Below are 60,948 nucleotides of genomic sequence, written 5' to 3'. Positions count from 1 at the left end.
CATACAGTTCACCAAAACTAATTCAGAGGTCACTAAAGATCATGACATAAAAACCTGAGTGACAAGATTTAGGAGGAGATACAAACACCTCCAGAACATAAAATAAGCCAGTTAGGCTATCCCATCCAAGTAGATTTTGCCAGAAACTCATAATCTTAGCAGCTGATACCTGCATATGTATCCTTAAATTAGGAATCGTTAGTTTTTCCTCCTTTTGAAAATTATTACTGCACTAACAGATAAGAGCTTCCAGCTCTGCATCCCTTATGTATTAATAAGGGAAATATTAATCACTGGGATTTGTTATATATAAATAAATAAATAAATAACGTTCATCTGAAAAAAACATAGAAGAACAAGTTGCTCCACAAACAGCAAAATTACTGATGTCTAGTTTCATATGGATCTGGGTCACGTCCCTACACCCCTCTTCAGGCCACAGTAATCCCAGGTATCCATCCTTCCATGGTTTTCCTTTCTCTTCCCTCCCAGCAAATGCTGCAGCTTGGAATGCACCACTCAACCCCACAAGCCTCACAGAAAATACCAAGCTTACTTACCCCGAAACTTCTTCCTCAAAGGATGCCTTGCTCTGAGTTTTGTCACTCAAGAACGGCCAATTTTCATGAACTTAAATTGTCTTTGAGCTTTCTACCTCCCATCCAATTTTTCTGAAACCGAACAGTGGCCTCGAAGTGGATCTGATGGATAGATGGACAGAGTACACAAATGTTTAAATCTTGTTTCCTTAGAAAAGCAGGCTTGAAATTCTGCAGCATGGAAGGAACTGTCTGTAGGAAGCTCAAACTGGGACACAAAATAAGGGAACTTGTTAGACGGAAATTAAAGCTGTAAGAAAAGTGTTTATTGTTCAGGCATAAAAATTGTTGCTCCGGCTGTCATAAAATGACAAACTTTACATTTTTAAAACCAAGTTAATATATTATGTATTAGCATATCTTCAGTCTCGTGAAACAATGAGTTTTAGTGCAGTGAGACTAAATAGAATAAATAAAGTATTACGAGTAATACTCTCAAGAGTAAAAATTCATACCATAAATATGTCTGCACATACATGTATTTATATGTCCTCTATTACCACAGTATCCAAACTCTTCAAAATAGTTAAACATCTCTTTTCCTCCTCAGCTTTTAGGAGACTTTGCTTCATGTTTAAGAGTGTGTGCGTGTGAGCATGTGAGTATGTGTGTTTATGTGTATACTTGTGTATATATGTAACGACCTTGGGAAGAGGCTGATCAACAGAGAGTATTTGTGAATGATCATAAGCCGTGTTCCTTCTGCTGTGGGAGCAAATGACAAACCAAGTCCTGTGTCTGCAAAAGTTCTGTTGTGCCTGCTGTGGAGCGCTCCTTCATTTGCCAAGCATTTTACAGCTGTAGTAGAATTTAGAGGGATATCATGACACTCAGGTGCTTAAATCCTATTTCATGGAAGGCTTTGATTATCAGGACAGACTTTGAAATCAAACTCTGCATTCAGTGCATAGCCAGCTGAACTCCAGGGCAAAGTTATCACCATGACCTGTTGCTAAATACATAGAGCTGCTGTGTTTTACAACTGCTGAAGTTTTTATAACATGGAGCTTTTTTCCTGAGTGTGAGTTCCAGCAATGAAATATGAAGGTCAGTGATGCAGATATTGCTGTGGTCAGGAGTGAGGCTGATAGAAAAGGACACAATGTACAGCTAGTTATGGTGAGCACATTTCTGTTACTGGCAGACTGAAGAGTTAGAGAATCCCCGTGCTTCACTATTTGACAGAGGTGCTCTGTTGTGAAGCACTCCCCTTTTCCTGAAGGCAAAAATCCAGTCCCCCTTAAGCTTACTGTCATCCAGATGCTAAATCAATATCAGACAAGTGCTAATTTTGGCAGGCTATTTAGGACTTAGCGTAATCCAGATGCTAGTTCAGCTTCATCTGGATGCTAATCTTGACAGGGCACTGAGAATTCAGGAAGAAGCTGCTATTCCTCCAACTTTATATATACGTTCAGACAGGAAAACTAAGTTGTAGTTTGACTCTTCAGGTATGATGCAGCTTTTAAGACTGAGAATTCCGTACAACTACCTTAATTAAAAGGACTTCAGATATTTCAGAGCATTGCTTCATTTCTGAGGATGACAAAGAAATAATATTTGGTAACCAACAATATACAAGGCAGCAGAGGGTTGCAGCAGAATGATTACAGACATATTTTCTTTATCTTTTGACAGAATGAATAGAAAACACAGAGCATAAATGGTGTTTGTACTGTGCACGGGCTTATGACTGATCTGGTAAGTCTTCGTTCACAGGTGACATTAGAGAGAATTGATTTTTCTCATTCCTCATGAGAATTGTTAGGTAGAAGGCAGTAGTTTGTGGAGTCACTTTTACAGAGTGACTGGGTCTTTGGCACTGCTGTGATTATTGCACACATCAGGATGTGTAACATTCATCTATTTCAAGCAATGATGCTGTTTATGGATAGCTACAGCTAAGGCAGAAGTAATCTCAGATAATCTCACACATTTAAGAGAAATTTTTATGCAGATATCCAGTTATACTGTGCATGCATTTATTTGCGTATATCAAATGGACAATTAACAGTGCAAGTGCTTGTTTTGTGCAACTGAAAAGGTGTTCATGAGTGCAAGCAGATACGCTTTTAGATCTTAAAGCTCATATGCCCCCTAGAACTGGCTTGCAGTTCTTCATGGTAAATTCTTCTGGTGCTTACGGCTGTAAAGGCAGATCATGGTTCTTTGCCCTTTAACAAAATTCTACAACGAGTATACAACTCCAGATATTTTCAAAACAAACAAAAAGCCACCTTGTTATGAAGGCTGGTTTCTATAGGCCTTCGTCATGCTAAACTGCCACTCCCAATTCTGTTTGTATGTACTTACCAACAGGATGCTGAATGTTACCACGCAATTTTAAATAAATGTTTTCAGTGAAGCCCAATTTAAATCTTTCCAAATGTATCTTTTAAATAACAGATGACAAGTAATACATGTATTATTAGCTCATGGTTATGTGGTTTTATCCATCAATATGATGAATAAACATTTATTCCCTATAAAATTCCTTACTTTAATAATGCATCTAAATATATTTAATTCTAAAATCTGAAGCCTTTGTAACACTTCTTGGATATTGGAAGTCATTGTGTCATTCCCATCTCAGTGCAAAGCAGGCTGACTGGAATCCTCAAAAGTGCATCTTAGGTTCTTTCTCAATGTGTTAAACTTAAGTTGTCCCTAAAATTAATCTTTGCTTAAAAGGCATAAAGCAAGATGCATCTGATTTCCTCCTTCCAGGGACCGATGAGTCGGCTTAGACCTTTTGGGAAGATGAGTTCCCAGCCGTGCTGTTGTAACCTCTGGTAGGTGTCATGAGCAGACTACAGACTGCCTGCGGTTCCATCTGGAATGATCTGAAAAAGAATTTAAAAAAATCTTGCTTATTTGAGTGTATTCATGTTTTGAAACAACCCGGCATTTCGTAATACCAAAGCAGTAGGTTAAAGTTTGGATATGATCAGTTCCTGGTTTAAGTAAATATCTAACTAGATAACACAGGATTATTCACAAATATTTGAGCATGTGAATAGTGAATGAAGCTTGTGACCCCCCATGTCAATAAAGGCAAGCACAAAAGCACTAAGAATTCAGATGTCTAGATAGGAGAATGTATCTGGGATGCAAATCACCTTGCTCTAGACGGGGAATAGTGTCTTAACACTTCATAATAGATGCTCAGTAAACTGTGAGAAATCCAACATATCTTCAAATAACTCATTGGTCATGATAAAGTACACAGGGGTGTTTTTGGTGCATAATCTCTATGACTTTGACTCATCTGCAGAAAGTAGATATAGCTGACTAAAGTCAGACACATTAATATCACTATCTCACTGTCTGCTTAAAAATTGCTGCTGCCATCTGGCCACTGCTAAATACTTACTAAAAGTTTTAAACCTCTTACAGGTGAAAGGAAAGGCCTTGCTTTTGTCACAATATTAAATCTGATTTTCTCCCACTCCCTTTCCTGATATGTTAGCATTTAAAGCCAATCAGAGAGCTGTCTTCTCTTCTTTAGATGTTACTGATACCTGCTGGAAAGAATACAGAAACTTGGACTCCAACAAAGATGTTAATTCTTAACTTTTCCTCAGTTTTAATCACTATCTCATATGTGTGTATGTGTGTTAGATTTATGACTTGGAATCCTTAACAATTGGTAAGAATTTAAATTAAATTGACAAGAAATGTCAAAGAAAGATAGCAGTTTTTCAGGAGTTCCTATGGTGTTGCTGAACAGTAGTTCCTTTAAGAACTTTAAAAGTATTTTACTTAAAAATAAAAAAAGCTCTCGTAACATTTTAAATCTTGCTAAATACCAGCAGATGATAGAGTCCTAATGAGGCCAACATGGGAGGTATGTGTATAGTGGACTAGAAAACGTCTCTAAAATAAAACAAAGGTTGCACTTCCGTGATATGATACTGCGTGGCTCTCAACACCAGTAGTCTCCAAAATCCATGCAATTCTTGGTGGACCTATATGGGACACACTATGTTTTTGCACACTATGGTTTTCTCTTAAGGTCTATGGCTACATATGGAGAGACTTCGTGGGACTTACCTAGCCCTAGACTCCAGAATCTTTGAATTCACCCTAATAGCTTCTAAAAGAAAATTCCACGCCAGGAAAGAGAGGACACCTCAATCAAAAAAGAGGATCCCTCAATCAGGGTGAAGTTAGGGGAAGATTTAACAGAGCTATTGGTGAGGTGCAGTATAAGAAATAATGCATAAAACATTTCTTTGCCTAGTGACACTGTCATCTTTGTCCCTCACATGTACTTTTCCAGCTTCTCTGTTCCCCCCCCAGGGTTAAAAATAAACAAATTCCTGCAAAATCAGAGAAGGGAAAAGGATGGAAATCACAGGAACCATCCTACCTATAGCCTCATGCTATTCTACTACTATGACTGACATTCATACTCCCCTGTGAAAAGAATTGCTGTATGCCTCTAAGGAATAACAGTTCTTTCTAAATACTAATGGGATTACAATACTTTAAGGACCTTTTCCTATTTCTGATGACCATGATGGAAACAGCACCTGTTTCTAAATGTAAACAAAATGCATTCTTTTGGAGCAAGGACATAATCTCCTTATGGCTATGAAGAAAACATGGAAAAATCTCTTAGAAGTGTCAGAAGCAAGAAGTAACATTTTCGGAGACATAGTCACTTATGGGTCTAAGTAGTGACTGCTACCACTGACAAGCTTAGGTGTTGGGGCGCTAACAGATCCATGTTCTGGCAGGATGACTTTTTGAGCCTGACATAGGTACCTTGTTTGTTTGTGCTGCCAGTGGAAAGAGGTGGGCAACCCTGCAAGAGTTGCACAGTCCCTACATGAGAGAACGGTCTATCCAATAACTACATATGGAATTTATGCATATTATGCATATTAGCAGTGCAACTCAGTACTCCCACGTGATGAATTTGTAACTGTAGTCAACGTGCTTAAAAGACAGGAGTCAGAAGACTGTATCTGCACAGATACCTGACACTGGTCAGCCAACATACAGGAAAGCCCCAAATCGATGGTTGAGATCTATTAGCAAAACAGGAGGAGGTAGTGGCAATAGTTTGGCATTTATGTTACTCATGGCAGAACATGCCCGGGACACAGACCTAACAGGGTGCTAGGTTCTCTGTATCCACAGGGGTCAGGTACAACTCATTGCCTACCAGGAGATGACATTCTCTTAGTAGCCTATTCTATGTGCCTGGCTAAGGGGAATTCTCCGTTCTGTTTGTTGAAGTGGATCTACCACACAGCAAAGAATGCAAGATTTACAAGTCCAAGGAGAGGAAAAACGAAAGGGGAGAGTCATGCAACTGCCTGAGGCTAGTGGCATTTCCCTCTGAAGGGAGCACTCTTGGTCTAATCATTCACACTTTGCCATATCAGCATTTTTCATTGTTTTATTTGTTAAACTACTTAGTGAGAAAATTTTTCATATGCATAATAAAGAATTCTGCTGATCTTTCCTCAGCTAGATATTACAAAGACAACTGGAGGCAAACATAGCTACAATACGTAGCTATGAGAATGAACGTAGCAGAGAAATGAATTAGCAATGCAAGAAATGGAAGAAGAGATTTGCTTGACTTCGGTCAGCCTAGAAGTTTGCTGCCTAGTCTAAATTCATCTCCTCAGTTCACTTTGTAGTCAGTGGGAAAAGATAAATACTTCCCAGAGAGTTATTGATCCCATCCACTCTCAAAATCTGTTTAAAGATGAATTGTTCTGTTTCTCTCCACTTAGATTTACAGAACAATTTGTTGGTAAAAATATCCAAGCTGTAACGGGTGAAATATGATCTGATAAAAATATCAGGTACAGCAACTTATTCCTTATGGACTTTATGAAATTAGTATCTCTACTTGAAAGTAAAGCAATTCAATTAAAAATTTTAAAAATATTGGAGTAAATGTCTATACTGAATTTGTAAAATGGTAGAAATATCTCTACTACCTTATACACTGTCCTTATACAGCATTAACATCCTGTGGATGTTATAGTGAAGAACTCTGTGTAAAAAATTCTTATAAAAGTCTTGCAAACATATAGAATCACTTTAATGTTCATAACGCTTCACTTATTCCATATATCATATTTGCTTTCTTCTTCAGTGTCTAGAACTAAAGATAATTCTCATCTATTTTTCCATGTCTTTTACAGTTTCATGAAATATAAAGCATAATCTAGGGAATTGTATTAGTTCAGTTTAACAAGAAGGAGAAAAGAAAGAACTACCGGGTTTCTTGAGACAAAACAGGTAGCATGAAATGAAATAAAATGCAGGCATACTTTCTAACTGTATTTCTTGTAATGAAACAGTCACTGAGAACTTAGGCTTCTTAACGTTTACAGTAGTCTTAAGGAGAGGTAATCTCTGAAACTGAGTTATATCAGTAAAAATAAGACGACTTATTCACGCACACCCTTCAATGAAAATGAAAGCATTAAAATGAAAGCTTTCAACAAATGCTCCTAAATATGCAGGATCTGATCTCTTGCATCCAAATGGAAGTTTCTATGCTGATATTTAAAACTGACCTCACTCCATTCAAAACCCAGGAGGTATATTTTTCTTCCTGTTTTGGAAATGGGAGTTCCAGGGACAGGTATGTGTAAGATGTGAATGTCTGCATGTAAAGTGGGACTTGGATACCAGTAACTTAAATCTATGCAAAATTAAAACCTCATGCTCTGAGAATAACAGAAGAGATTAAAATAAGCAGGCAATGCTCAAAGTCATCGAAAAAGCTCTTGAAAGGCATTGTTAGAACTGCTGTCAGTAGCTGGACATAAATGAAAGACAGATGCTTAATCTAAAAGGTCAAGAAAAAACAGCACCTGACACTCTCATCTCAGAATCTGTTTCCTGGCTGCCATCTGAATATTTGTATCAGAAGTCTCTGCAAATCAAAATAAATATTTACCTTGTAAATCTCTGCTCCTATACCGCTTTGACATTCCCTTTCCCCTCTTTTTTTTTTTTCCCTAAAAGAACAACGAGTTCTTATCATCAATAAAGGAATCAAGCTCCACCCAGAGTTTTCAAGTTACCAGAAACTCTTTGTAAAGTCAATAGAGACTACTTAGTAATTACAGAGGGAATGTTTGATTATCAGGGAGCAACCTAGGAAGTTCTCAGAGCTAACAATTTTCCCATTTCCTGAACAGAAAAAAGGTATTTGTGAGAAAACTTTATATAAGAGCATCATGCTTTGTTTCGAGCACTGAATGCTACTGAACTGTAGTTAAACAACAATTAATAATGGGAACAAGCACTGTAAACTGCAACCTATTTGCCTAAAGGGGAAAAAAAGACTTGTTTCCTTACGCAGTCAATCATAGCTGTTATTCGTACATGACTTGATTCTTGTTGAATAGTTGTTAAAATGAAGAGTTTATAATATAAGAACAGTATATTACTCAGTTGAAGAGGGAAACTAATGCCATGAGCAACAACTCAAACATGTCTGCTGTGGTCCTTCTATTAGAAAATCAAACCTAATTGGCAGCTCCTGTATCCACTGTAGCCGTTTGGCACAAAGAAGTGAATTTGCCCCAGAAATGTGACTTGTCTTTTGCTAAGATAGAAGAGCTTTTTAGTCTGACAGCTGTTTCTGCCTTGCTTTCTGCAAATGTGAACCCAGCCTTGTTGTGAGCTGTATTAACAGCTTCTAGAGTAGAATTAAGTCAGCAGCTTGCCCTTTATATCTTGTTTTAGTTGCATGCTTCACTTTGAGGAGCCTACATTTTTGTTATATTGAAGAAAACTGGCAAAACTGGTGTGTAAATCTTGACCTGCAAATTTCCTAGTGAGGTAGAAGTTAACTGCTGCATAATAGATATCTTAGAAAACACATTATGCTTGAAGCCATTAGTAACTACCCACTGATGTGAATGGACTCAACTTTCACTTACTTAAGTTAACAACTAGTATCTCAATATCTCTACTCATTTCTACTTAAATATACTGGAGAAACCTTTAGGTAAAGCTTCACAATATTAAAATTTCTTAACCCTCAGCCTTTTGTCAAAAGAGTATTCACTGTTAAAAGATGTACAGATACTTCATCTGGCAAAACCTTGCATTTTAACTGTACTAAGTCAAAATACTGAAAGGAATTACCCTCTTCTACCTGAAAAGCGGTATCTGTAACAGATGAAAGTTATAGTCAGCATGAAAAAAAAAGAAGTACAATATCCGTTGCTTACAAGAAAATACCCTGAAAGGATTACAGCATTCCCAGGAAAATTTCTGCTTACCAGATCCACTGCTGCTCACTTGGGTTATTTTTTCATCATCTTCATCATCGCTATCACAGTTTAATGGCTGAAAAGCTATTTCTGACTCTGTGTCTACTTGATTAGCATCTGGCTCTTGCTCAGCAAAGCTTCGTAATGCCACAAGGCGGTGATGTATTGCTGCATACAGGTATCCAGTGTCCTTTGAGCTTGCCTGTAGAACATAAAATGCATACAGTCCAAACTAACCAAGAAAAATCTCTATTTTTCACAGAGAAGCTGACTGAGAAATTTTCAAAAGTAATGAAAGAGCTGTATTTTGTCCTTTTTAATCAAAACAATCCATTTAAGATTTACACTTAATTAATTTCAGAAAATAAATTTAAATACAAATAATGTCAAGTTTCTTTAAGTGGTCGGAGTTTTGATTATTTTCTCTATAGTTACAAGAAACATAAGCTTAAAAATTATTTCCCCTGAAGAATGGCTCAGTTTGTACTGAGTACTTGATATTCCAGACAATTCCTGAATATGATTCTAGAAGCAATAAAGCACCAAAATGTTAATATATGTATTGCGTTTTGGTTTACAGAATAAATGAGAATTTTAAAACTACAAAAAATTATTTGTGATTATACAATTTAAAGATACCATGAATTCTGCTGCTATTATTGAACATAAGATGAGCATCATCAAGAAGGGTATTGAGAACTAGACAAGGCAGCATTTTGCCAGTGTGTAAAACCTTTGAGCAGCCATGTCCTGAGTACTGGATGGCTGAGCCCAGAGAACTGTGGTGAACGGAGTTAAATCCAGTTGGCGACTGGTCACGACGCGGTGTTCCCTGGGGCTCAGTTTTAGGGCCGTTCCTGTTCAATATCTTTATCAATGATCTGGACGAGGGGATCGAGTGCTCCCTCAGTCAGTTTGCAGACGACACCAAGTTGGGCGGGAGTGTTGATCTGCTGGAGGGTAGGAAGGCTCTGCAGAGGGACCTGGACAGGCTGGATCGATGGGCCGAGGCCAACTGTGTGAGGTTCAACAAGGCCAAGTGCCGGGCCCTGCACTTCGGCCACAACAACCCCAGGCAACGCTACAGGCTTGGGGAAGAGTGGCTGGAAAGCTGCCCAGAGGAAAAGGACCTGGGGGTGCTGATTGACAGCCGGCTGAACATGAGCCGGCAGTGTGCCCAGGTGGCCAAGAAGGCCAACGGCATCCTGGCCTGTATCAAGAATAGTGTGGCCAGCAGGAGTAAGGAGGTGATCGTGCCCCTGTACTCGGCACTGGTGAGGCTGCACCTCGAATCCTGTGTTCAGTTTTGGGCCCCTCACCACAAGAAGGACATTGAGGTGCTCGAGCATGTCCAGAGAAGGTCAATGAAGCTGGTGAAGGGCCTGGAGTACAAGTCTTATGAGGAGCAGCTGAGGGAACTGGGGTTGTTTAGTCTGGAGGAGGCTGAGGGGAGACCTCATCACGCTCTACAACTGCCTGAAAGGAGGTTGTAGTGAGGTGGGTGTTGGTCTCTTCTCCCAAGTAACAAGCGATAAGACGAGAGGGAATGGCCTCAAGTTGTGCCAAGGGAGGTTTAGACTGGACATTAGGAGAAATTTCTTAACTGAAAGAGTGGTCAGGCCTTGGAACAGGCTGCCCAGGGAAGTGGTTGAGTCACCATCCCTGGAAGTGTTTGAAAGACGTGTAGATGTGGTGCTTAGGGACATGGTGTAGTGGGCATGGTGGTGTTGGGTTGATGGTTGGACTCGATGATCTTAGAGGTCTCTTCCAACCTTAATGATTCTATGATTCTACTGTGTTCTGTTCCGGTCACCACATCTCAAGGATATAGCGAATTAAAGAAGGTAAAGAGAAGGGCACCAAAAATGATCAAGGGTGTGGTGCAGCTCCTCACGAAGAGTTGAGACTTTTCAGTCTGAAGAGAAGGATAAGAAGGGGATATAACTAAGGTTTTCAAAATTATGAAAGTGGTGGATAAACTGAATATGGTACGGCTGTTCATCAGACCACACAATAAATGCACTAGGGTACACTTAAGGAAAGCAGTAGAGGATCACTATAAAAGAAAGTGCTTCTTCACAGAGTGAGTAAGAACTTCTAGAATTTGCTGTCTCAGGAGAGAGTGGGGACAGACAGTATAAACTAAAAACAACAGGCAAAAAATATAATAATAAAAGTTTAAAAAATGGAACTAGAAAAATTCAGGGACAATCATTTCATAAAATAGATAGCAAGGGAAACGAGTAGGCATGCATGATGAGCTGAACACACCATACAAAATGGCCATGCTTGTGCATTTGGGCACTGTCACAAGTGCCAGTAAGAGTACTTCTCACGTTCTTATGAAGCAAATCATCTACCAGAGGTAGAGGGTACTGAATGCATATGGTCTTCTGTAACCCAATTCTACATTTCTGTGCATCATGTGGCGTAATTTCTATCTGTATCACTTGGCAATAGGAAGAAATATGTCGTTTGGATTGGAATGACACGTTTCAGAGTGTACAGGTGGAAAAGCTATGCGAATTGGGAAGCGGCAGCAGATCAGGATTGCCTTCTGTGCTACCCAGACTTGCAGCAGCAAACAATTTTCTCCCTATAGCCAGGCAAAGAAGAAAGCAATTCAGAATTGTTCAGGTGTCTAAAGTACAAATGCAATTCTCCGCGGACAAATCCGAGCTCTACAGATAACGTGGCTTTTCAGGAGATGTAGGGTCATAAATATGAAAAAGGCAGCTATTCAGACTGATCATTTCTATCTGTACTTATTCATTCAAAAGCCAGAGTTCCTCTGTCACTTTAATCTAACGTGAACTCCAGCTTCTGCCAAGAGAGGCGGACTCAGCTCCATACATCCTCTGACTCTTCATTTCTACCCTCTCCAGTGTGCCAGTACCACCATTAGGGTGATCACAGGTGAATCAAATCAAGCTAAAAAACTGCCTTAGCAAAAACGAACAAAACCACCCAGATCAGTTCTCTGATCCGCCTCACTCATAGCGGTACAAATTCCAATGCCTCCAAAAGCGAGGAGGGAGAAACAAGCATGAGGGGAGGGGGCAGGGCAGCCCTCTGTGCAAACCTGGGTGAGTACTACAGGACCAACCTAATGGAGTCTTGTGGACTGCCTCCTTTGTAGTCAGCATCATATGACTCTTCTCCCTCACTCATGAGAAGCCCTTTGGATAATATCCCTGATCCAGATGTATCAATCATTCACGTGACATGGGAAAAACAAATTTAAACGGCAGTTAAAAATATCTGCTGGTGCCTTGGAGGAGTGGGCTCCACTGACTCCTAGACCAGCCTGATTTATGTGCCAAGGCTTTGGTGATGTCTGCTGGGCGTCTCATGCGTTGACCAATTTGCCTTCCACGCTCAAGCGTCTCAGTGTTAGTTTGGCTGGATACCAGCTGTAGGGATGGAAGCCATTCAGCCACTTCAGCGACGACTGTAGAAGCAGCTTCCTGCAACCCTTGCCACACACATACAGCTGTCATGTATCTTGGTTTCCTCATGCATCTCTTTTTTTACTGTCCAGAAGTGTCAGGACAGAATTTAAGGCATGTTTACGTCTATATATCCTAGAAAAACTGCAGCAGATCTGGAAATCTAGGATATTTCTAATTCTCACATGCAGACCAGCTGTGCAGCACAGCCATAGTTAAGTAAATCACTGTTTGAAAGTGATAGACTTACGGTGCTTGCATATACAGTGCATGATGCTATGCTTGTGTATGACATGTGACATTTCCTGGAAGTGGTCATTTATTTTTCTTGCCCCAGAGGCTAAACCCTTCCCAGAAAAGTCTACTGGGGAAACCTGAGACATCCTTAAACTCACGTGGATGCTCTCACTTCCCGGCCTTGGACATATGTGCTATTTATTTGCAAATAAGTCCACCACATTTCCATCCTCAACTTACCAGCGCTTGCTAGAGAAAAGCAGTATTCCCAAGACTATTGTCTTACATAAGGTGACATCGCAAAATCTGTGTTCTCCTATCCTGGTTTCGGCTGGGATAGGGTTAAATTTATTCCTAGTGCTGTGTTTTGGATTTAGTGTGAGAAGAATGTTGATAACACACTGATGTTTTCAGTTGTTTTTCATATCCCATCTTCACACCTTTTTTTTTGAAATACCAAGGGATAGCACTTCTAACTCATTTCATAATAAAAGCCATGTAACAGCTAAGCTAAGCATAGCCTGACAGAGCATTTGCTAAAACCAAAGCCTCAGCAAGTCTTCAGAATCCTAGATGTCATGGGGATTTGGGTCGGGTTTTTCTCTCTTGCTTACCTGAATTAGAAATACTTGAACAGAGTGGTCCCCTTGGTCTGTTGCAGTGAAGCACAGGCTCTTTCTGTTTGCTCTTTTTATAACCATTTGATCCCACAATCGGGTGTTGAGAATCAGTCTCAAGCTGCCTTGATTTCGCATAACTAAAATAATAAGGTTTATATGATAAGTCATTGGAACCATCTTCATTTTTACTGCAGCAGTTTTCTCTACCACTTGTATACAACTAATATTTTCATGAATTACTCTTTTTAATTTGGTCTAAAACCTGACATGATGAGATTTTTTTTTTAATTATTTTTTTAAATACCAAAATATATTGGTTTCTTTCAATACATCTGGCATAGGAAGCAAATAATCTGCTTTAACTGTGCAATACAGTACAAAAAATGGCAGCACAGTAAAAACAACATTCCAGAAGTGACTTGAAACAGTGTTCCTGGAAAAGCAGAAGCAACAAGAGCAAACTGAGAGACTGGTGACTGAGCTAATGTTTCTACATTGCAGTAGAAACACACAGAACCTAATAACATATGCAAGCGTGAGTGTACAAACTGAGTGAAAAATGCCCAGTGCCTCATTCCGTAACCAGCTAACTTTATCAGGCAATGTTAAAAAGATTCTCAGCAACTTGATTTAAATAAAACTAGCTACTCAGTTTTAAATGTTTTGAAATAAACTTATTCTGGCCAGCAATAGTACGAGTTATTTAGTGTTTTGTGTATGTGTTACTTTGTTATTTTATTCTTACTTAGCCTTGACTGCAACATTCCACATTTATTGCTAGAAGTGTCATTAAGCCTCAGGGATCCTCTCCCTCTTTCAGTCCAGGTTAGAGAAAGCTTATTAAATACAAAGAGCTTGCAGCTGATCTGAAAGAGAAATACATGATGGAAATTGCCAGCCAATGTTAATTTTATTGGTTCTAAAACTTTATGTTTTTAAACCTTTTGATACAGCTCTTAATACATCCATATGCATGTATATGAAGATAAATATATAGATGTATCACCATTATTACTTAAAATGAAATGGCTCCCAGATCTGTGCTAAACTTTCTGCTAGTCACAGAAAACATTCAGCATGAATCCCAGTTTACTTTTTCAATTATTTCATCTTCATTAACTCTTCATCTGCGATATCCACTAACAGAGCTGAATTTGTTGCATGTGTTCTACAATCTTATTCACTCACTCATTAGAAACATTATGCAGCACAGGATACCAGTACCACTAGTAGGAGAGTACTACTACGAAGAGAGGAAAACTTCCATGTTCTGACAAGACAGAAGATTTAATCAATGATAAAATAATATAACTTTCAATGTTAAGATTTTTAAAATCATATGCATCATTGCTATTTTCTGAGCAAATAACAGTTTGAAAATGAAGAATAGCAAGATACGTCCTGCTGGGCCAGAAAGATAATTGGTATTTTAGATGAACTATAAAACTAATTACTTTGACAACACATTGCTTTTTTCCCAAAAAAAGTTTTGTCATAAAAAAATGTTTACTCAAATCACTTCCAATTTTGAAGTTTTAGTTACTGCTGGTATACTGTGTAGAGGCTTATAAAATACAACTGTAGAATGAAGTTCTGAAGCAGTCACTTACTGAAAGGGACTATAAAATAAACAAATGTAATACACAAAAGAAAGTATCAGCCTACAGAAAAATGGGTTAGCAGAGCCGTATCTTAAAAAAGTGAAAATCTAAAATAGAAACTGAAGTTATTTTCAGATTGCTGCAATCTGTAATAGATCTCGATGTTCTTTTCAACAACAAAACTGCTCACAATCAAGGCTATAGGAAATACACACCTGTAATACATTGTGTTCTGCTTCTTCTCCAGTTATAACTTCAACTTTATCTAACAGAATTTTCTCCACTGGCTTGGAAATATAAGCAGCTGCTGATTCAATTAGTGTTGCATTCCTCAACAAAGCTGTTTCTGTAGGGGAAAAGAAAAGAAATCCTTTCTGAACAGGGAATATTTTCAGGACCACAAAACTAGCACATAGGATGGCCTGTGACTTCAGTAATCGCTGTGGTGTCTGATATTATTTAGTGTTATTAATAAGTTTTTGGCCAAAGCAAGTAAATAGAAGAGAAAAAGAAAAAGGCTGGAATACTGCAAAATGTCTCACCTGTTTAGGCTCATATTGAATTGAATGGGGCTCTCTGCAGTTGCAGAGCTTTGCCCCAAGAGACAACTTGCAGAAACAAGTCCTAAATAATTAGAACTTGATTTTCCAAGTGAAACTGGTCTGTCATATTGCTGTGCAGATTAATAAATATGTCCCAATATTCAGAATAGTAACACATGTACAATGAATATTTGACAGGAACACGAAAGGACAAGATTTGAAAAGAACAACATTATTCAAAATTTTGTATATTTTCATAATCTATATATGTTTTTCCATAGGCTTTAATTTTTTTTTTTTTACTTGTAAGAATGTTCATACAAAGTAAGAGGATCCGATACATCCATTAGTGAGGAGGGGTGCAAAATTTGGCAAGAGGGCTCAAGATAGGGGCCTACTTACATGTAGGCCTAAGTTTACATGGCTTGCCTAGTAGAAAAGCTGACACCACAGTCACAAACAACCCCGGAAATCTGTCTGTATAGAAGTTTGAGTCCTACAATTAGGATACAAATATGGCAAAATAATTTATACGAGCAGTCACAAAATACAAGCAACCGACAGCTTAAATTTGTAGTTCAAAAATGCGGTCCAAAAGGCATTCACAAAGTTCACTGCATTTTTTTCAAATAATAAATAATAATAATAATCTGTAATAAATAATAATAATCTGTAAAACTCTATTCTATCCTGAGTAACTTAGATCATTCATTCTGAAGTTAGTCCAGTTCAAATGTCATAAACCAAACTGTAGCTGTTTTCTGAACACAGATTTTGGCACATACTGCATGTGTACTAGTGACTGGATAACTTGAGAATAGATGAAAATTATTGACCGCCATTCATTTGACATCCTCTAAGATACAGCGAAACATATCACAATACAGCTAACTGTACTTGCTTGCTGAGTATGCTTACTTGTTTGTGGACTGACATGAAAAGATTCTATGTACATGGGTGTTACTTCTCCTTTGTCTGAACCAGCTTCATTACACAGCCTGGGATGCTTTTCAGGACTCTATTAAAAAACAGGGGAAATAAGAATCCCTATTTAAATAAAATGGCTATGTTACTTCATATCAAACAGAACACTGAATCATTTAATGCATGCTAGGCTGAAGATTAGCAGTTGTAGTATCTTAAAGAGTAAAAACTGACCCAGATGATACAATTTCAGTCTCTAGTGGAAGTAATTTTATTATCATAAAATCAGTACATCATTCTTCCGCTAAGAAGAATGGCCTTTTTGTATGGATCCTGGACTAGGATTTAAATCCACTGTTTAAGTACCAGCTAATTTCCAGTTTAAGCACTTAAGCCCCAGAAGAATAGTTTAAAATTCCCAGACACCACAAACTTAACCTCAGTGGAATTAAAAATTTCCGTGACCTTCAGTTTTCACCGATAAAGTTTCTTAGTCATGTCTAAATAAATGCTTCTGGCTCTTGACAATGCTCTGTGGCTCAACTCCTATCTTATAACTAAATCCGTGTCAGAAGTCATAACCCAGACATATGGCTGCCAAGCTTTTTCACTGGCAGATATGCATACTGTTTTCATCCTACTCCCACTAGAAACTGAATTTCAATTCAGTTTTAAATAGTGCAGTCCTCAGCTTGGGAACCACCTTTTTGCCTGAGTTTCCTTCAGGACTTGATCCATTAAGCTGTCTCACAGCACGCACAATATAGTTTAACATGGACACTACGTAGGATGGGTATTCAATTTTCCCCTCATACTAATTTCTCCCATCTCCTAACAGTTATGGAAGAAACTATTAGAGCAGTGGGGACCACATTCTTTTATCTCATACTGTGGCTGTCCCACTTTACGTGGAATATATAAAAAACCCTTTTTCAGATCAAAAATGAGCAAAAGAGAGGAAGTGCATACTGGTATGGGTTAGTAATTAAAGTACTTATCTAGGATGGGGAAGATAGGGATGCCTACCCCTCCTACAGAAAATATTTAGATATTTTCTCCTCAACAGTCATTGGAATCTTATTTACTCACATCTTGAAAAGAACAGGAGGAGTTAAAAGAATCAATCTCTGAAAAAAATTTTACTCATAAGTACATTAACCTTGATAAAAAGTCTGCCAGCATTTACAGTTCTTACCAAAACTCTCTCAACCATGTTTTCTCCAAACACAAAATCAGAATTGCTGCTGGTTTGTACACTTCGGTCTGCAAACAACTGACTTCTGTGGGAACAAAATAACATAAGAATGTGATTTAGAAATATTTAGAACTTTGTAAAGAATATAAATAAGTCCATGCATTTACTTTACCACACCTTACATTAAAGACAAACAAAAAATGACCACTTACGTAATCAGACAAATTCTTTAAGAGAATCTGAGAACATTCTCTACATAACGTTTCACAAAAGGACCAGAGATCATCACACTGTAGTTCATGAAGATTATTGAGGATATTGCTTCCTTAAAAGCAAAGAACAGGAAGCAAAACAACATGCCTTCTCCTCAGGGAAGTGTCTTACTCCAGAAACTTTAATGAGTCACATTTGTTTCCCTGTTTCCTTTTGCTCCACCAAAAGAGTGCCAAAATTAACAATTATCCCTTCATGTCGGTGCAGCTCTGGTGCCCTTCAGAAGAACATACTCCCCAGTGCCTTACAGGCTCTCCTTGGTTATCCTCCTAACATCTTGGAAAGCCAGAGAGCCAGTGTATTCTAATGCACACACTTTCAATTCACATAAATGCTGCAAAAATGTAAAGGTACGATAGCAGATGGCTTATGATGAACATAAGATGGCTTATTCCTGAACTAAAACAGGAAAGAAAGATCTTCTTTCCATTTTTCAATGACTCGTTCCATAGATATACTTAAAATGAGAAGTGAAGAAAACTAAATACTTGCAATCCTTTGGCATTGGCCAACTATAGTTTGGGGATACAGATTTGGGAGAAAGTTTCATACAGTAGGTAAATCACTTTACGTTTAGGATCTGCAATGTGACTGGTTTTGGCAGAAGCTACACTAAAACAACACTTGTTCTTCTGTCCCTTTTTTCTTCTTAGTGTCTCAGGTTTTCCTGATAAAAACTATTTTTTTTTCTTTTTTGCATTGCCACCCTGAGTTTAACCACTCTCAGTTAGCCTCTTACTTCTCAGGAGGCTTTAAGACAAGAAGGTGAATGCATTTTTAAATAGTGACATAGTCACAACTTGTAAAAAGTATTACTTGTGGATTACATTCAAGAATACTCTAAGTAGAGTTGTGATTTGACCTGCTAATTACATAGCCACTTTAAATTAAGAGGAGCCATTTTTTATAAAAGTCACCAGAAAAGTCCTTGTAAACTTATTTGCATGGAAGTTGTTCCTGCTGCTGGTTTTTTTTGTGTTTTTTTTTTTTTTTTTAACAAAAGTCTTATAGGTTGTTCACACTTTCTGTAGAGCTTAATCACTGCACCTCTTGCTGGCAAAGGCAAAACCATCCAAGTTCTTGCCTCTTTCTGTTCCAGAAGGACGAGTTGGCAGGAAGACGATCTGATGTTCTGTCACAAACTGCATACTTCAGCATCACTTACCTGCTCTTCCAGATCATTTATCACCCTTGGGAGGGCTTAACGGTACATGTGTCATGCAGAGGATATTCCTGTTAATAAGCTGGGTTTGTTGCCAGAACTTTGACCATTGCTCTAAAACTTAGTTTCTGTGTTCACAACTACAGTGTGCTTGAAATCTCTTCACATAGGATGAACACATTCCCAAGTACAAGCTATCTCCATTTTACACTTAAGGAAAAAAATATTCCTTAACGTTCTCACGCTTGACGTGTTGCTAAGATTAAAAGCAAATAAGAAACAGAAATCAGAAGATCTGTGTCTTTTCAGCCTTGAAGCCTTTCATATGTGTTTTGGTCCACAAACAGGGAATGTCAAGTGTGTTTAAACTAATGAGTTTCTTATCCTTATGAAAATTCCCCACTAAAATTCACTGAATTGTAATCAATTTCCACCCTGAAATTTCATCTATCACTTCTAGGCTGCTCCAGTAGCAACTTAGTAAGGATAGCACTCCAGAAGAGCTAAAAACCAGATACTAGAGCCTTGTCTCAAAGAAATAACGTGGGAAATGGATTTTGATTATTTTCAGAAATGTAAGTAAAAAGTAATCGGTGCAGGATCTTTCTTTTTCCAGATAGTTAACTGGAAGTGCCAGCCTTAAAGTTTTACTAAAACCTTAATACCCTTATGTTGCTGGAGGACAAGAACAAAGTGTGCCAGGGATGACATTGCCATGGCAATTCATGCCATGGCAATTCATTGCCATGGCATTCAGGGAATGACCACTAACAATGAAGAATGGGAAAAGGAGAAATGTGGATAAGATCCTGGAAAGGGACTATGGAAAGGGAGTAGATCAAGGTATTGTTCTTCTCAGGGTGTCCAGAAGAGTCTGAGCAGCTGCCAGTTCCAGTGCTGGCCTTGAACCCTTGCAGTTTTCCAAGCAAATCCTTGTGCAAAGCTGCATACGTGACCAGAAGCCTGTATTTTCCCAGCATTATATTTCTGCCACTTACGACACAAACTTTTTTCCAAGCTTTTAATCAGACTCGAGAAACTGCAAATTTCTCCTTTTCAGTTCATTACTACAGCCAGTTCAGGAAATTGAACTGTTGGTGGTTTCCTGGGACATGGACAGCTGCAGCAACTGCAGAGGGCTAACAAACCATTTTCATTCATCTCTATACAGAACCGTATCGTATAGAGAAGAAGAGGTGGAAGAGGAGGCAAAGGGGGACAATCCCTGCTGTTGAATTTCTCTGCATTTCATTTTTTGTAGATAAATGTCAATAGTTACACCTTGATCGACAATTAAAAACAGATCTAAAAAAATATTTTCTTAGCAGTGAGCAGGTCTGGTTGCAATGTTCACTATTGTTTAGCATGTATATGGAGTTTCATAAAGTTGGTTGTTTGAATACTTGTTGTCAAGTTACCTATGAGAAAACAGCTATGCCAAAAAGATTTTACTGAAGTATTTTAAAACATCAGTCACTCAATGCAGATCAGAAGAATGGCACTTACACTTCCCTGCAATCTCAGAGGAGCAGTAAGCACCTAGTTGTATTTAAATTAGTTTTCAACTTGTCAAATAAACCAACATCTACCACAATTATGAGGTACAGAATTAATACAGGCATTAATTTGAGGCACAAATACCCCAAGCAGATTAGCAATTTCTCTCTTAAAAAAGAAAAGAAATATTATAAGCACTTAAGTCTTGCAACTTGTCAGCACTAAAACACTGCATTGCATTTGTCTATCCATCTACTTCCCAAGAGAAAGCCACTCACCTATCTTTTCCTAGATATTGTGCAAGTGACAGAAGGTAAACAGACTTGGAGTATCGATACCAACTGATTTTGAAGTCAGTATCATTTTCTCCTTAGCTTTATGTGCATTACCATCATTCTGAATCTGCTAAAAATCCAGCGTGCTGCGTGGCTCCATGTTGTCCTCACAGGACATCATCACAGCATTAACTGTGATAGAAAAGGACAGGCTGGCTCTTCCAAAATCACAGTGAGCATCTGCCCTTTATCTTCTTGTTGATAAGGATTAAGAATCTAAGTTGTCTGTGCATCTAAAAATCCCTTATCTCCTCAGAACTCTGGCACTGTGCATCCCAAACGTTGTGTCCAGGAACCTTTATCTGCTTCCCACCCAGCCCTGAAGAAGACTGGAACAGACTTCTTTGCAGTTGTGTTCTCTGCCCTCTTTGGGTGGGAAGAGGAAAGGAGGCAACATCACAAATGCGTTATCTGTGGCCCCAGCAATTTTGAAATGTCGTTCTCTCATCATAGCTGATCTCAGGTGTATTCCTGATGCTCCCAACTTCCAGGTAAATAACCCTCATCAGCCATCAGCAAGCAGCATTAGTACCCACAGGATAACCTGCTGGCTAAGCACAGACCTAACATTCTCATGAGCCAGTCTCCAGAGAGGTAATAGCCCACTTTTGCAGGGCTATGAGCTGTTTCAGTCATATACAGAGGCAAGGGCATAGGGCAACCTGCTCGTCCAAGGAAGTCAGCTTCCTCATGCAGAAGTTCTGAAGTCCGTGCTGGTCAACCCATGTCTGCACAAAGATGCCACGCTATCACAATCGTCACAGCTAGTTGTTCATGCCAGAAATTCCGGCATGTGCATGGAAGTAGAGCGTCAGTTGCAGCATTCACCTTGTCTTCCAAATCAGTCCTGTATGGTTTTGTTCATGTCTCCTGTGTCCAATATGCTGACATATTTTGGTAATTCCTGAGTTTCTCTGCATCTGTTTATGTGATGTAGCAGCTATGCAATCAGAAGAGAGTTCTCCAAAGTGACACAAAGATGACTGTAAACACTCAAAACGAGGACATATTTTGAACTGCCAAAGCTGCATGAGATGGCAAACCAAAATAGTTTCTGGCTTGGGGTTTGCTAATGAGAAACAAACTATCCCACAGAGATTAATTCCCAGCAGGAGTCCATTTCTTAAGCACAGAGCTTATGTCAGTACCCACAAATCCTGGCACCACACAAACACCAGTGAGCACTGTGTGGGTGTAGATAGCATGGGCTTAGTACCATACTAGACATGTAGGACAAAAGGGCATGACACAGGCCAAGCGACAAAATGGTGCAGAAATATAATAAATAAAAACTTACTGTGTTGTTTTAGAGCTAGAAAGATTCATGGTAGTAGCTGACCTCGCTGCTGTTTTGGAACTTACTGAATTCTCAGCTGAGGAATAAGAGCTCTCTTCAGATAGCTAGGAATAATAAAACCAGATTAATCAATTAGGCCAAGCTTATTTTCTGCTATAAATAGATCTGCTGGAAGTCCAGAGTCACTGAGGTATATATATGTATGTGGTAGTTGGCAGAGCTTCCTCCAGCTGTGTACTAAGCCAGTGCCCTTAATCAAAATGCTAAAATGTTACTTTCTAAATAAAATCCAAAAGACTCCCAAAGCTGATTTGCCCACAGAACCCTGATATCTGAAAGTTGAGACAGCCTGCAGAGAAGAGCTGGTTTTTCAAACGCAGTCAGCATGAGTTTAACAGTTCACACCAAGTCAGTGATCCATTGATTCCACTGAAACTGATATGGGAACTTCCGTGAAAATCATGCAGTGGAATAATTAACTGCTTTAAAACAGCACTGTTTTTTTTTAATTTGAGCTGCAAACATATATTAGCCAGTAAAATTAATTTTCTTTTTACCTGAACACGTGCTTCTTTCTTAGTTACTAGAGATACTACAGGATTTTCAGGACAGCTTATGGCTTGTGGGGGTTGCAAAATGGCAGGTCTAATGACATTCCGCAGTTGACTTTGTGACAAGGATCCTTGCAAAATACAAAGACAAAATATTTAAACAGTGACTTTTTCTTCACATCTAATTCATATTTATGTGTCTTGCCTCTTTAATTGAAAGCTTCAAAGCATATTTAAATAACATTTATTGTTGTTTACTTGCTACATATTCTGAAAAATTGTAATCCCTTCTAAAATACACAACTCTGCAGAAACACCAACCCCTGTTATCCTATCAGAATAAAAAGGTAATGCCTGATATTAAAAAAAAAATTTATAGTTATAAAATATATTTGTATTTATGTATTTAAATATATTGTTATATTTATTCTTATATCTTCTGCTTTGTGTTAAATCTGATTTTTGGTATTTCAAATTTAATCATGCAACTGCAGATGCCAAGAGGGTTCTTCATTGCCTTCTCCATTAGCAGAGTTACCCAGTTAGAAATGTGGAATTTCGCTATTCAAGGTTATATTCAATCCACTCAGGTATTAAGTAGTCAGAGCAGAGGCTCAGAACAGAGCTCACAGGATATTTACAGTGTTAAACAAATAACTTATGAACCTCATAAGTTAGCCTAACATTCAGCCTAACACTCAGCATAAAGAAGAGTTGTAATTTTTGTGTCTTCTGTATCTGTTAAGAACGTCTTTGTGGAACTACAGTGAACAAATATTGCCATGACAGTTACCTTCTTTTGTACTTTTGATCAAGTCAGGGTTTCTTCGAAGAAGAGCTGAGGTCATGAATATGTTATTCTTCTTCACTACAGAACAAGGAATTTAAACTTTAATAATGAGTAATAACCAATTTTAATTATTAATTCATGTTTCTGTAACCCCCTCCTATTTTGGTAGTACCTGAGCAATATTCCAACCTATCCATCTAAACAAGATTTCTGAGATAACTGTTACTGTCTCCATTTTACAGGTGGGTAGACTTAGGCACAGAAAGCACCATGGTTTTTCTGGCTATGTCAGAGAGAGAAGTCTTTTGGATATTAATGGGTGTTGTAAACTCATAAAATCCTTCTTCAGCTTTGAAAACCAGGTGCGGCTGGTTTGCAAAAGCTATTGATATGGCAATACTATCTGGTTCAGTAGTAGGCATTTTTAAGTTGAGTAAATGAGGGAATAAATAAATGTGCCCTGCCCTGCTCTGGTAAAAAGGCTTTCATAACTTACTATAATGATGGCAGCGCACTACTGATGCTTTCACTATTTTAATAAAGATACCAAACAACAGCCAGAAAGTGATGGCAACCATGTTCCACGTCCTGTAAAATGACACAACTGATACGCTACACACAATCACTACTTTTTCACTGCAGAAAGAGTGTGGTTTATTGCTATAACAATGTTGTGTCCTCTTAAGATTATTTAGAAATCCTTTATGCCAATGTCAAGGACCTGTCTCTGGTAAGAGACATAGACTAGGATTTAAGACCACTCCATCGTTCCCATTAGTGGAAAGTGGGAGAATACTTCCAGGGTCACTGGTTAGGTGGATGACAGGCTCCTAGGATAGAAAATGATATTCCTACAGGAACCATTACCATTAAATTGCAACCAAACTAATGTAATTACTTTAACTCCATTCTGTTTTTTCAAGTATAATTTGTACCACACTGTGTAAATGCCTATTTGCAAATTATTCAAAGATTGCCCCACTGCACTGCAGGATTCTCTAACAAAAAATGCAAAAAACATTTCTTCTATTGAACTGCCAGTCCTTCTCCTAAAACATTCCTTTCTCCTGTCCAAATACCAACCTACTCCAATGCACTCCAGCTCTGTCCTGCAGAAAAAGCATTTCTGTACACCTCTTTTTTTTAGCTAATACCTGCTTTTCTACATAAATATTTATTGGTTTTGTTGTTTTCTTTTTTTTTCAATTACCTGGCTGGGAGGGAGGGAAGGTAGGAAGGATGGTGAAGGAAGATGATCTCCCTCTTTTCTGAGCAAGAGTTGTATCTGAAAGGATAAGAGACTGAAATTATTGTTTGGAGAAAAAAAGATTAATTTTAAGGTTAGCCAATTTGATGTCATGCCTTCATTGGCAGTAGAATAAATTATTATCTGCTAACTACCAGCTTTCTGAAGTAGACTGTTAGGTTATGCCTATACTGCTGAACCAGAGAGGTCTCTGAGGCCAGGTAGCACAGCCTGGCTCAGGCACACTGCTTACAGCTAGCCCACTGTGTAACAGTTCTGTCTCGGAGACCGCCAGCTGGAGAGGTTCAAAACAGAGCCAGGGAGTGAGCTATCAGTTACGCAGTGTGGACAATCAAGAGGTCAAACACTCAAGCTTCCTCCTGCACCCTGCTTTATTTTTTGCTATAGGCATACCCTAAAATTTCTACCATATCTATGATTTTCTGTGATCTCAGTATAATTTTCAGAGTAAACCAAACTTAGCTTATCTTAAATCCTCTTAGCTACATTCAGGTGTGTCACAGGACTAGATAAAACAAAATGTAGTGTGCACATATTAACGCCTGAATTCAGAAATAACTTTCTGGTCCCATCCGTATGTTTAATAAACACTGTAAAAACCAGATCAGTCCTTCTGCACAGTAGCCTCAGTGACTTGTGTGCATTTCCCACGGAAGCGATACACAGTCTTTAAAGCGCCTTCCAGGTCAGCTGTTGGTGAGACGGAAAGAGGGGCCCTTCTGGAAACTGCTTTACATTTTCAGGGATTGCCCAGGGAACACTGATCTCTTCCACAAACCAGGGAATCTCATTCGTTTCCAGCCCTCCTCCTCCCTTAACTGTGCGAGCAATTCAAGGAGAAGGTATGAAATATACAGATTATTCAATGCTCTTTGTAATATCATGTAAGTATGGAGAATTAATATATTTTTACTTAAAAAGGAATTTATTGGAAATTACCAGCAAGGTTATATCAATGTTTAAGTTTTCTTGACTTGCAGCATTTCTACAGTGCAGAAACATTTCTCAGACAGAAAAATTCCTTCTCTTCTTTAACAGATCAGAATACAGAACTATAGTAATTAAAACATGACTGGACCTAAACATCATACCTGCATTAGACTGAAAGTCAGACTTCTGGAAAGTAAAAGACGATGATCTTGCACGCTTTCTGGAACAATGAATGAAATCTAGAGAAAAGTAAATATAATGTTTTGCACGGTCAGACTGGCAGGACATTTCAGCACAATGTTACAATATGGAATTAAAACCTGAACACAATAAATTCTAGGAATGACTTACAGAAACAGCTTTAAGGCAGTACCTAAGAGCACGAGGGCTTTGGAATCTCAGTCAACACCTGGCACAAAGCCCTAGGGAGCCTTCTTTATTTCTACTAAGTTCAGGGAACCTAAATCAAGCACTTAGAATCAGTTCAGAGCCCACAGGCTCAGAAGATATTAAGAATGAGAAGTTACATAATGGAGCCTAGACAAACAGAAAAGGGCAGCTAGGAGCTCATACAGCTGATGGCCACTTTTCAGGGCTTCTGGAGTTTGGCTCTCTGCTAAATGTGAGAGGTAAGATGGAAGAATTTTTGAGGTAAGACGGGGACATATATATTAGGACATAGAAGGTGGCTCTGCAACCCACATAGTCTTAGTCTACTAACAAGGATTTGTCCCTGCTCATGCAAAGTAAGGGTCCAAACACCATTTTCACAGGCAACAGTCAGACCTACGAATAACCCAGTGTATTATTATACTGTTTCAATGAGGTGGTTATTACCATTTTCAGCTTTGCAAACTGGGTCTTCTGCAGGCCGCTGGAAAAAAAATATAAGCGTGAAAAGGTCAAGGAGAACAGAACAGCCAGGACACAAAGTATATCAATCCAGCATATACGCATTAAAAGCAGTCTTGTTTTTAGTTTCTACGTTTCCTTGTTCTATTTTGAGACCGTTTATTACAAGTCTTAACCTGGGCTAAAATCTTTTATTACAGCTGGGATCATTGTCTATAGAATCCTTATTTCTCAGCATTTTTTATCAATTATGCAAAAAAAAAAGGCAAAAAAAAAAAGCTTTTTACCTTCAAAGGACGGTCCTTCTTTTCAAAAACAAATGTTGGCTGGGCAAGCACTGATCTCTCTGGAAAAGAGAAGACATCATTTTTATTAACAATTCTGTAATAACCACAGTTCTCAAAGTGCTGTGCAAGAACAAACAGGACTTTATCTTTTTGTTACAAAGGAAGAGGATATAGAGCTGCAGTGATGTACAGCACAGTCTGTAAATAAAAAAAAAGCTAGAGTCCACAAATCCCAGTGTGAGTTTTGCCTAACTAGATGCCACAGGATTTGGCCTCATACTTTTTTACACTTCTTTTAGTTAAAAAGAACAAAAAAGTGGTTTTAGCCTTTACAAAAAACATCTGCGATCCTTCAAGAACAAGGGTGAACTGCAACTTTGATTCTCAGAAAAGTGCAAGGATGTGAAATGCAAAATGATCCCAAAAGGAAAGCAAGGAAATGTGTTACACTTGGCCTCTCAGCTACATTCACACTTCCCATTCTCTAGGCTTCACGTCACTGCCTAGTGTCAGTTTAATGTGTGAGGATAATACAGAAAGATATGAAGTTCTATGGAGCCAATTCTACCCTCAGGCGTACCTCTTCATTTCTTAGGTATGACTGAGAACAACTTTGGATCCATGTTCTTTTTTTTTTATGAAACATATTTCAGCATACCCTTGCCTCACATGAATTGATTTAGGGTTCACTACTTCTACATCTTACATGACTTCTTCATGCTACTTGGTTTGCTAAGAATGAGACTTCACAGCCCATGCAACTCTAATGGACTAACTTTGGTTGTCAGTGTGAAAGCAGAAGTTGTTTTCACCAATACCAGCAATTAACAACACATTTATTATTCCAATAAATGGCACAATTACAGAGCAAAGAAGGAGACACAAATAGATCTTTTTAGACCACCACATACAGGATTCACCTCATGCTAGCTTGAGATGTCTGTAACGTGCAGTTGATAGAAACAATCAACTTCTGAGCATGAGCATATTTTAGTTGTGTACGTTAGATGAATGGAGACCTAAATGCATGTATTTCTCTCCACGTGTGATAAGGACAGACTAGGGTGACTACTGAGCTGTATGACTGTCCTTTGGCCAGAGAAATCTCACACTTGATATCTTGTTAACTGACATTTGACAGAATATTTACGATATATACATCATTTTTATAACACTGGTTTCCTCTGTTTTATATTAGAATACTTACCTGTTCAACAGAAATATTCATGTGAAAATATATGGATTGATATTTTTGTCTTGGCTTGCTCACCTATCTAAGACCAAACCACTCTAGCATTGGTATCAATTACTTAAAGGTTTAATAAAGCAAGTATCAACCTATCACGGAGGTTTTTAAATTGCTAAATATATATTCGACAACCAAGAAAAAAGTAAACATTGTTAAAATAAATGCTGCGTATATGTAAACTGGGGCAAGAAATATGAAACTATTACTCAAATCCAGTGATATACAGACACAGCAGTAATATTTAACACAGTTTTGCTGTTGTTGAAGTTAATTTTGTATTTACTTGGGTGTTATGTCTGTGCAAAGGACTGAATTTAGCAAACTTGGCATGCTTTGCAATGAAGGTCTGCTTTGTCCTTAATACGAAAAGCAGAAAAAAGTTCACATTGTTCAGCTCCAAAAAAGATAATTCTCTGACACTGAAAGTTGAAGAAAATTTCCATAATCCGGTTGCAGCCGGGGTCCACGGCATGGCATGAGATGGAGCAATTCCACTTCTATTCACTAGAGGGGAGTGGCACACATAAACAATAGTATTTCACTGAAATATGATTTATTCAATATAATAGGCTTTTTTCCCCGTCTCCTTTTAAAAAAGAAAAAAAGCGACTTGTATTCTTATTGAATGAAGGAAAATAGAAAAATCAAAGCATGACTACAGAAACCTTCATATTCTCCACAGTACCTCTCAAAGCTCAGAAGCTAGCAATATTTTTAAGGCACATTTACTATTCCAAAGCATGGAATTAGCAAAGAGTGAATTGCTGTGAAAAAGGCAGTGACTTTCTATCACAGAGTTAACTTTTGCTGCAGCTAAAAGGCTGTAGGGAGTTTGAGGGAATTAGGAAAGTTCACTACAATTTAAACAACAAAATTCCAGTAATAGTTTAAAATCCAGAAGTTCCTGAAGAAAAATTCATAACTGATTAGTTGATTACCAACAGAAACATGTGAAGCTAGCGTATAATGGTACCTATTAAAAATAAATATGCGTATTTTTATATTGTAGTAAATATAAAAGATATATCCCATCAAATGCTTTTGGGCAAAAGGGAAAACTTTCTTGCTGTCAGTAGATTTAGTCAGAGGTTGCTGATGCTGCCACATTATTTATCATTCTTACGGTTCTGTATTGCTTCTACCCAAATCGATTTTTGAAATTCCTGAAAAGTATTCCACACAGCTCATCAGTTGTATCTTCACTCCTCAATCAGGCCATTCATAACAGAGTTTTAAAAATACATTTGTGTTAACTGTATATGTATCCTACACATCAATTTCCAATTACATTTTAAACTTCTCAGATATTTAAGCACAAAATATCTGCAGCTGATCCCCACAGAAAAAACAATGCAGAATTACTTGTGGATGTAACACGAGGCCATCCAGGAGCTACCACAATCGTGTCAACATACTAATTTTAACACTGTGAGCAACTTTGCATTTCTCTCTTTCATTTTCTGCACTAAGATCGCCGCTGCCATGGTGAATGGCTCTGTGCTGCCCTTCTGCACCCCACGCTCTCAGCAGCGGCGGGGGGCACCCAGCCAGGCAGTGCCTGACTCTGTCCCAGGGAAGGGACCGCAGCAGCCAAGGCTGGTGCACGCAGGCGCGGAGGGATGGGAATGGGGTGGGCTGGAGCCGCCCCTCCTTCTCATCACCAACAGGACACAGAGACAGGCTGGCTAGTGCCTGGTTAAGACTGGGCCGCTCCAGTCCTCAGCAGCTTGGTACTTGTGGATAAAAGAGGCTGTTGGAAGAGTTACCCAAAAAACTTGCCAAATGGGCTGCCTCTGGCGCAGGGACTGGAATAATCCACCAGTCTCAGCCAAGAGTCCAGACACAGAACCTGTCTGTCTGCCCACGAACCGTCACCACAGATTGGGCTCTCTTTGCCTCACTTCCTCAGTTCCTCTGAAGCTGCTGAATTAGAAAGGTCTTTGCCTAATGTTTGCTGCATTCGGAGCTCAACAATAAGCCCTTGCCCAGAAGACACCTTGGAAATCTCCAGTTCCCTCGTCTGAGATCTTACCTGCAGGGCCTCCTGGCTCCAGCCTCCTGTGCTGCACAGAAGCACTGTCAAGCGTGCTCTGACCGGAGCTCCCCGCCACAGAAGGCACCGGGCCTCAGGCCTGGAGCTGCTCTGCTCTGCTCTGCATCCCCGCTCCGTCGCTCTGCTCGGCGCTCTGCCTAGCACTGTACGTGCAGGCACTTGGCAGATTATGGTCATTCATATGCCCAGATGGAGACTGCATTTATAGAGTTCCATTTGAAAGAAGATAGAGGGGCATTTTGGGAAAAATGATTGCTGGCTGCTGCCTAAGCCTAGGAAGTACTAGTCAGAATGACATAGAAGAAATAATTTAAAATGGCTTTCACCAACTTTCTTTGTATCCCACAAGCCAGCATTGTCCCTGAGGTGTATGGGTTCTTCAGCCTTTGCTACGACATGGCACACTTCACTTTTATTGCTATTGCTTTTCCTGAAGCTGTATAAACTTTACAAATACATACATTAAAACATAAGCGGGTGTGAAAATTTTAGAGTTGTTATTATTATTGCTCCATCTTGCCCCGAGAACAGATAAATCATCCTTAATCTTTGAGGGCTAATGACACAGTGGAGGGAATATAAGCCCAAATGTCTCTCCAATTTTCAGGCAGTCATATGTCTGAAGTCATATGTCAAAAGTGGCTGGCAGCGCTGTGGCTCTATTCCTCCCAAAGTGAAGCAAAACCACCTCAAATCTTTAAGAGGATAAGATAGGAATTCGTGATCTCAATAAAAGTTTTTTACTTCTGACTTTTAAACAGTTAATTTTTACATTTTCAAATTCAAAAGAAAACAATTTTTGTTCCATCTTCACCATTACCAAACTTGCCAGAAGTCTGAAAACATATTAATTGAATACCAAATACTTTCACATTTTTGTATCTCAAGTTAGGAACCTACATCTATAAAAAATAACAGGAGAAGGTTTTATATCACTCAGGATGGCTGACTCCAGTGAAAGCTGTGAGTGTTCATCAAATCTAAAAATCAAATTGATTTTATATATGCATTAAAGTGCTAAAATGCAGGCATGAGAGTTTGACAGCAATTACAGTTCTTGCATGTGAATTATATTTTTCTCCTCCAGTCTTAGCAAGGTACACTATTGTAGAAAGGAAGTACAGAAACTGATTTTCTCATTCAAATTTGTGTTCTGTGCAAATCCATTTCATTCGTTAGTGATCCCTTTAGGTAATGACAAAACTGAGTAACTGTTTAAGGAATTAGGCTTTCTATGGTGTCAGAGGTATGCAACATCACCCAGAGTTTTAAATTCCTGCTCAATGACTAGACAATACCTTCTTCAGGGACTAGCCAGTCAGTGTTGAAGAAAGCTGTAAATATTTTTCCAGCAAATTAACCTAATACCTTATAAAATGTAAGTTTAGACACTTTACATGGTGTATTAGATTTCTGCTTCGTATTAGATTTTAAAATTAGGCTTAACTGAAAGCCATATGAAAAACTGTACTTCAACGATTTCACCACAGAGCTGGCAATAGGGGTTTTTATTCTATTTGTCAATTGAGCACCATTGACCAGTTAAGTGGCAGGATTCTCACGTCTCTGACAGCTTCATACAGAGAATTTCTTTACAGATGCCAATCCACTGGATTTTGCCTTAGCTTCTACTATTCCCACAACTTTATATATTATTTGCATAGCTCTTTACAAATAACTACCAATCCTGCTATCAGATATTTCAGATTGGCTTAGCCACAAAACTGAACCCTTCACACAAAACCTGAAAAAAACCCACCCAGTAGTTCGTAACTGCCAACAAAGATGTAACATTGATAACAAAAGTTGACTTGTAAGAAATAACATTTTTCTCGTAATTCCTTAAATTAAAATAACAACTTGTACCTCTTTGGCTTTTGTAGCAATCCCACTTGCACCTCATAGGAAAAGTTTTAGTTCTGAAACAGAAACTACAATTTTTACTTCACACAGTAAAAAAAAAAAAAGAAAATAACTTCTTAATCAAAGATCAGTTTCTCAAATAGAAGAAGATTCTGGAAAATTGTATAATCTCCAAGTAATGTCATTGGCTTACAAAACCTTTAACTGCATCCAGCTTTCCCTCACAATATCCTAGTAAGCGTTTACACAACACACAAAAACTACTACATGAAAATTTATAATCAGATTATATTTTTTTCCTATCAAAAGATACGACTATAAAATAGTATTAGCAAGTTTCTGTGCTCTGATATGCTATAGCATGAATTTCATTAGCTTTGTATATTACTGCTATAATTTGCAAAAATAAAAGGAGAAATACTTCTGCATTTTGATGTTACAGCTTAGATTGCTGGTTCCCAAGTCACAGAACTCAAACCAAATGAAGTTAAGCAATAACAACAAATTCTTGCACATAACATTGCCGTTTTGTTTGTTTTACATAAAATTAGCTCAACGGGAACATGTAATTGGGAAGATGTTGAGAAGAAAAGTAGATTTACTGTGACTTTAGTTGCGACATCCCCAGATGTAGTTTTACATTACTAAAATACTATGAAAAAAAACGAAGGGAGAGCTTTGCCTCTGCCATTTATGAATATATGCCATTTATAGCTATTACTTGAAAAAAAAAAAAGACAAAATATTGTGCCTGGTACTTTGTGGCAATATACATGAAGAAAAAGAAAGCAACAATGGACTAGCATGTAAGTGGAAGACATGGATCCAGAAATTAGTATAGTTCCATTAAAAAAAAGAAAGGAATTATTTTGACTATGCTAACTGATGATCTGTCCATTAACATGTTGCTCAAGGAGCATCAGAGTTAAACTATGTACAACCAATTTTTGTTCAATATGCTGCGAAGACATAGAAAACTACCTATACTTCAGATAATAAAACTGCAATAATGGGCAGAAGACAAATACATATAGTGAAAATATGCAGTAGGATAAATTAACAAAATGCTTTGCTACCCAAGCTTGGACTTATGGTTAAATATTGTTTCTGGTTTTTGATACAAAAAGACATCTGTCAGTATTTCCAGAGATGGACGATTTTCATCTAAAAAGAGGTGAAAAAATAATAAAAACCTTCTGGCTAAGAACAGGATTTGCCAAACCTGCAGTAGAATTGCAGTTCCTGTTTTATAAATACTCACTGAACTTTGCAACATAAAATAGAGTCAGTTCTCAGCCAAGGGAGAGTGCAACAAAGCTGCCAGCCAACATCTCAGGTCCCTCACTGACCTCACTACGTAAGCCAGGCTGTCCTCTGCCAAAACTTAAACAAGGAAGGTGATACAAGGCAAAATAGGGATGTCCTAGAACAGTACTTTAGGCACCCAACTTAATAAAATTGACCAATTTTAAGATGTACAGAAAAAGCTTTTAAAAATTTCGCATTGCTGATCCTGAGTAATAGGAATGCTTCTGGAAGCTCAGTTGAGCAGTTGAGAACACCAGTGGAATTCACAAGCACAGCTGGCTGCTCAACACCTTTGAAAAATCAGGTCACTTATTTAAGACTCTGAATATGGACCTGGAAACCTACTTTTAGATTCTCGTTTCTTATGCTTCACACTTTTGATTTCTGCTTATGAAGTATATTCAGTACTTTCTAGGACTACGCCCTTAAAAATTAAGATCAGTTTTAATGCCAAGATGTCAGGATTTTCCAAGCAAATTTATATCACTTTTTTTTGTGAAGACATTGTGAGACAAGATTGGTTAATTCATTTGCATCTAAATCCATTATACGTACATGGTGGGTTTTTTTAATTGGTAACCACTAAAAACAAAATGGGAAAATAAAACAGTGTCATAAATCAAATGGAATTCTAATCTGGTCAAATCTCCAATGCTAATCAGAAGAGTTTTCCATACACAGAGGTACCAGAGACATGTTGCTATACAGGCAACAAATTTTCCAAGTTCAGTATCTTATTCATACTTCCAGACTTGTAAGCTAATTGAATTTTTTCTTTTAGAATACTCTTCTATTGAAGGGTGTCAGTGAATCAATAAATTTGCAACAAGTTGTCATGAATCCTGATTTTTCAAAAATGTTCAATAGAAATTGTTCTAAATAATTGGTCCAAACCCATGCTGAAGTGTTTTATGAGAAGAAATAGTTTCAGCATTATTAAAATAAAGTACTTCAAACATATTGAGATGAAATTTTGGACAAAGCCTTTCGTTTTTTGAAAAACAACGTTGTTCAGAATTTTGTTTCTAGAGAACTTAAACATATGCAACAGACATAGCAAAACAAAACAAACAAGCTATGCTTGCTACAGACGTGACTGTACTTCAGTGGCCCATGAAGAGATTGCTGAACACAGCACTGCATGCTGTTCAAACACTCTGTATTAAATACGAAGTGTACGTTGCTTATCTTGGGTTCAGATCGCATCCTGTAAATACAGTTTGGGGAACTGATAAATAACTTCATACATCCCTGTTTGGATCAACAGAGAGTACATCGTCAAAGAAGTGAGTTTCCATTTCGTAGTCAGAAAGAGGAAAGGAAAAGTTCATCCAACTGACTATTGTGAAATAAAATTTCTGGAAGAATTTGTCCTAGGACAGCTTTACTGTACTGTTAAGACTCCCATCTTGCACATTCTTTGTCACATAAATAGTTCATAACCCACATAAATAATTTCACTGTCATCAGTGAGGCCAGTTATGAGAGCAAGGATTCTTCATCCAGGCATAGTTGTGCAGAATCAGGCCCTAACTTTCTAAGGCATGCTCACCCTCTCTCCAGTCACTCTTCTCAATGCTATAGATTCTAAAGACAGTTTTCTTGATCAGTGTGGAATGGGTTCTTCTACCCAAACAATTCCATTTACTACTCCTAGCTCCCACTGGGTGTTTATAGCATGCCATATGAGATTTAAAAATTAACATACTGCTCTTCAGCCATGGAAACTCAGCTGACAGCCTGCAAAAATGTTTATAAATACAGCATATGTCACACCCATTCATCTTTGTAGAGCACAGTCCTTGTCTTTATATGGGCAAGACACAAATAGGCATTAAAACAACAAAAAAAATCTATCCCAGCAATACTTCAGCATAATTTCTGAGAGAAATGCAAGCCAGTTGGCTTTATTTCAAACATCAGAGTGAAGAAAGTATTTTGGGGAGTCTTATCACTACAGTGTAATTCTAGCAGTGATGCAATGCCAGAAGTAACCATGTTACTAGACCCGCGGGACTGTGCCAAAGTATGTAACCAAAAATTGTTTTATAAACACTGAAATTTCCAACATCCCAGTGCTCAGCATTTTCAATCTATCATAAAATCCTCAATGCAAGGGCATTGTAGCAATACTAAATTTCATAAATCCCTACAAAATAGCATAGAAGTAACACTTGGGTTTTCTGTGCAGAAATTGAACTGTACAGGTAATAAGGCCATAATCCAACAACACTCACACATCCTTAATTTTTAGGCATGTAAGTAAATTGGACTACGTGTGCTCAACACTGAGCACAAACTGAAAGGCTGGTTAACTGTATCAGTCATAACATCAGGTTCAGACCTTGAAAGCGCATGCTTCCTCTTGCTGTTTTGGGTTCATTCATCAACCTGCGTGGTAAAAAATGGTTGGTGGCATCATCTGCAACATGTCCTTAATATTAGCACTTGTTTCTTTTTGCATCCTCTTAAAAAATGTTACTATTGCAATTTCATATAAATCAGTCTCGATTCTTGGCCCTCCTCACTATCTAGATGATAAAGGATTTTGTCCACCTCTGTAGTCATGCGTTTCTCTGAGGAGCTAGAGTGGGCCAGTTTTGCTCTCAGTGCCCAGGTGTGCAGGGCAGGGCAGGAACGGCCAGGAAAGTGAGCGCTGTTCCCAGGTATGGCCAGGAAAGCAAGCGCTGTTCCCACCTGCTGTCAGGCCCAGCATTTTGGAAAGCTGCAGAAAGTTCAAATGACAGGGGAGTCAACACTCTTAGAAACACAGAGAGACTACTTACGGGTGCTCTACAAGTAAAACCCCAAACATACACTATCTGGTAGTGACTTTTCTTCAGCTAAAATACAAATTGGAGATTCCTGACAGATTACCGCTAAAAACTTGCAATAAAGAAACTACAGCCAGCCAAGCTCGTTTTGCATCACCAACAGCACTGTTACCAACCGAGCACATTCTTTGTGTTTATCCCATTCCCCAGAAACCTCCTTGCAGGGGGAACACAGGAGACATGCAAAAGATAATAGCCAACAAAACCTACCTGTACAGCATTCCTCCTTGGGATTTAACTTGCCACTACAGGAGCTGGGGCAGGGCCTGCGGGCGGTCTGTGCCTGCAGGCGAGCAGCTTGGTGCAGAGCCCAGGGGTCACTGGGCCAGCCTCTTCTTTTGGGGAGGTCTGGCTTAGCCTTCCCACCGTGCCCAGATCTGACTGAAAAGTCATAGCCTGCACAGGAGCACCGTATACCTGTGTATAAAACATTGCCTTTGCAAGCAGGAATTGGCTGGTTTCTCATTATAAGGTCCTCAGAAGTACCTTTTTTTATATATATATATGTAATCATATATGCATATATATTATATATATATAAGCCGTAGTTGGGTCTAGACTTTGGATTTAGCCTTAACAGCGGTTCCCTAGGTCACTCCCCCTCAAAATTAGTCCGCAGAGGCCCCGCGACGAGCAGCCCGCGCAGCCGCCACTGAACGGCCAAAGGCCGGGCCGCCGCCAACGGCCAGGGGCGCCGCGGGACGCCGCCCGCCGGGCAGCGCTTCGGCGGAGCGAGCGGCGTCAGCTGCGGCGGCCCGCGGGGGAGTGAGGCCGCGCCGGCGCTGCAGTGACAGCTCCGGGAAAGCTCTCAGCGGGGGCCGGCCGTTGGGAGGGGACATGGAAAGCCGGGCACATTAACATAAGAGGGCGGGCGGGGAAGCGGTTGGAGTGGCTGTGCGTGGTGTTTACCGGCAACGGCTGGGAGAACGCGGGGGGGGCGGGGGGTTCAGTCACCGGTGGGCGCAGCGGCCTGTGCCAGGCGGGGAGGGCCGGGGTCGCCCGCGACCCCCTCTGCGGAGCGGGGGCCCCGGAGGGACAGGCTGGCGGCTTCCGCGGCTTACGGTTGTTAGTGCCCGTTGGCGGCGGAGGCAGCGGGCAGGGCTGGGCTGCCCGCGGGCGCGGCCGTGGCGGCGGCCGGGAAGCACTGCCGGGGCTGGCTCGGTTCCTGACGCGGTGAACTACCCCCCCGAGGGTTGCTGCAGCTGCTGTCCCGCTGCTCCGCAGGCCGCCGAACAGACGTTCATGATCCCAGTAGCTGCCCGGCGGCCCTGAGGGGACGGACCCTACAGGGCTTTCACCACGTTGCGAGGGCTGAACGCCGTCGTCCCCCAGCGCCTCCAGCCCGGGAACGGGCGGCGGAAGGCCGGCAGCTGCCCGTGGCGGCTGCTCACGGCGTGGGCCGAAGAAGCTGGGGCTGGCAGCCCGCGGGCTCGGACCGGCCCCGGAGGACAGAGGCCTGCGGGGAGCGCCCCCTGGCGGCGCTACCGGCGCACACGTCCCCTCGGCCGGCCGCTCCCCCGTGACCGGTCGGTCGAAACACAGCGTGTCGTAAAAAGGCAGCCGAGCCCCTTACAAACACCGGTGCTGCTGCCTAGTCGGTGGTTTCATCGTGAAGGACCTACATTTTCCCTTCCAGTGGCATTGTAGATTTTGCTTAGCAGTTGTCTCCTTTGATACTGCACTTGGTATTGATTTTGGGGGCTTTTTGTTTTCAAAAAGAAGACGAAATACCAAGCAAAGTGGCCAGGCACTATGATTATTCCCATGCTGACATGAATGAAATGCAGTGTCACCAAAAAAAGGTATTATGGTCCCCTCCTTCCAGGTGCGCTCTGCAGCAAGTTTATAAAGCCTAGCCTGTGTCTCCCATTGTTCAGTTAAATGGTAACAGTCCCAAATTCTTCAAATGGGAGCAATTTCAGGCCATTATATTGCAGGCCTGATGTTAAACTGCCTCTAATCCTAATAGTTCAAGACAAAAAGGTAGGAATTTGCTAAAAGTGCATCAGAACCGAACATCTAATCTAGTTTCTCCGCACAGCTAGTATCAGATGCTTCACAGAAAAAGATGCAAGAAGTCCAAGAGCAGGCCGACATTGAGTAATTTTCCCTCATTAGAACCCCAGTGTATGTTGGCATAAATCCTGAAGTGTGTCCTTTTACCCCTACTGCAATAGAATCATAGAAACATTTAGGTTGGAAGGGACCTTTAAGATCATCGAGTCCAATCGTTAACCTAACACTGCCAACTCCACCACAAAACCATGCCTCTAAGCACCACATCTACCCGTCTTTTAAATACTTCCAGGGATGGTGACTCAATCACTTCCCTGGGCAGCCTGGTCCAATGCTTGACAACCCTTTTGGTGAAGCAATTTTTCCTAATATCCAATCTAAACCTCCCTTGGCACAACTTGAGGCCGTTTCCTCTCGTCCTAACACTAGGTACTTGGGAGAAGAGACCAACACCCACCTCGCTACAACCTCCTTTCAGGTAGTTGTAGAGCGCGATGAGGTCTCCCCTCAGCCTCCTCTTCTCCAGGCTAAACAGTCCCAGTTCCCTCAGCTGCTCCTCATAAGAGTTGTTCTCCAGGCCCTTCACCAGCTTCGTTGCCCTTCTCTGGACATGCTCCAGCACCTCAGTGTCTTTCTTGTAGTGAGGGGCCCAAAACTGAGGTGGGCACCCTCAGCCTTAACTGTTAGTACCAAGTATTTTTTGTGAACTCCAATTAAATGTGCAGCCTCTGTCTAAACCTTACCAAACCCTTGACTTCATGGGTGCATTATGCCAGCAAGTTCCACAGTCACTGTATTGCGTGAAGAACTATATGCCATTTTTGATTTTGCAAATTTTCAGTTTCAGTTCAATACTGCCTTGTTACTGGTAGGTGCACAGTCCCGTTCTAGCTTCTGAACAACGTTTCATTGTTTTATACTTTTATCACGTATTCTATTCATCTTCTGAGATAAACTGTTCAAAACTTTTCAGTCATTATTCCTCTGAGAATTGCTCCTGCTTCCGTTGCAGCTCTCGAGCCTCGAATTCCAGAACATCCTTCTCTGGACTGAGGTGGCCCACAGCCAACATTGCAGAAAAGGCAACGGCACAGGGCTATGCCTGATTTCTCCAGAATTATTTTTCATTCTCTTCCACAAGTTTCCTAACATCTCATTTTTCTGTCATATTGCAGATTGAGCAAAGCTGTTATCACACTGTTTGGCGTCATGCCCAATTCCATTTTTTGAGATTATCAAAGAGTTAATTTAGAATCCCATAACATGTATTTATAAAGGATTTTTTCTTCAAGACAGTAATTTGTTATTAGTATTATGTCATTAGTCATAGTATTTGCCATTTTAGTGACTATTCATTTAGAGTGGAAGACTTCTTAACTTCTTCCACGTCTTCTCTCAACTAACTGACTTAAATAACTCATTTGCCAATGTTGCTGCTGGATTGTTGGCCCCTGTCCAATTCATCTACTCTAGAGGCCTTAATATGAAAATGGTTTTTCATCTCTGCTCATAAAGCTAATATTTCTTTCTACTTTCTCTCCCTATCTCTTGGGTAGCTTTTTAGTTATGTTAATATTTGGTCTAATCCCAAGAATATTTAGTTGTGGGCTAACTTTAGACTTACAAATGTCTAAATAATTGACATAACTGCTTTTTTTTAATCTACTACATACTGATTTCTGCCAAATAAATGATATCTTAGAAATTGAATACTAATAAATTGGTGATACATTTTCTTCTGTGTGTTCATACATAGTGATCTACAGATTTTCTAGGTACTCAGAGTTTTTAATTGTGCTTACATACATGCATATTGCATATGCATACAGTCTTACTGTGTATTCTACTACAGGATCAAGACCCTTATGCTTTCGGAGAACAATCTGAATAATATGGTGAATAAAGACATAAATCAACAGACCGTTTGCATGTTGGAAGATGCTGAGTGCTTTGTGTTCCTGATCGATGTGTCTAATATACCTTAAAAAGAAGAGGTTTTATATGTTGTATTGCTAACTTGGCTGAGTTGAAACTCTTAATCCTATGGGCCAATTTTAGAAGGTCAATTCTAAACAACCGTAAACTAACTTATTTTGAGTGCAGTGATTTTTAGGGCATCTTTCTTGCTCTTTTTGAGCAAGCTGCTTCTGAATTCAGCTTGAGTTGCAGTTGATCTGAAGATCAGGACATTGTAATTTGACATTAAAATTATTGTCTTTTGAAAAACGAGTGTAAAAAATTGTTTTTGCTCTTAAAATGAGGGCACTGGTACTTCTTTACGTTCAAAAATCTGTAAAGGTCACAGAGGGTAGCAACAACTTGCAGGAGTCTCAAAATGTACTGAAACCGACCTAATAGTTCTGAACATTCTGTTCTTGCTGGGCATTGTTTTGGGTTCTGTTGTGATCAGTGTGTAATCAACCTTCCCTATGGCAACTTATTATTGTAAAACCCATTTAAAATACTGTAAATAAGTGTATTTAAACACTAAGTGTGGCCAAGTAAAATGAAAGTCTGAGTTTAGAGGTGTATGAAATTAAATGTGATTTTTTAATATCAAACATGAGCTTGATTTGTAATCTAAAGCCCTAGTATCCTAGAACATTTGGAAAACTTGGATCCAGAGGCAGATCGTGGTCTCAGCTTTGCGGATGGGGCCCATTCCTAGCTGAGAGAATGTTTTCTTCATATATGATCTACATTGGATCACATTAAATTTTTACATTTAGACCTGAAAAATCTAAACAATTTAATGGCTGAATTTACAGACATTTTCCTGACTTACATTTTACCAACTTAATTTAAAAATTATGCATTGCTCCAGCTTAGCTTAACTTTTGGCCCATACTTGTTCAAAACACTTACAAATATTAGAATGCATTAGTTGAACTTAAGTGAGTTTAAAATGTTGTAAAACTGCAGAAAAGGCAAGATTTACATGGTGTTACATTTCATTGTCAGTATGTTGGTTTATATATCTCCAGGTAGAGATCCCAAAAACTCAGGATATTTCAAAATGTAAAATAACACAACTTATATAGTAGTAAAAAAAAATGCCCAACAAATCTAATCTAATGTTTAAGTTTTCTCCGTAGAATCACAGAAACGACAAACATGCAACCGTAAAATTATAACCGCAAATGTGATGAGAAATACTCCAGTTCCTCCAAAAACAAGCTCTGAATATTTCAACTTCATTTGTTTTTCATGTTTCCATTGCTTTGATGTGAATTATGCTTTGATGCTTTTCACAATGTGAAGAGTTGTAATTAATTTTTCCTCACACTGTAGCTTTTCTTCTTTGCTCAGTAAGACTCGATTTGGCCATGCCTTTCAAACACCTACATTTTGTTTGAAAATGCAACAATTATCTATCTCCATGTTTCAGTCTCTGATTCTGAATGTCTCTTTCCACTGTAGTAGAAAAATGCTTTGTTTCTAGAGGTCTTATTTTTGTCAGTTAAATTGAACATTCAGAAGAAAAATGCTAAGGGCCAGAATCCTGCTTCCTGCCAAGTGATATGGTAGGTGTAGAGGAAGGAAGCAGAGCAAAGCGTGCACAGCCCACACTGCTGTCCCGCTCTGCGTGCTGCCGTCACTGCTACCCCTTCCCTGGCATTGCCTGTTGGAATAACCTGGAACCTGCGGCCCATTTTGTATCAGTGACAGGAGTCCCTCCAAAATCCGTGGGTTTGAATGGTCACAAAGAACACAGGATTCTTAGTCTTTTTTATGCATGCAATTATTACTATCTAGGGACACCTTTGAAATAAAACATACAAAGAATGACCTCCTCAGCCATGTGATTGCTGAGCACACTGAGATCAGCCCGCAGAAGGCACCAGCCCTGACAGCAACAGAAAGTCTGCAGTGAAAACAGCTGCACTGGCTGACAATCAACAGATGCAGATGTTTGAAATGAATCCCTGTGACTCCCTATGACAGATTTTATAGAATCCTTTGGGATCATTAGATGTCCCTAACTACAACTGCTGGAAAAGGAGGGAGTATTCTGGAGAAGCATCACATTGGCTTGTCCTGTTCTCAGCTTCAGCATCTATTGCTGGCCACTGCTGAAGAGAGAATACTGTGGTCCAAGCCAGCATCGCCATTCTCATATCCTTGTGTTAATACCATACTCATTTTCCGTACAGAACTCCTTCAAATAATAAAATCTTTAATGCACTGTGACAGCCAAGTGAGTGCAGAATATCATCTGAAACTGTAAACTAAAAGTGAAAAAAGGCAAAATAATTTGTTTGGAAATCATAAAGCACACATATCCTGTACTTTTGACATTTCATCTATGAAAATGTAAGTTAACCAACAGTTAGCTTCGCCATAAGTAGTTTTTCATCACATCATGATAAAATCAATTTTGGATTAAGAGAGATAAAAGTAAAAAGCAGAGAAGTTAGCTGTGCTATAGTCTTAGCTAGGTCACAAGGTAAATTCCTTATTCCTTCAAGCCTCCAAATGCTGCAAGGTTCTTTTGTAGACAAAGTAACTATGAACTCTAGACCAAAGACATTGTAATCTAATTATGAGTCTAACAGTTTTGTGAACACTCAATTCTAACAAACAAAACCAAGTGTTTGCAATTAGTGTTCAGTCAAAGTCCTGAAAATGCCTGCATGTGTCCTGCTGTCATTGGCAGGGCTGGCACTCTCCCCTGCAGATCTCTTCCTCTCATTAAACAGAACCTCCAAGAATAGCACAGATTTTGTGAATGTCAGCATGATGCACTCACATGACTCCTATTTCTCCAAAGATAACCTCTGAGAATTCCCTATTTAACATGAATAAAGCAAGCACAATACATTCATTTTAATTTTCAGATATATTAATTACTCAACCAAAAGGCACCTATCCCATGCTTTAGCACTCTCCACTTACTAAAATTTTAGGAGGGAATATGATTCATATCATAGTATCTGTCACCTTGCCCCCCACCCTCATGAACAAATATAGTCTATAACGCCACCCCACAGTTGCGACATTTCTGTTCTTCACATCTAAACAATAAAAGAATGGACATGAGATTTTGTAACAGCCGACATCTAGTTTCAAGGAATAAATACTTAAAAAGCAGTTTTCTTAGTTGTCCTCATTGTCCTTTACTAATTTCCCATAACACGGAGTTTACACTCTGCTCAGTTTGGCTAGTGCAGTGGCGCATTTTATTGATCTTTAACCCCTTCCTGCTTTTCTTTTCTCAGACCAGTTTCAATGCTGTATTTGAGAGGGGTCTGCGTGCCAGAATTTCTGGCCTGCCTGTCTGTTCAGTTGCGTGGTAAAACAGCTGAACAGAGGGGAGCGCAGTGAGGTAACTGAGTACCTACCTGTTCTCCTTTCACCTGCCCCAAAGGCAAGGACAACTAGAGCCAGAGTTGCAACACACCCGGCCTTTGAATGGGAAGGAGGCATGAAGGTGGTGAGAGAGCGCATGTTGCTGCCCGCTCTAGTTGCTGCTTATGCAGATGGGGAGAGCTGCTGGCTGGATGTTTACAGCAGCCTCAGGGCTGGTAAGGGAGATCTAGCTCCTAACTTGGGCAGAGTCACACAGAAGGACAGGGCTCTGAGCCCTGCTGGGTCACTTAGCACAGCTGCCTGACGAGGCATTAGGAGGAGGTACAAAGCTTGGTGAAGACTGCTGAAACTAGAGAGGGATGTGTTTGGCAGTAAGTTGACATGTCGTGGTTTAACCCCAGCCAAGTAAATAACCCCACGCAGCCGCTGGCTCACCCCTCCCCACCTCCAGTGGGATGGGGGAGAGAATCGGGAGGGCACAAGTAGGAAAGCTCCTGGGTTGAAATAAAAACAGTTTAATAATTGAAATAAAATGACGTAGAACAGTAATAATAACAATGAGAACAACAACAATAACAGAATACACAAAGCAGGCGATGCACAATGCAACCGCTCACCGACCGCCGACCGCGTGTCACGAACGGGGGCTGAGCCCCCCACCCCCCCCACCCCCCCCAGTTTTTATATTGAGCATGATGTCACATGGTATAGAATACCCCATTGGCCAGCTGGGTCCACCACCCCGGCTGTGCTCCCCCTCCCTGGTGCAAGCACCACCCAGCAACAGCCAAAACATCAATGGGCCCTCAACGCTCCTTTCACACCGAACCCAAAACACAGCACACCCCCCAAGCTACTGGGAAGAAAGTTAACTCTGTCCCAGCTGGAACCAGGACATTACATTTCCACTATAGTATTCCATAAGAAACACGCAGTGCAAAACAAGAGTATTTTTAACAGTTTGGGGCCATGTGGTGTTCTGCTAACCAACAGCTCAGGAAAATGAACTGACTTCTCAGGCAAGTTGCTCATTCAGGACATATGCATTCATTTTTTATCCCCAGAGCTGCCAAATCAAATTCATTAAAGACTAAGAGACACCAGCCAGTTCAGAATTAACTCTATGTTTGTTATATCATCCTCCAAGTACTTTGAAGTCCAAAAATGAAAGACATTATAAAAATAAAATGTATTATTACTAGTAGTACTATGTAAGATTTGGGGGAATGCACTTTATTAAAAGGGCACATTTTCCACAGAGGTATGACTGTGTGAATGTGCATGTGCCGTGCTTCCCGTTGTGAAAGCAATATATGCACTACTGAATCTATTTATAGTACATATTTTGCTCTAAAGAACTGGAACTATGTATATGTCAGAATCAGTCATTTTTTTCAGTTTTTAAATAATTGGCTTAGATTTTTAAATTTCTTTTGTTTTTCCACATCAAAAATTATATATCAAAATCATGGAATAACAGAATGATTCGGATTAGAAGGGACCTCAAGGAATCATCTAGTCCAACCTCCTGCTCAAAACAGGATGGACACTGATATCAGACCAGATTGCTTAGGGCTTTATTCAGTTGAGTCTTGAAAACCTCCATGAACAGGTTTTCTGCAAGGCGTCTTGTCCCTCAAGAGAGTCAACAGCACCTCCCAGTTTGGATCATCAGCAAACTTGCTAATGGTGCATTCAACTCCTGCATCCAGATGATTGATAAAAATATTGAACAGAACTGGCCCTAGAACTGAGCCCTGAGGAACACTGCTAGTGACTGATCACCAGCCCAGTGTAGCCCCATTCACTACAACCCTTTGAGTCCTGCCGTTCAGCCAGTTCTTCACCCAGCGCACCGTGAACCCGTTCATCTCACAGTTGGACAACTTGTCCAGAAGGATGCTGTGAAGAACAATATCAAAAGCCTTACTAAAATCCAGAAAAACTACATCCACCGCCTTCCCTTCATCTACTAGACAGGTGACCTTATCATAGAAGGATATCAAATTATTTGAACTGGACTTTCCCTTTGTGAACCCATGTTGACTGTGCCTGATGATTGCATTGTTCTTTAAATGCCTTTCTTCCCACTCTCTACCCCCAATATGCTCTGCTTTCATACCAAGAAAATCTAAGCAGACACAGACCTGTAGCTCCTCCAGCACATCCTCTGAACACGCGGGGCAGGAGAGCAGGGCTGCCTTAACACCACATTACAAGTGCACCCTGTATGACCTCTAGTCCTTCCAGAGTTGGGGCTGTTCACAATACATTTACCCACTCTGTGCAGATGTACACATTCCACTGCTAGACTTTTAACTTTATGTTTTGCCATATTAAAACATTCTTTTTTTAAATAGGCCTGAGTTACAAAGCCATCTAGACAACCCCCTCCAAAATCGTTATGCCATCCAAACACTCTTGATGTAAATGTAGAACAGCTGCAGGCTTCCAATCTCTAGAAAAACCTACATGTGTTCACTGGTCATTCCCCAAAGACAGCTACTTTTTGAGCAACACCAGCCAATTTTTAATTCATTCTACATGTGCTGTATGTATATTGTAGAGTACAACTTTTTAATCAGGACATGATGCAGTCTTGCAAAACTTTATTTGAAAATATATAAGGGCTGTATCATTAATCTAAACACAGATGTCCTAAACAACTTTTACTCCAGAGCCTAATTTTATGATTAAATTCTAAATATTTGGACCTTTATTTTAAATCACTCATGATAATTTGCAAGACAACAATACTTACTTTGATCTAACATTTTAGAATACATCATGAGTAAGTATCCAGCAAAGCATTCAATACAGTAGAAAACCTAGCAAAATACTTCTGGTATTTCTGGGTTTCAAATACGAATCAGGAAAAGAATTGTTAACAAATATTGCAAGAGCTGTTAATGCCTTACTTAAGGAAAACACATTGCAGTTCTCTGTATCCAAAGCACTATTGCCTGAAATTACACCTCTCTAATTTTAGGCACTTAAGTAAGGCATCTAAATTAGAGTTTCATTCCTCTACTTATACTTTGTACCTCAGAGAGGGTGATTTATTCCTGTGATCTGAACTGCCTCTGAACAGACACTCTCCCTCCACTGACTGCAGAAGGAGCCTAGACCCTGAAGGTTTTCCTTCAGACACCTCCAAAGTGAGATGAATGAACTCACATCTATGAAAAGATAGAAATAAGGTGAAGCTTAGTTAAAAGCAATTCCGTAAATACACCCTGCAAAGTCGAGGAAGGGAAACTTTGTTATCTTTCTCTCTCTCTCTCTACTTGTCTCCTCTCCAGCAAACCATCTGTGAGAATCTCTCCTGGGAACACCTCTCCTGTGAGCCAAATGTAGGTGTTGAAAGCAGAGCCTGTGCAGGGCTTTATTCTTGTACATAACAATAATAAAGAAAATTCCGTTGCTTCTAAAAGCGGACGTTACTGTGCTGTTAACTGTATTGCTAGCTAGGGTTTTGACTCTCTTATTTTGAAATGAGTTCGTGTGGCAATTTCATGTTTTACCACCTCCCAGCTGTTCATCCATCGGAGTTTACTGCAATAGAAGGAAATTTGTACTTGCATGGCAGGCAATAGGCTAGTGTGTGTTGGTTGAAGTGGCCAGTGACAGTGAGTTTAATGCCAGACTCTGAGTTGTGATGAGTGAAAACATAAAAGTGTACCTATGGGGTTAGTAACTCTACTGGGAGCAGTGCATTCTTAAGCCATAATATAAAGACTCTCCAAAGCCCCGCTGTGGTAGCTCTCACTCCAAAAATAAGGAAGGGCGGCACTGTGTATATAGTCATTTAAAGAGAGAGATTTGGAAAAGGTCAAATGACTTATGCCCTAGAGATGTAAATTTGCCTGCAGTGATTGTAAAAGAAACGAAGGGTCATTGGCCCAGGTATAGATGCCCTCCAACTGCAGTTAGTTTGAATGAATCCCATCCTCAACATGAAAATTTCAGTATGTAGAACACATTTCAAAATCAGTTTAGGAAACTGATGTCCAAGCGATATCACCAGGGCTTGTTAATGAAAATCAGGCCAATGTCTTTTGTTTCCAAACTTTAGAAAGCTTCATTGAAATGTCACGAAGAACAACCAGCTCACTTGGAAAAGTATTTTAATGAAGGTACAAAGAGAATGTGTGCATCAGGTTTCTTTAAAAAGAATTCTGAAGCTAGCAGGTGACTTTCTCTGTAAAGATTGTCCTCTTTGTGTCCTCTTTGGCTGGATTTAGTAAACTATCAAGCAAATCCTGAAAATCATTATGATCTTGAATAGTCCACACTTAGGGAACTGTCCCTCTGAAATCTCTAGAACATTTTGCTATAGGTTATACATAAACATAAGTACAAGAAAAGCCAAGAGTTTTAAGTATTTGTAGAATCACACCTACTTTTTATGTGCATTAAATGCTTATCATCACTTCTTATTATAAAATGAAGCAGATTACAACAGACAGGCATTCTTCTTAGGGTTTTATTTTATTTGTTAGTCATTTGCTACTGGACTACCTTTGTGTGCAAAGATAAGGTATAAAGATTCTTTTTTGTTATTCATCCAACTAATTTATTTTACACTATGTTAACAGCATCATGGCATTACAAAGTGTAAAGTCAGACTGTCGGATACTGTGCTGCATCATTGCTATTACAATAGTGTATGTTCTGCTCTAGGTCACATGGCAACATTACCTCCATTCAATCCCCTGGCAACCTTCCAGCGTTTCTGTAGTAGATATTCTAGGACATTTTTAACTTTACTTAATGTTATGTACAACAGGCTTGGTTTTAATTAACCTGCCTCCCGTAATTATTGAAAGAAAATTGAGGGAGAAATGGAAGAAAAAACTCCTGCTGTGTTCAGTGGGACAAGGTCAGAGCATGGGCTGTCTTGTTTGCTCTTCCAGGGAAGGAGAGGACTTGAAAAGGTCCTCTGTTTGCTCTATCAGCTGACCTCAAGCTGACCTGACAACGACTTCAAATATTTCTGTAGGAGCTAGTCCAGAGATGGAACTAAAAGAATGAAAAACAATGAAGAAGAAACATTTAGGAAACCAAGAGAAAATTGATTAAAACAGAAGTTAAATGAATGTGTCCCAAGTCTAGTAATGAACAGAAGCTTCAGTCCTTGAAACTGATTATAAAAGACTGTGCTTTTAGTTAGGAATATCCAGTTTTTGCCTTGCTGTTAACAAGTACTGGTCTCTGTTGGTATCTGAGTCTGCTTAATACACCCCTCTCTCATTGAGTTTTCATTCTCATCTCTGTTTATATTGCACTCTCTTTCCTCCTGGCGTAGGAAATGGCCTCATTACCATCAGACCTCTAATCAAATACAGATGCACAATGAGCTACAAGAGTCACATGTGAGTCTCATTTTTATGCTGTAATTTATATAATATTTGAGATCTCTGTAAAGTTTTGAATTTTATGTAAAGTTGCTTTTGAGTAGCAGAAACTTCACTGATTTAACAGGCCACATATGTTTAATAATGAATATTATGAAGAATGTGTCTTAAAGTCAAATCATAACACTGTCTGCAGTAGTTTTTTTGTTTTCTCTTCTTGTTCAGATAATAATTTTGGAGGCTTTTGCAGATGATTTGCAAATGCGACAATACTAAAGGCCAGGGTTGAAATCCTGAAGTCTTTGGACAAGCGATGCTATTTTTTTGTTATTTTGAATTAAAATAAAATTTTTCTGTGAAAAACAAATCACTTATGTCCCCTTACTCTAGTCCAGAAAATCTAAACTACTTCAGAGTGAAAATTCCTATAGCTCCTTCCTCAGTGCTCTTAGTACACTACAGGTGCTTTCACACCGGATTTGAACTGTTTAAATACTATTATTATTAACCGCATAATTGGAATCCCGTTTACCTAAGCAGCCTTTACTTTCAAAATGGTGTAGATATTAAATGTAGAAGATATTTTACCATAGCCTTAATGTTGTAGCGTCTATGTTAGAAAAACAACAACAACTATGCTTGGTCAGGAAATAAAAGTGGCTATATTAGGTGTTTTGTGGCATTTTTTAAATAAGGTATACCAAGATAGTAATCTATGTATTTAGCCAGGGAAACAGGAACAGAATGTACAGATCAGTTGTCACAGTGGTGTTGTTTGAAACATTATGTTTTCATTTCCCGGCTTTTGTGATTTGAACTCTGCAACCTCTATCCTGAGTGAATGTAGGGGTTTTTATCAACTAAACTCCAGAAATGCTTCCACTCTACAAGTGTTTATCTCCTAGAACATCCCTGGAACACTTAAGCTGTTCATCACCACTTGCCAGTTCCCACTGGCATCAAGATTCAAGGAGTCACTTCCAAAGCTGACTGGCCTGAATATAATAGCAGTTCTACTAGCTGATGGATGGCAGTGGTAAATGTGATAGATATTGATGCTTCAAAAATAAGAAGACAAAACAAAGCACATCTTTTGTTATTATACAGCTTCTATTTTCAGATATCTATCTTGTTCAACTACCTATCTTTTTAAAGCCAAAAACAGCCAAAGAAACTGTGTTCTGAAACAAAGCATTCACTCCAGGTTATCCATCTTCCTTAGGTGTCCTGGAAAACAGAAATGAGAGGTTCAGCAAACAAACGTTTAGTTTTATTAACTGTGGAATTTTCCATCTTCTAAGAATCATAGAATCATAGAATGGTTTGGGTTGGAAAGGACCTTTAAAGGTCACCTAGTCCAACACCCCTGCCATAGGCAGGGATATCTTCAACTAGATCAGGTTGCCCAGAGCCCCGTCCAACCTGACCTCGAATGTTTCCAGGGATGGAGCATCTACCACCTCTCTGGGCAACCTGTGCCTGTGTTTCACCACCCTCATTTTAAAAAATTTCTTCCTTATATCTAGTCTGAATCCACCCTCTTTTAGTTTAAAACCATTCCCCCCTTTAGGCCCTGCTAAAAAGTCTGGCCCCATCTTTCTTATAAGCCCCCTTTAAGTACTGATAGGCCATGATAAGGTCTTCCCGGAGCCTTGTCTTCTCCAGGCTGAACAGCCCCAACTCTCTCAGCCTGTCCTCATAGGAGAGGTGTTCCATCCCTCTGATCATATTTGTGGCCCTCCTCTGGACCCGCTCCAACAGGTCCGTGTCTTTCCTGTGCTGAGGGCTCCAGAGCTGGACGCAGTACTCCAGGTGGGGTCTCACCAGAGCAGAGTAGAGGGGCAGAATCACCTCCCTCAACCTGCTGGCCACGCTGCTTTTGATGCAGCCCAGGATACGGTTGGCCTTCTGGGCTGCGAGTGCACATTGTCGGCTCATGTCCAGCTTTTCATCCACCAGTAACCCCAAGTCCTTCTCAGCAGGGCTGCTCTCAATCCCTTCATCCCCCAGCCTGTATTGATACTGGGGGTTGCCCCAACCCAGGTGCAGGACCCTGCACTTGGCCTTGTTGAACCTCATGAGGTGCACACAGGCCCACTTCTCAAGCTTGTCCAGGTCCCTCTAGATGGCATCCCGATCTGCAAACTTGCTGAGTGTGCACTCAATCCCACTGACTATGTCATTGACGACATTCATTAAACAGGGGGGTCCCCATACGGACCCCTGAGGGACACCACTTGTCACCGATCTCCAACCAGACATTGAGCCGTTGACCACTACTCTCTGGATGCAACCAACCAGCCAATTCCTTATTCACCGAATAGTCCATCCATCAAATCCATCTCTCTCCAATATAAAGAGAGGAATGTTGTGACAGACCGTCTAAGATGTGTATGAATCACATATTTCTCTGCAAATGGAAAGTTTCACAGATAATCCATGTCTAACAGTTACTGCTTCTGAAAATCCATTACAAATGTACTGTTTCATTTTTTAATGAAATGCAAAGCCTATCCTAAGGTTTACTGATCTAAAGAACACAGTCAGGTCATGTTTTAATACTGACATGCAGAGGTTTTAATACTGACAATGGGTATTGCATGCATTGTATTCTGTAGCATAGTGCAAAACAACACAACTAACTCAGGTGTAGGGAAGTATTACACTTCCAGGAATACATATTTCTGCATGGGCAAATATATTCTGCTCCTCTACAGGTTAAAGCTTCCTCAGGTCTTTTTGTACACTTCACACAACTGGGAGATGCTTCCTTAAAGCTCAGTGAGTGGTTGTATTGCTACTTATCGTAGAATCATAGAATCATTAAGGTTGGAAAAGACCTCTAAGATCATCAACTCCAACTGTCAACCCAACACCACCATGCCCACTACACCATGTCCCTAAGCGCCTCATCTACACGTCTTTTGAATACTTCCAGGGATGGTGACTGTACCACTTCCCTGGGCAGCCTGTTCCAAGGCTTGACCACTCTTATAGCCAAACTCTAGAGAAAAATTGTTTCCAGAGCTGATTGAAAGAATTCAGGAGGAAAGTGAAAGGCAGCTGGATGCCTGACTTCCATGAGTGTCTTAGAACTATACATGCCCATTTGAGTAAATGCTAAGAGGCAACAAGACTTAGTTTAGCTTCAAATAAAATAATGCTGACTAAGAGTGGATGTAGTTATGGTACTAATATAATTTTGTCTTGAAAATGAAGACATTTGAAGGGCAAGAATATGCAGAATAGGAGCCTTATTACCTCAGTTATCTGTCAGGACAAGAGCAAATGGATGAATTTGATAGAAAAAATTATTTTCTATTTCACCGTCTTGTTATGTCAGGGGAGAAATTTCCCAAGAGAACCCCACCCATCAACCGAAAGACAATTACACCCTTCATATTTTCTGAAGAAAAGAAAGGCTAGAGCCTTCTGTGGTCCTGGAAGGGTTTCCGTATGGCAAATCAGCTACCAGGAGCCGTCACCAGATTATCACAGAGTAGAACAGAGACTTTTGATGATTACTTCAGACTTCAGGCAAAACTAGGTTTTATTATCAGTTAGTTTCCCTTTCAAACATTTGCAAATTAAATGACTGAATTTTAAGAATCATTCAATTGCTTTGTGGTGCCATAGTACTGCATTTTTATGTGCTTTCTTGTGGTTCTTTGCAAGTACAAAGTGACTTCCTGGATCACAGGGCAAGAATAACTGAAATTCTTTGCCTGCACTATGCAGGAGGTCATGAAATGTTCAGAATGCTCTCTTTTAGCAATATAACCTATTAATCTGTAAATCAATGAATAGCAAAAGCTGCTCCAGCTGTCAGGACTCCTTATTTTTTTAGCACACGTGGAACAATCCCTTCTCACTTCTTTTGCTTCTGGAAACAATCTGAGAAAATTCCTTAGTCCTTTTCTGAGTACAAAAATTGTATTATTTTAACTATTCAAATGTGCTAAAAGTAGTACTGATGGGAAGGCAGATGTATTCTTCAACCCAATTCTCATTTATTCATGTATAGCAAGAGGAATAAGCCATAAGGTCCCTTTCTACTGGTGCAATTAAGTCAAACTTGGATATGATAAAACCAACAATATATAGTGTCCTGGACCACATCTGATGCTATGTTTCAAAACCTGGGTATAAACAAAGCCTTAATTCTACAATACTACAAAATAGCCAAGTAAATGAAGCTGTTTCTCTAAGGGTGTTGGCGAAACACTTCCCCACTTTGAAGGTGATTCCTTAGTTATTTTTTAAAAGCACAAGAATCGTCTGTCAGTAACACAGTACATGAAATCAGCTAGCTAGCCATGGTCAACAGCTGATGCTTCACAAAAATTTAAACTTGAACCTGAGGCATCTAAGAGCCAGAACCATATAAGTTCTATTAAAGTCAGGGAAACACTTTTGATTTCAACAAGAGCCAGTTCAAACCCTTATTAAATTCTATTAAACTCATTAAATTCTACTTCCTTGCAGCGGGTAACCAGCCTGCTTTTTGATGTGAAACATGAGGTTTTATTTATATCCCTTTTTAACCTTGCTTAAATAGAGTTTAATTATCTAGTCCCTTAAAAACAAAACAAATATACACAATCCAGACACTGTTTTTTGATGACTTCCTGCAGCATTAAATTCCCCAGGCTTATCCTGTGGACTAGATTTCCTTATATGGAATTCATATTTCCATGTTTTTGGAGTCTGAACCCTTTAAAGTTCATTTGAAGCTGATACTCAAAGTAAAACTTGGGCTGTTTAAGCCTAAATCAAGTGAAATTCTAAAAAGACCTAACAAGTCCTGTGGAATGCAAGTGTCATATTTCACACATCTCTGATAAATATTGATATCCCCCATTTCCTTCCTGTTTTGGGGTAATTTCAAAAGTGTGTTGTATGCTATGATAGTGTGTACAGTGAATGAATGCCAGGTCCCAGAAAAAGGAAACTGAATTTCAGTCACTGCTGTACGACGTTGACAGGCACTACACATGAGAAGCCTTCCTTCCTTTGCAGCCCCCATCATGCAAGTGCCAGGTGCACTGCAGAACTGGCAAGTTTTAAGCCCAGCTTCTCTGCCTGTCTGTGAAGGGTTTCTTAATGTTCAGCACAACGAAGAGAAAGAGGGTCACTTCCCACCTCCTACAGTGGCTGATGGACCTTGCTGACCCGGAGACATGGCAAGGCTGCGTTTTGCTCCTCTGAACTTCCTCTTAATAAACTAACTTTTACTGGGCAGAGAAACTTCGTCAAGCCCCACAAAAGGTACTGTGCTGGTATAATCACCCCATCAATGAGGAATTTGTTTTGGTTTTGGTTTTAGTGTCAACATCTTTATATTACTTTACCTTTGTTTGTACTAGTACATAGTTGACCAAGTAGCTAACTACTCACAGTTGCCAGTCCATAGTATTTTAGAGTAAATAAGACCCCGAAGGAAGTAGTTCTGCATGAGTATATTTTTGTGTGATAGCTTGTCATACAGTATATTAAAATTGCTATAATTAACATTGCTACAGTGGAAACTATTAATCTATTATCAGGTGAGTTTTTCATCATTAGACAAACACAAACAGGAACTCAGTTACAAATGCTGTTTTTTTATTATCCTTTATTCCAGGAAAATCAGAGAGCCAAGCAGGCTAATACACAAAGTAACGGCTGGAAACAAAAGCTACTGCTCAAGGTTAGAGTAAATATTCTGAAAGCCTGAAGTGAGTCACTGGGACTGATGGCAAATGTGGGATTGAGAGATTGTTTGGGATTTTGTGTAAGAGATCAGGAAGTGAAAAGAAAATCAGGGAGAAAGGGAGAAGCTTTTACATTCTTTTGAGAGGAAGTGAGACAGAACAAGTTCAGCATGGAAAGGCAAGTAGTTTTGTCTCTCTTCATCACAGATGCTTTATCCATTTCCTCCTTGGTTAAATGGAGATAATAGTAACAAAAATAGTGGATAATGACAGATTTCACTATAGTCCAGAAAAGTTTAATTCATTGATAGTGATCGCAGAACTCCACAGTATGGCTGGAGGTAAGTTGCCAGAGAAATGCAAATGATAAAAAACACAGTTACTGAGGATAAATAAAAAGACAGCATTGTAAAATATATAATTGTGGTTTTTTCCCCAGGAAATGTAATGACAGACATCACCCTTTGTATTTGGCCTATAAAACAGAACGTGTTTTCATACTGTCAAAGCACAAGGAATTACATGTCTTTGCTTCCCTGTAACTGGACTTCATTGGAAACAATGATGGAGATAATTTACTTGTGTAAAACTAGTGAGAAATGGGAACTGGCCCATGTTATACCCTATTGTGAAACTACTTTAAAGTAGTTCAACCAATCAATTGACTATTCAACCAAATGGGAAAATGTCCTGAGTCAAAAGAATAGCTACCTCTATGTATATAATACAGAGCTGAGTGTTCCTGCACCAAGCCCAGCTCAGATAACAGCTGCTTATCATGAAACTGCACAATAAAAAACTTAAAAACATTCTTTACAGAATGGACAAACAGAACTCTCTGCCACAACACATATTTTTAGCAATATAGTAATAAGAGTGTAAAAGGTACTAAATACAGAAATAACACATTATATAGACTGATAAATATGTAAGGGATAAATTCTTGAGACCCAAGGCATAAACCATGCATGCATTTACAAGAGGTGGGAAGAAATTCCCCATTGGGGTATTATGGGATTGCACCTTCCTCTGAAGTTCACTCAAGCTACTTTCATGGACGAATAACAAACTGTTGATTTCATATGTGTCTAAAAATAACAGCCTTAAAACAGGATCTGGTTTCTTTAAAGTCCTTCATTTAGACTTGTGTGAAGCATTTTATGAAACATTGGACTTCTTTTGATTTGGAAAGCTGTGTAACTTCCCTACGGGATGTTAAGAACTGTAACATATTAGTCACACAATGTCTTTCCTCATAAGGAAATGATTTCTGCTTCCTATCAAAACATGGATTCTTTGATACTATGGTTTTGTTACTATTTATTTCCTAACTTCATTTATCAGGTGACTTTTACTAAAGACCTGAGCACACTTTCTGATAATAATTAGGTAAAAGGATAAAATGAACGGTGAACTGGGAAGAGGTGGGGGAGACAAAACAACTGATTAAACCATCTGCACAAACATTCCTCTTCAAAAGTGATTCACCCATAAGGGAAGGGGGAAAAGCAAGAGGGTGCTGAAATAAAGGAAGGATTTGGAGGAAGAAAGAAAAACAGTTCAAGACATGACGCATGAAAACTAGAGGTTTACAAGCAAAGGAGCCAGATCAAGGGCAGGGATGGAAATCCAACTACTAGGGACCACTGCTTCAGTCTACTTTCAATCCAATAGAGAATAATGTCACATAACATAAAAGCCCTGAATCTGTACTCCATCAACTGGCAAGACTTCCACAGAAATAAATGGGACTTCAGGATTCCCAAAGGTTTGTCTGGCTTAACCCTTTGAAAAGAGTATGTGCGGAACCCTAGTAAGAACACAGGCAGGTACTTTCTGTATCTCCCTGGTTCAAATAAAATGTACCCTTTTATTATTATTGTGTCTCTTTAGGTGTGCATCCTACTCCTCTTTTGTGGCTAACAGCTCTGGTTCCTCACTGAGAGTAGAATATGAACTTGTTCTTGCCTGGGTCTTTCTCTGTCCTTTTTCACCTCTCCTTCTCTGGGGCAGAAGTAGACCTGTACTCAGAACTCAAAGGCTTACTTCTTCAAAGGAAGTAAGCTTGACTAATCAATTTCACATCTGGACACAACATTACAAACCCAAATTAAATAAAGAGCTTGATCTAGGATTGTGCACCTGCTATAAATATGCGCTGTCTGTTCACAGCTACATTATGGAAAAGTCACAACTGTTAGTCTGGGAGACTGTACAGAATGAATACCACACATGCTATGCAGCACTAAGTCGTACAAGGGTGAGCCTGTGAAAATATTTATCAGCAGAAGATTAAAGTAAGCAGTGTAATGAATGATAAGAAAAACAGGGGTTTGGCATCTCACAATCTGTTATAGCATTAATCAAAAGCTGGCAAACACCTGAAGGCAGTCAAAGGAAATGCTAACCAAAGGCAACGTAAGGAAAGTCACAGATACTGAAGCAGAACTATCTGTGTGATGGAAAGTACAATTGCTTATAATAATTAGAGACATGGAATCATCCAAGCCACCTTCTTTAGGACACTAAAAGCCTTAATTATATTCACTTTCCAGTTCGCTGTTAAACACTTGTGTTCCAAAAGTATCCATTCTACTATTCTTCATGCCACATCTATATGAATGTTTTCACAGCTATAGGAGAATCTCTTTTTTTTTTTTTTCTGCTGACTACCTTTTCAATGTCATAATTAGTGCTTAGGATTTCTTAAATAGAAAAAAATTAACTGTTGTTACTGTTCTATGAATCTTCATTACTCTCTGATGGTCACTGCAAGATTAATCTCTGCAAGGGTAACAGCCAACCAACTGAACCTGTTGTGAGAGTATCTACATGGAATGTCGCAGTGTATTGCCAGTATATTCCAGTGAGATGGCAACAACAGCAAAGATCTATGCTATGCTAAACTGCTTTTATTACACAAATGTGCTTGCTTGGAACTTGCTTGGGTATCTCTAGAGTGTGGTAGTTCATACAGATAAAACCTGTTTCTGTATTTCCTTTCCTATCAATGTTAATGATCCAAGACATTTCCATAGCAAGAGAAGCATTTCCTTTCACATGCATTCTCATTCAAAATTGCCTACTTCATCCATGCTGTAATCTCATCAACTGCTATCTTCTTTCCATTGAAAAGGAATTGCCTATAAATACAGTTTTGCCTATAAATGATATAGTTTTTGTCCTTACACAAATACCTGGACAGTCAAGAGCACAAGAAAAAGCAAAAAGAATTGGCAGTTTCCCAGACAGGCAATAAACTAGCATAACCTGTATCTTTCTTCCAATTAGTGTAAGCCAGGGAAGTCCAACTAGTGTTGCCGGCTTCCACTGTCTAAAAAAATTTGACTCTTCAAATATTCTGAGATTTTAAAAAGTATATTCCGGATCCTTTCTCTTTAACATTTGATTTTTAGCTTTAAAGACATTTGCATGCCTCTGTAGATCAAAAGGGGAAGGAGAAAAGTAAATCTGGAAAGATGGTCTTCACTTATGGTGTTATGGAAGTGTATTGCAGCCTCCCAGAAGTGCATGGAGCCTTTTCAGGAGAATATTCAGCACTGCACAACAGCAGAGTGCTGTTCACAGGAGACCAGAGATTCTGCCATACAGCCTAGCCAGAGCAGAATTTCAGCAGAAGAAACAAAAGGTTTAAACTCTATTGAATCTTTGGTTGAAAGTTTTGCCTGGCTTTGTTGTTTTCTGAATTAATTTATTTTAGTTCAAGTTAAGGAGCTTTGGTAAGCAGAGGAAAAAATACTTATTCAGTTTTATTCTGTATTTTATAATCTCTGTTGGCCTTGTTGCTGAAAGGCCAGGACAGATTTATTTGAATTTTGTGTAGCATTGTGCATTTTGTTTTATTTATTTGTTGTCAAACTGTTTTCACATGGATGTTTTCAAGGGTAGCCAGGAAAGCTCCTTGTTGTCTTCAGATAACTTCTTAGCTCCCCAGTAAAATATTGAAAGAATTAGATTCATTACTCTTGCAGTTTTAACAGGAAACTTACTGCTGGTGAACAATAAATATTTAGTGTTTGTAAATCTGCCTGGAACAAGCCTCTTCTTATTTCTACTGTAACAAAGAGGCCTACTGTTTCTACTTTTCAAGACGTACTCATGTTCCCTTTAGGAATCCTTAAGGGATTTTAGATGCTTTGAAATCCATTGGGTAATAAGCACTTAACTGGGTTAGGCTCCTTTGAAATCCTAGCCTTGCACTCTGAAATGCTGACTAGAACTGCTCTTTGCAGAAATAATTATCTACTATATCTAGTGCTCTGTCTTGGTGTTTACAATGAGCTGATACACAAAAGCCTAAGGTAGACCTAAGATGAAAAGATACTTATTGGTAATTAAAACTGTAAGCTTTATGAGTTTTATTCTTCTCAGGAGTTCCCTAGTATTGAATTAACACACACTTATTTGATTTTACAATAACTTGGTTTATATTATTTGGCTTGTATTTCACTTTTAGGAATTGGAAATGAGACTATGCTTGTCCCAATACAGGATATACATATATGAGACATCTTTGCTCTAGAGTTTTTAAAGCAATCATTAGTCTGTACTTCTTAAACTCTACACAAAGTTGTTAATTTTCATGTAAATTTTATAAAACAAAATCTCAAAAATACATTTTTTGAAGTCTTGGTCCTAAATCAAGATCTATTACCTAATCAAATGACATAAACTTCTGCTGAATGTCCAGCAGATTTGTATTGGGAGTTTACCTCAGAAAAGACAAAAGGTGAGTTAAAACTGGGTAGAGGCTTCAGAAATTTGCAGACAACAGACTAGTAGACCCGGTTAAACAAACAAGCCAATTAAAAGGCTATGTGTGTAGAAATACAGTTTTAAAAATATCTCAGTGATCCAGAGCTGAATGTGTTATATATTCTCTAAAAACTGAAAAAGCTGGTGAGATTCTTTTCTCATTTTTTACATAAATAAATAAATATTAAATACTTCTTTATATACATGAAGAAATATGAACTATAAAAAGCTATACACACTCATAATAATGCAGTGTCTGTATCCATACCATTTATAATTACACGTTATATGAATTCTTAATATATGGCAACTATTTGTATTTGACAGACCAACCATATTTATACCAAAGTTATATTGAATGAACAAATAATAATAGAGAAAACAGCTAAAAAGATAAATAACAGGATAAATAAAAGAAGACAATGTAAAAGAAGTAAAAGTAATAAAGGGATGAGGTAATGAGAAGTTGGCAGTCAGCAGGAGTGTAAATCCTTTTACATGTTTATTCAAACACGTTTAGGTGAAAGTATCCCGTTTTCCAGGTTGCCTTGGAAACAGCCATATCCTGTGTGACAGTGAAGCTAGAGGAGGGATAATAAACTCGGGCAGAAGATGCTCTATGATTACCCTTTCATTCTCCTGCTCATATTGCATGCCAGGTCACTGCTCCTCTTTGGTACTCTCAGAAGTAACACTTCAGCCTTGCAACCAGTGATTTCAGGATCTACATTTTCTACAGATGCCTCCACGGGTGCTTATAAGATTAACAAACCTCTACCTTTCCTCATGCACAGGCTCCTTTCTCTACCTATTGTCTTTTATTCATAAACAGTCGGCTAGACCATCTCTGAGTCTTCCCTTCACCCTATAGATGGACTCCATTACTTACGCTGTCTTCTTGGAGAGACTCTTGCCTGTGCCTCAGTGGCCTGTATCTTCCCAAAGCACAGCACAAAAGAATTGAGAATGACACAATGCAGAGAGATTTTGGTGGTCCTGTGAGGAACCTGGGAGCTGTGTCTCTCCTAAACAGTTGTAATGTGAAGGCTTGGGGATGACTGAAATGAATGATGGAAAACTTCTCTGTAAACCCAATTTGACAGTCTTTTAATCTGTTGAAGTATTATGGAGATGGACCATGAGTTCTGGGTAAGGGAGGAAGCCAAGCAAGAGTCCCTGGTCTAGTAGGCATTTTTTTTCTTTGTAATTTTTCTTATAGAGACTGGTTGCACTGTTTTCCCCAAACTGGGCTGTTTTCAGTTTGCTCTGGAGGCCAACTTCAAGTGAGAGGATTGAAAATGTTAATCTTTGATACCTGTTTTACATGTTTTTGAGCTCTGTTCTGCTCTCACAGTAGCCACTGATGGGAGGAAAAAAAAGATCCTTTGTCCTTTATAACAATAACACTTTTTGGGTCTCACCAATAAGGTGTGCGTTCTTAGATAACAGAGGTTTTCTCCCCTCATGTTATGTCCTACCCTATGTGGGCTGCTATGACAGACAAGACTGGGATGGGTGCAGAAGGTAGAAGGCTGATTTCTCGGATGAGCCAGCCCTTCTGCTTTTTGCTAGAATAGAGTGAGGTAGCATCCTTTATACATGATGACAAGGTGGATAACTTTTCAAATGTACACATGAAGTGGGATCAAGATGAGTATTTAAGGGCCTTGATGAGAGGTGCAATAGCTTTTGCATGAAGTATAGCACCAAAGAGCTTTCAGGGCAGTGTGTTCTGTGGATGTGACTAGGGCGACTGGAAGAGCCTTAAACCTCTGGGACAGTCCTTGGAAGTGATGTAATACATTGTATTACAAAGATAG

General features: G+C 39.3%; 1 protein-coding gene across 1 annotated transcript; it reads right to left on the bottom strand.

Moving 5' to 3' along the window:
- Positions 1-837: 837 nt before the first annotated feature.
- RANBP3L (RAN binding protein 3 like) lies at positions 838-36,739 on the bottom strand. The gene is made up of 15 exons (XM_075136630.1): positions 36,187-36,739; positions 26,670-26,728; positions 26,368-26,404; positions 25,692-25,769; positions 24,544-24,618; positions 23,337-23,411; positions 22,550-22,674; positions 21,993-22,096; positions 17,429-17,513; positions 16,228-16,327; positions 14,983-15,113; positions 13,912-14,032; positions 13,161-13,303; positions 8,870-9,062; positions 838-3,442 (listed from the first exon to the last, which is right to left on the bottom strand). The coding sequence occupies exons 1-15, from the start codon at positions 36,488-36,490 to the stop codon at positions 3,399-3,401; spliced, it is 1,674 nt and encodes a 557-aa protein (XP_074992731.1). The 5' UTR covers positions 36,491-36,739; the 3' UTR covers positions 838-3,398.
- Positions 36,740-60,948: the final 24,209 nt, after the last annotated feature.

The sequence above is a fragment of the Calonectris borealis genome, chromosome Z (assembly GCF_964195595.1).
Source record: "Calonectris borealis chromosome Z, bCalBor7.hap1.2, whole genome shotgun sequence".
NCBI classification, from domain to species: Eukaryota; Metazoa; Chordata; class Aves; order Procellariiformes; family Procellariidae; genus Calonectris; species Calonectris borealis.
This window is presented reverse-complemented; position numbering and strand designations above follow the sequence as displayed.

Coding starts and splice junctions, on each gene's coding strand:
- RANBP3L (XM_075136630.1), bottom strand. CDS start 36,490: ATGATTACATATATATATATAAAAAAAGGTACTTCTGAGGACCTTATA. Junction 22,675..23,336: donor GATCAAAAGTACAAAAGAAG/GTAACTGTCATG, acceptor GTATTTTGCAAG/GATCCTTGTCACAAAGTCAA. Junction 13,304..13,911: donor AATGTTGCAGTCAAGGCTAA/GTAAGAATAAAA, acceptor TTATTATTTTAG/TTATGCGAAATCAAGGCAGC.